Source organism: Coptis chinensis, chromosome 9 (assembly GCF_015680905.1).
Source record: "Coptis chinensis isolate HL-2020 chromosome 9, ASM1568090v1, whole genome shotgun sequence".
Lineage (NCBI taxonomy): Eukaryota > Viridiplantae > Streptophyta > Magnoliopsida > Ranunculales > Ranunculaceae > Coptis > Coptis chinensis.
The window spans coordinates 62747677-62819765 of NC_141464.1; the positions used below are offsets into that span (position 1 = coordinate 62747677).

At 36.0% G+C, this 72089-nt stretch overlaps 1 protein-coding gene, 2 long non-coding RNA genes and 2 pseudogenes across 7 annotated transcripts; 3 read left to right on the plus strand and 2 right to left on the minus strand.

Moving 5' to 3' along the window:
* Positions 1-15992: 15992 nt before the first annotated feature.
* Positions 15993-24138, minus strand: LOC147477246 (homeobox-leucine zipper protein HAT22 pseudogene; annotated as a pseudogene).
* On the plus strand, positions 17238-22401 carry LOC147477247 (uncharacterized). Of its 4 annotated transcripts, none has more exons than XR_015209042.1 (5): positions 17238-17425; positions 17547-17631; positions 19905-19976; positions 20251-21996; positions 22108-22401. It is a non-coding gene; the product is annotated as an uncharacterized LOC147477247 (long non-coding RNA). The 4 variants fall into 4 exon arrangements; XR_015209044.1 differs by having other exon boundaries at positions 20251-21792; positions 21938-22401; XR_015209043.1 differs by having other exon boundaries at positions 17240-17425; positions 19905-19968; positions 20251-22401.
* Positions 24139-38495: 14357 nt separating the features above from the next.
* Positions 38496-40134, minus strand: LOC147477248 (putative WD repeat-containing protein C2A9.03; annotated as a pseudogene).
* A 10619-nt stretch (positions 40135-50753) lies between these two features.
* LOC147477249 (uncharacterized) lies at positions 50754-52086 on the plus strand. Of its 2 annotated transcripts, none has more exons than XR_015208136.1 (3): positions 50754-50889; positions 51437-51545; positions 51881-52086. It is a non-coding gene; the product is annotated as an uncharacterized LOC147477249 (long non-coding RNA). The 2 variants fall into 2 exon arrangements; XR_015208135.1 differs by lacking the exon at positions 50754-50889 and adding an exon at positions 51125-51332.
* A 1607-nt stretch (positions 52087-53693) lies between these two features.
* Positions 53694-54404, plus strand: LOC147477250 (uncharacterized). The gene has a single exon (XM_086585955.1). The coding sequence runs from the start codon at positions 53694-53696 to the stop codon at positions 54402-54404; it is 711 nt and encodes a 236-aa protein (XP_086442081.1).
* The last annotated feature ends 17685 nt before the right edge of the window (positions 54405-72089 follow it).

Here is a 72089-nt window from a genome sequence, read left to right on the forward strand (position 1 = left end):
TCCCGTGCATGTCAAATACATTATTGCACTCAACCAAATATATTTAGAATTATCTCAATACATCTTATAACCACTTTCATTCTTTCACGTGCCAATATATTATTGCACTACGCCACACTCCCGTGGGAAAATATTCACCAATACTATACTACCTCATAGTAGCATCTCACAGATAAAATAATGGAGCGTTTATACATTTATTCCTCCAAGACTATTGCATTTAAAATATATATCCCAACATATTATATAATGTCACAATATCAACGTCAAATCTTAATTAGATAATGACAACCAAATTTATACAAGCTTCCACAGCATTTTAGCATTTGATTTGTCCATACAACTTACAACATAAAATGTAGCACAATTAAACAGTCCACAGTCCACAATCAAATCCCAAAAATCTAAAGTCCATGAATCAAAGTCCGTATGTAGTTTAATACTCATAAAAACATATATATCAAATTCTTATTATCAGAATTCCCCTCTAGTTACGTGTCAAACATTATATGCTTCACGCACTACTCACGTCAAATCTTAATTAGATAATAACAAACAAGGTTATACAATATCGACAATATTTTATTACTATATTTGTCCATATACTTAAACATGTGAAAAAAAACTGGAAAAAGTCAACATTCCACAGTCAACGGTCAAAGTCAAAGTCAACATGTCACGGTCAAAGTCAACACATCATGGTCGAAGTCAAACTGTCATTGTCAAAGTCAACACATCATGGTCAAAGTCAAACTGTCATTTCCATGTTCAACAGTTCAGGGTCGTAGCCATGGTTCATGGCTAAGGTCAAAGGTGCATGGCTCATGGGCTCATGACTAAGGAAACGGTTCGGACCCAACTAGCCGAGCCCAAACCCCAAACCTTATAACCCAAAAGTCTGAACATTTAAAGACCCAATTAGATCTATTTTAAGTTATATGGACCCGCCCCAAAACTAACTTGAAACTGGTCCAAAGAAAAGCAATTAGTTTTAGCCCAAACAAATTAACCTAAATTGGGCCCAAACTAAACCAAAACTGGTCCCCAACTTAATTTGGAACTGGCCCAACACACTACTAGATTTCGCCCAAAACAAAACAAAGAGAACTGGCCCAGAACTTAACTTGGTTCGGCCCAAAGAAAACCAATTAGAAAAGGCCCAAACAAAATAAGGTTTTTGGCCCAACCGATTAGGCCCAAGCCCAGCCGGTTGGCGTTCTTCTTCCTCCTCACCACCTCTGACAAAGAACCTCCTCCCACCACCCACCACCAAATCGCTAGGCCACCAACTCTCCCCTTCATCATATCGATTTTAATCCCCATAAAAAACCAAACAACATTAATTAACACAAACACCTCAAATCCTTTGATCCATATATTTCTTCAAAACTAGATCTAGAATCGCACCGCCATTAACGGTTTCTACAACCTCCGACAGCCCCCATTCGAACATCAATACCCAAACCTCAACCCCTTACTACCCCAATCTTCAATCAACACAAAAAAACAACAACCGCAGTTCACCTAACTTTTACTGGCGATTTTTCTTAATGCCGCCATTAACGCCCTCTAAAAGCTTCAACAGCACCCATGACAACCTCCAAGCTCACAACTGTCGAAGCCATTAACGTCTCCTTCCAACCTCAATCAATCCTCCTAACCCCATTACCAACAACCCATTCAAATACCCAAACAAAACCCAAACAACAAAGTTTAATTTAAATTGGGCGATTTCTGGTCGCCATTAACACAGTTGTTCAAGCTTCCAACAGCCTAGTAAACCAACAATCAGGAAGTTTTCTCTATTTCAGTCTGGCGACGCCATTACCGCTTGTCAAAGCTTCAAGCTTCTAAAACTTCAACAGTTCAATAAAATTCCAATATTTAACAAAGTTTAATAAATATGACACGCACGACGTCGAATAAAACAGGATAATGAACAGTATCAATAAGCAGAAATCTTAGGCAATATACACCGATACCCGAAAAACTATAAATCCGGTAAAATAGCAAAAATAGCTACTCACCTGTATTAACAGCTCCTACGAATTCCTCCGAGTCCGAGTCGTCGCGCTCCAACGCTCGAGCAAACAAGCCGCCTCCATTTTTATTATATTTTTTTTATTCTCTCCAAAACCCTATTCTCTATAACAATGTGATTATATACTTGGGTTTGAAACCCAAGCCCAACACAGACTCAGGCCCAGAAACCAGGCCCACATATCCCAAATCCAATCCAACGAATTTTAACTAAATAATTAAAATAATAAATTAATAAATAAATATGTATTTTAAATACGGGCGTTACAAGCAAGATCTCTGGCTTATAAAGCAATTGCCCAAGGGTTATTGGCCAGGCATATATGCACATCGAGATAAAGAAGTATGCTCTCAAATGCCACCAATATCAAACATTGGTCACAACCACCTAAGTCTAGCACGGGAGTTGATCAACATAGTCAGCGCGTGGCCTTTCCATATGTGGGGGCTAGACATCATGGGACTATTTATCCCACAAAAGAAAATAGGACTCAAAGACGTTCTTGAAGCCACAGATTTCTTCACCAAATGGGTTGAGGTAATCCCATTTATTCAAGTCAAGGAATCCCACGTCATCAACTTTATATGGACCAATATCATCACAAGGTTTGGTCTACCCCACACCCTCATCATGAACAATGGAACCCAATTTGCATGCACATAAGTCAAGGCATTCCTACAAAAGTGGCGCATCACTCAAGCATTTTCTACACCTAGATATGCCTAAAGAATGGCCAGGCAAAGGCTACAAACAAATCCATCAAAGAGAATCTCCAAAAAAATTTGGAGAGCAAGAAAAGCCAATGGCCAGAACAACTCAAAAACATTTTATGGGCATACAGAACAATAGCCCGAGCCAATACCAACAAGTCTCCTTTCACACTTTGCTTCGAAACAGAAGCAGTAATACCATCAGAACTTACAATCACAACTACACATTCTAACATCGTCGAATCAGAAGAAAGCGACAACATCTTATCCAAAGAAGTCGACCTTCTTGAAGAACGCAGGGAAAATGCTGAAATATCCCTAGCTCGATACCATCAAACCATCCAACGATATTATAACAAGAAGGTCGTCCCAAGATCTTTCCAAGATGGCGACCTAATCCTCAAGAGGACCATAGCACCAGCCAAGCTTGACCCAATTTGGGAAGGCCCAAACATAGTTCATAGAGTTGTTGGAAATGGAGCTTACTGGATCAAAACACAGCTTGGTGATGTGCTTCCCTGACCTTGGAATATAACTCTACTCAAGCGTTTTTACCTATAATTTTTCTCCAGATGTATCAATCAATATGAATAAAATTTTATCAGCATTTTGCGTATAAATGTTCTCCTTGCATTACATGAGTACCACGCATCATGCACTCGCTGCCCGATCTAAGATATTAAAGTAACCGACCTAACTGCAATGCCAGTGTTAAGCATGACTCTACTAAAAACACCATTTAATTATCAATCAAATCAAATCAACGGTCCCCTAAAAGGACCATAAATCAGCTGAACACCAACGCCAGGATTAACCATGATTCAACTATAATTGCTACGCAAAGGCTAATTATCAGTCAAATCCAATCCAAGGTAGCCCCAAAAGGACCACAAGTCAACTTAATGCCTTTAAAAAGAGTTAACTTTGACTCAACTATAATTCCCACTCAAAAGCTAATTATGAGTAAAAAATTAATAAGAAATTCCCCCAAAAGGAACCACTCAATCAATACACACATTTAAGGACAGGAAGAAACCTAGGTGCCAACTACGTGCATCTATCAGGTCGTCCACAAACACTTACAATCTACAGGCATCAGACGATCTACCAAAATATAACATGTCATCGAAATTACTACTATGCAGCACAAGTCATCAAATAACAAAACAAAAAGCAAGGGAAGCAATCACATTCATACAAAATTCACTGACAATCTCATCTCAAAACAAGTAAGTAATTTAACTACTTTACTTACTACAAATTCGGTTAGATACTAGAGGCCCTCAAGTTATCCTGGGAAAACAACCTCAGCATCCCCATCAAAAATTAAAGTTATCAGTATCAGCAACAAAAATAGTTCAATAAATTCACTCGTCATCAAACACATCATAAGAAGAACAAAATCAGTTGACACGAGGCATATTTTCCACATTCAAAGGGTCCAATTGGTAGCCCTCTTCACCAACAGAGCCACTAGCCGGATCACCACTTGCATTAAGTACTTCCGATTCGGCATCTTCGGGTTGGTATGGGATAAATTGAGCAAAGACTTCAGTCGGTTAGTAGATCAAATTGTCTACTACCATCTACAATAATACTTTCTACAGTTACTGTTGTAGCTCCACTTTCAACAGACCTTTTGAGGGTTTTGTACTTACGTTCTAATTCCATGTAATCATCCACTAGAACGTAGACATCACCACTCTCTACCAGATCGACCAAGTCGTTGTATTCAATCTGAGCTTGTTTAGTAACGACCTGCGATTGTTTGCTCTCAGCAATCCAATGCGCTACCTCCACCCTCAAAGAGTCAAGAGATGGCTGTATTAAAGCCACCTTCCCAGCCAAATCTTCGACTTGAGCCCTCAGCCCCACCACTTCAGCCGGTTCAACCTCTTACACAACCACCAATTTGTCATAACCCTCCTTGGCAACCTCCAGCTCCTTCTTATACAAGTCAAAGATAGTTGCCATCTCTCTCAACTTCCTATACATCGCCAAAACCTGACAAGATAACAAAGTAAGTCAGGAGTCAATATCACAAAGCATAAAACAAATCGTAGGTCAGAGATAAACTTGAAAAAACACAGCAAGCGATCCATGTCTTTCAGGTTTGCCTCCTAATCCTTCCCAATCTCCAGCTAATACCTATCTCCATCTAGGGTAATACTCTCCAACAGTTCATTCGCAACCAGTGAAGACTTGAAACTACAGTCCCTATTCTTCACCAGCCGCGTCAACTTACTCACTGGGTGGTAATAGGTGACCGTCCTATCCAAAACATCAGAGTCGCCAACCTTATCACCTTGGAAAGCACTTCTAGACCCTTTGCATTTTTGGGCAGTTGGTTCAGTGTCACTAGCCTTCTTCATGCCCTAGCATCAGCCACACCAACATCAACGGTCAACTCCTTCAGGTTCATCCTTTTCAAAGGAGCCCGACCTGACAAAGTAGGACCTTTCACCATAACAGGTCATTCTTTAGACTCAGGTCGGGTCCTCTTCGCCCCTTCAGGCTCGCCACCCTTAGTTCACCTTTTCAACTGAGGCTTTTAAAATGGAGCGGGAGCATCACCACCTCCCCCAGCACTCCCACCTCCATGACCTCCCCTATCACTCTCACCCACCTCTGCAGGTCGTCTAGACACAGGACGGCTACCAAAGCCTCCTCCAACCGTCCTAGCACCAGAAATAGGCCCCCTCCTTTGATCCTCTCGATCCATCTCAGTGTATGAGCTAGAATCAGAGATCTTAAATACTAACTTTCAGGCCCTCTTCTTTTGCTCAACCTTCTTCTGGTTGATTTTCTCCCCTCCGCGCTTCTTGAAGTAATGCGCAAGCTCTCCCAAGACAGATCATTTCTCCTCCCAACTCAAACCAGCAAACTCTTCTATAGCTTTGGTGTTCGTATGCCCACGAATAGCAACCTCTGCAAAACAAAATAAAGTTGTTAGAACGTTTAAAGTATCAACTACCATACATACACTATGACCTATAACATAAGGACCTACCATCCCATTTTATAGTATGATTCGCCAACTCCCAGTGAGAAGGACAGTAATTACTCACAACCAGTAAGGGCCTACGCCCCCCAATCCTCCTTACTCACACCCACAATCACAACAGACTTACCTTTCACCACCTACAAACTAAAATTTATAGCATGCAACCTCTTCACAGAAAAATGCTCAAGCATATCCGATAAATAGATGTTATAACTCCTCTCATTCAACAAATCCAACATATGAAAAACTCTCCAACTATTCCCCATGAGCTGACAAGGGTCTTTCCAACAAAAGTTCAAAACCTCCACAGTAAGATGTGAGAACGATAACCTTATCCTAGCCTTCAATTGACCATAACAAACCACAACACCCCCATCCCGAGGAATGTAAAATAAGCCAAACACATTTCTCTCTTCACCCAAGTCGTATAAAGTCAGATCGGAGTCTACCCAACCAAACTCCTCCCTCAAAGTAATAGTACAATCTACCGACCTAGGTACCGCCTCCTCAGCCATCGTCTCCAATGAGGAAGACGATGACGCCTCCTCTCTACTACGCTCCCTAACACCACCATCTCCATCACTCACAGTTGTCTCTCTCCACTGATCCAATGCAACTTCCCCACTCAAACTACCACTAGTAATCGACATGACAAAAGAAAATCGGAAACAAAAAGATCTAATTTTTTAGATCAAAAGAGGCGCACCTCAAGATGAAAAGTTGGAAAGTTTTTTGTTTTTTCTCTTTCTCTGCTTTTTCTTCCTTTGTGTAGATAGAATGAGCAAATGAAAGACCGCCAAACATTTTACCTTCCCCACAAAATGCAATCATAACCTCGCCCACAAACCTGTCGCGAGTTGGGCTCATGGATCATATCCAAACAGTTCTCGCACATTTTCTAAAAGCATTCAAACAAACCAGCTGTGTGACACGTGTTAAAAGCTTTATTTTATCTTTTCTTTTCACTACACCGCTATCCAAAAAAATAAATAAAATAAAGGGGGTTGTGTAAGTACCTTCCGTTCTCAAACCATTCACTACAGCACATGTGTCCAGGTCGTATCTTCACAGCTCGTATATCCTTAGGTCGTACTACTCCACCAGGACGTAACAACGACCTAAACTCAGATTGTCCCAAATATCAGATACAAAAATACATGGAAACAAATGATCTACCGCGATCCTGAAACTCAGTCAACACACCAATGAAGGAGACATTTACTTTGTAACAACAGAAATAATGACGGATCATCAAGATAGCACAAAATATGGATCTACACTTGATAACGGCCTGGAGCAAATAAGGAAGGTCAGCTCAAATATCTATAAGTAGAGAGAGATGAACTATGTAAGGCTTGATTCAAGTTTACCCAAGAAACTTGATACGTGGGCAACTCTTATCCCAAGCAAGAGTGCAATCATTCCCTATCAACCTCAACATCAGGTCGTAGGTAGAAATCCACATAGCTACAGGGGTGAACGAAGTTTCCAACATCGTTATTGGTACATATGCAATGGTATAATTGATGCTAGGGATCCAAGGAAGAGGAGTCGACAACTCTTTTTTCCTGAAAGGATTTTCATGCCTAGAACACCTGATTATCGTCTCCCAGAAAAGTTTGAGCCATATAGTGATGCCCTCATCACAGAACTTGAAGCTCGGGCACAGTAGTGGGACCACCAGCAGCAGGTGGATGAATGATGTATTAAGTTTTAATATAACTAGTCGTATTTAACTATATGGTCGTCAATCATGTCTACATGGTATGTTTATGGTCTGTCTATCTTTGTGTTTGCTTTGTTCTTCTGTCATAGCCATGACATGAAGTATTTATGTGTAATAGTAATATTATCGGTGAACTTGGTATGTTATGTTTGTAATCGTCAACTGTCTTTTGGTGAACTTGTTTGGTCTATCAACCATTGGCTGTTTGGCATTGCACTCCTAATTTATGTGGTACCTCCAGTCATTTTCTGCTTATGTTTGTTGTTATATGATGTGAGGTGCGTGCATGCTTTCTGCTTTAATTAAACTGCAGATGTCTTGCCCTGCTTTTTCAATTGATTGATTTGACGTGCATCGACACACGCCAGTTATCCTTGGAGGGGTGTGTCATCTCTGTGTGTGTTTCATGGTCTCATGCTTCTTTCTATACACTGAGACCGAGGGCATATCATGCACCTCTTGAGTGTACATAATTTAGTTCTTTCATCTCATTCTCAGTGATTTTCAAGACCTCTTAATTAGATAGATTAGGTAGAAGGGAGGAAACAAAACTCGAGGCAGAAAATGGCAGTCGCTGACTTTGCGTTTGAAGAAAGTGGTTAGAGTAACTACTACTATATTGCCTGCTATGCAAGAACCAGGCTAGTACTGTATATGTATGGGCATGAAGTGGCAATGCTTAAAGGAAGGGAAGCTTGAGGTTGGAGCTCATGAATGGGACCCTTTCTTCAATTCTTGAAACCAATAAAGGTTACTAATGCCTATTCTGGTGACTCGTCTACAAAAGGTGCTAAGAATTTTTGGAAATATGAGCTGAGAGAGATGATGACCATGCAGTAGGTGTTGGAATCTCTTTTATTTCAAATGACTAAGAGTGTGTATGCAAAGTGGAGAAGATGAACAAAGAGTGTTCTCTCCACTTTAGTGCATAGAAGATAGTCCCACATTAGTTATCCACCACTGGCAAGTTAAGTATATGAGGACTTCCTCTACCATAAGGGCGTGCCCTTAGGGTACAAAGGATTTTCTGTTAGGAGGGAAGACTCACCCAAAGCCACACACTCACACCGCACTAAGCCAAGTCGCGTCGCATCGCATCGGGTCGAGCTCGGGCTTGGGCTTACTGTGTGTATCTAGCTAGTGGGTAGTAACTTGGCCAATTGCCTAAACTCCTTCTCGACCATGCGTCCATCCATATTGAGATAATCCCAGAGACACCAACTCACACGAAAATAGAGAAACAGAACTCACGAAACCCCAGCCTATTCTTCTTCTCTTCTTACTATACCGCTAGAGATAGTTATACTGTCGTTCTAGAGAACAGCCTATTCGAGTGCAAGTCAGACTGCTACACCATTGTATCATGTGAGGAAGACGTCACAGCTGCCTTTCTGCACCACTGGAAAGGGCAAAATCTTTCCTTAATGACAACCTAATCCGCACCTTGGTTGTTCCCTGTTACTGCTGTCATTGTCTCTTTATTGTTTTCTTTATTCGCATACAACAATCGTAAGCAAAGAATCGAGATGTCTACTCCAACAGACACGCCAAACAAAGAAACTAATTCAGGAGTCATGGAGGTTACTTCGAATATGAGAGATGTTGCACCTCTACTAAATGCTCGCAACTTACCCAATGTGTCAAAGATTGAATCCTTCAGCGGTTCACACTTCAAGCGATGGAGAGAATAGGTGTTCTCAGCCCTAGATGTACTCAACTATGCAAAGTATCTCATTGATACAGCACCCATGGAGGGTTCTAATGATTTGAAAGAAATCAAGCTGTTTTGCTCAATGGGAATAAGGTATGTTGTCATGCTATTTTGAGTAACTTATCTAATGAAATTTTTTATATTTATTGTTCAAACAATAATGCACATGATATATGGGAGAGTTCGAACAAAAAATACATAATAGAGGATGCTGATACTCAAAAATATGTTGTTGGGACTTTTCTAAAGTTCCAAATGGAGAGGATAGAGATGTAACGTCTCAAATCCATGATTTTTATGTGTTAATTAATTATTTGAAAACAAAGGGTATTGATTTACCCGAAACCTTTGTTGCTGGATGTTTGATTGAGAAACTCCTCGAGTCTTGGAAACACTATAAGAATAGTATGAACCATAAGCGCAAATAGATGACTCTTGAGGATGTGATCATCCACATTCACATTCACATAAAGGAAAAGAACAAGACTCGGGATGAGGTGTTGTCTAAGAAATTCCATTCCAAAGCCAATATCGTTGAAGGTAATCCCAACAAATCCAATAAAACCTCTAAAAAGTAGAAATACAACAAAAATAAGAATTTCAAGGTCAAAGGCACTTCTTTTAAAAGGAGTGGTACTAGTAATTGAAATTGTTATGTTTGTGGTAAATCGGGACATAGGGTTTTTCAGTGCAGGCACAAAAAGGACACTGATGATCCTCCCAACGCTAATTTAGTTTAGGGGATGATATAATTGTTGTTGTAGTGTCACAACTGTTCATGGCCACTGGGAAAAAGAACTGGGTACTAGATTGTAGTGCCACCCGCCACGTCTGTGGTGATGTTGAAGCCCTATCAGATTACATACTAGTGAAAGATGAAAAGGCCTATATGGGTGACTCAAGGTCTGTTCCTATTGAGGGGACAGGCAAGATTCTTCTAAAGTTAACTTCAGGGAAAACCCTTTCACTTAATAATGTTCTCCATGTTCCTGAGATTTGTCAGAATCTGATTTCTGTGTCATTACTGGGAAAAGCTGGCGTCAAGGTGACTTTTGAAAGTGACAAGTTCGTTCTGAGTAAGAATGAGAGTTTTGTTGGGAAAGGTTATTGTAATAACAGTAGTCTTTTCATGTTAAATGTACTTGACAACATTATTATTAATGAGAATGAATCTACTTCTGCTTACTTGCTTGACCCTTTTAATATATGGCATGGTAGACTAGGACATGTAAATGTTCAATATATGAAAAGGATGAAAGCATGTGGTTTATTGTCTGATATTTCTGATTTTTCTAATAATTAATGTGAGATATGTGCTGAGACTAAAGCCACAAAGAAATCTTGCATAACTATTTCTAGAGATAAAACTAGATTACTAACCCTTATTCATACGGATTTGGGTGAATTCATAAGTACATACCATGCCTAGAGGGGAGAAGTTTTATTATATTACATTCATAGATGACTTCTCTAGGTACACCATGTTATATTTACTTAGAAACAAGCATGAGGCTGGTGAGATGTTTCTCAAGTACAAAGCTGAAGTTGAAAACCAGCTTAATTGTAAGATTAAAAGACTTGATCCCCGAGGGGGTGGAGAATATGAGTCTAACCCCTTCCAGGACTTTTGTGACAAGAATGACATCATTCATGAAACTACTCCACCATACTCTCCTGAGTCTAATGGAGTAGCATAACGGAAAAACGGAACATTAAAAGAGATGATGAATGCTATGCTTATAAGTTCTGGAGCTTTCCTGAACTTGTGGGGGGAAGCAATCCTTTCTGCTTGCCATATATAGAATAAGATACCCAACAAGAAAACAGGGAATAAGACACCATATGAATTATGGAAAGGTCATGTACCTAACCTGAAATACTTCAAAATGTGGGGGTATCTTGCAAAGGTTCTAGTGAACGAACCTAAAAATATAAAATTGGGACCTAGAACTGTTTATTGTATGTTCATTGGTTATGCTCATAATAGTGCTGCATATAAATTTTTAGTAGTAAATTCTGATAATAACCTTGTCGATGTTAACACTATTATAGAGAGTAAAAATGTTGATTTCTTTGAGAATATGTTTCTTTTGAAAATTGGCATTGAGAGGTTAGTTGCTCTTAGTGAACAACAATCAACAGATCCTGAAATTTCTGAACAAGAAATTCGAAAGAGTAAATGAGATAGAAAATCCACCAATTTTGGTGATGACTTTTACATGTTTCTCGTTGATGATGATCCTATGACGTATAATGAGGCAATCAGTTCTAGAGATGCACCTTTCTGGAAAGATGCTATAAACTCATAACTAGATTCGATTATATCTAATCACACATGGGAGATAGTTGATCTACCTCCTGGGGAGAAACCTATACGTTACAAGTGGATCTTCAAAAAGAAACTGAAACTAGATGGTTCCATTGATAAATACAAGGCTAGACTAGTAGTCAAAGGATTCTCCCAGAAAAAAGGCATTGACTATTTTGATACTTATGCTCCTGTAACTAGGATTTCTTCTATAAGAGTTCTAATGGCTCTAGCTGCTATTCATAATTTATTTATTCATCAAATGGATGTAAAAACTGCATTTTTGAATGGTGATCTTGATAAAGAAATATATATGATGTAGCCTGAGGGTACTATAGTACAAGGGAATGAGCAAAAGGTATGCAAATTAGTTAAGTCTTTATATGGGTTGAAACAAGCGCCAAAACAATGGCATGAAAAGTTTGACAGTGTCATGATGTCCAATGGCTATCAAATAAATGATGCTAATAAATGTATTTACTTTAAATCTTTTGATGCGAATACATATGTAATTATCTGTCTATATGTGGATGACATATTAATGATGAGTCCTAGCCTTGATGTTGTGAGAAACACCAAGATGTTCTTATCCTCCCAATTTGAAATGAAGGATTTAGGAGAAGCTTATGTGATTCTTGGAATCAAAATCATCAGAAACAGTGATGGCTATACGCTTTCACAAGAGCATTATGTTGAGAAGTTTTTGAAGAAGTTTAACTATCATGATAGTACGCCTGTGCCGACACCTTATGAGGCAAATAGTAAACTTAAGAAAAATAATCAACATAGTGTCCTTCATTCTAAATATGTCCAAATTATTGGTAGTCTCATGTACTTGATGAATTGCACTAGACTTGACATTGATTATGCAGTTAGCAGGTTAAGGAGATACACTCATTGTCCTAGCAAGGAACATTGGAGTGTGTTAGAGAGACTAGCTAAGTACTTTAGAGGAATAATGAATTACGGCATACGTTTTAGACAAACTCCACCAGTGATAGAGGGTTATTGTGATGCAAACTAGATATCTGATTCTCATGATATCAAGTCCACTATTAGTTATATATTCACCCTTGGTAGAGGTGCAGTCGCTTAGAAATCTTCTAAGCAGACCTTGATAGCTCGTTCAACCATGGAGTCTGAGCTTATTGCTTTAGATAAAGCAAGTGTTGAGGCTGAGTGGCTTCGAAACCTCTTGGCAGATCTTCCTATTGGTACAAAACCGCCTCCAGCTGTACCTATGCATTGTGACTATTAGGCCGCAATAGCAAAGGCAAAGAGCAAATTTTACAATGGGAAAAGCAGACATATCCGTCTGAGACTAAAGTCTATAAAGCAGCTGCTGGAATCTGGAGTTGTGGCTCCAGATTATGTGAGGTCAGAGTTAAATTTGGCAAATTCTTTGACCAAACCGCTTAGCAGGAGGCAAATGGTTGAAACGTCGAGGGGGATGGGACTTTTGCCTAAGTTAGAGGGCGACACTGACGGCAACCCTACCTATGTGATTGGAGATCCCATGAAGTAGGTTCAAAGGGAAAAAGAAGTCACCTAGTCGCTCTAGTATGCTATCGTTTTTTTTAGACGTCCCACCATGACGAGATAGTATTTTTTTGTATACATTGTATAACTTGAATTGCAATGAGTAAGGATGAGTTATTTTACTCTTAGTGGAATCCATAGTCTATTTTATAATGAGATAGTATATTTTAACTGCAATATACACTTAATGGATATCCACCTATATGAATGTAGAACTGGGTCGCACTACACCATAACAGGCTATTTGCAACACGCACTTTTTTGCTTTGTAACACTTTTTTACCGTTGGTAAGTTGCCTACGCTATATAAGCATTGCGAATGTTGATAAGTGTTGCTTTAATTCGTAGGAATTTCAAGAATTAATTGCTAACACTTTCAAATTATAGCAAAACGTAGGATAAGAGTTAGAAAATTGAAATTTTGGGAGAAAGAAGGAAACGAAATAAAATCGCGGGCTCGTTATTTTGTCGAAACATAAAAAAACATAAAACATAACCTTTTTTCCACTCCCTTCTCTTCTCTCAATCCCCCAATTACAGAAAACTGTCGCCCACCACCAAAAAACCGTCGATTTTAAAAAAGAAGTATTATAAGATTGGTACCCTAATTCGTGATTTCGCTACTGAGAAATCTCAAGGAGGTAATTTAAATCGTAGCTTCATCTCTTTCTTCTTCTTCTTCTTCTTGTTCAATTGATTTTAATAATCAATTTTTTTTAATAGAATGAAGAGTAGCTGGATTGAAGAAGAGAATTGAAGAACTGGGATCTGCATTAGATCTAACTAATGAACATCTTGAAGAAGCTAAAGGATTAAAAGAAAGTGCTGAACATGAACTTAAAGGATTTGAAGTTGAATTGTCGCTAAATGATTCTTCTATTCTAGCTCAACAGGTTTTATTTTCCCCAAATTTGTTTTTTCAATTTTTGTACGGAGTGTTAGGGTTTCTTTTTTTGTTACTCATTAGTTTGTTGATTTTTTCAGAGTAGGATTTGTTTGATTCAAGAGGAGATTTCAAGGATTAGATCTCAAGTTGAAGCTCTTAAGGTGAACCGTTTTTTTTTTTTTTTTTTTTAATGTGGAGTTATTTTATAGTTTTGTGATGAATAAATAATTATTGCTTTTATATATTGTTGAAAAATGAACGGATGGATGAATGTTGGTTCGTGTGGATGGTGTGACTAGACTGAAGAACGAATTCACCTGTATGATTATTTTGGGTTATTTAGGCTTTAGTCCTAAAATTATCGATTATTAGGTTTTAGTCCTACTTCCATCTTCGATTTTCTTAAATGACCAAAATACCCTTAGAGCATGTTTATCACGTGACTTGAAATTGCATAAAAGTAGGACCAAAACCTAATTTATCCAATTACAGGAGGGGAAAATCCTAAAAATGAGATTCGATTACGCAACACAATGTTGTGTTCATTGAGTCCTTTGAATTGGAGTGCTACATTCATGGGATTGAAATCCGTTCTGTCTTGGGAGACAATTGTTCATCAACCTTGAGCACCGAGAGGGAGCAAATTTGTCTTAATAAGGACATAGTAATTATCACTAGGATCGAATTTAATCATTGGTAAATTAAGTTAGTTTGTTGAACTAAAGGTTTGTTCATGACATATTTGTTGTATCAATTTGATTTTCTTGTTTACTTAACAATAAATATAATTTTATAATAAGTTTCCTACATAAATTACATCTGCCATTCGATCATTGATAGTTTTCATCTTAATCAATTAGGTGAGATAATGAGGGAAAATTCTTCTCACTCCCCCCATTTCGTTCAGATTATGAGTGCGTGAGAGAAGACGAGTGGGCGGAGATTTCAATTTTTATTTTTATTTTTTCATTTGTTTAGCCCTACTGGAACACCAGTTTAATACAATAATGTCCATTTAGTTTTAATCATAAACATTTTAAAAGCGGGGCTATACTTGTAAAACCAACTTTGTGTAGTAGATTCTTGGCTCACTAAAACCATTTATGGGCTTAGGCTTTTCTGAGTTGGAAGGTCTCTATGTCTACGTGGCACTCTCTTTAGACAAGAACCTCAATTCGAGCGGTAAATTCTTCACTATATATTTGTATTAGACACGCGACTCGTCAATATTTGCATTTGTATTTGTATTTTTATTTTTATCCTATGAATGTAGCACTCCAATTTAAAGGACTCAATGAACACAATATTGTGTTGCATTGTTGAACAATTTAAAATTAGAACTTATAGAGAGAGAGAATGCACAAAAAAACAATGCAATGACTTTTCCCAAAATACATTTTTTCTTAATGTTAGTTAAAAAAATGTTAGAATTTAGTGCATGTCCGAATCTTATTTTTAGGTTTACCCCTCTTGTAATTGGATAAATTAGGTTTTGGTCCTACTTTTATGCAATTTTAAGTCATGTGATAAACATTCTCTAAGGGTATTTTGGTCATTTAAGAAAATCGAAGATGGAAGTAGGACTAAAACCTAATAATCGATAATTTTAGGACTAAAGCCTAAATAACCCTTTTTTTTTTTTAGATTTCCTTGTTTGTGCTATTTGTATATTTGAGGCTTTAGTTGGTTCACTTTTACCCAATAAAATTGCAAGATTTGTTGTTGTTCATATGGCGCAAATTTGCAAGTCCCTTAGTTAATTAGAAGTCTAATACTTCATGTGAGTGGTTTTTGGTAGCTGGTTCCACAATTATATGAAAAAAAAATAAAAATGCTCATTAGATTATCATTCCATCGTCGTTGGAGCATAAATAAATACCCCCTAACATGCTTATGTTTAGAAGTGCGGTAGAATAATTTAAACAATAATAATATATAGCCAAAAAAAAATATAGATATATTAAAAAAGAAATGAATATTTAACTTTCTATTCATTTTTCACACAAAGTCACAGTAGTATCTTCATATATATGATCCTCTAAGCTAGAAGAACATTTGAGGTTACCATGTTAATTATCTTTGCATCAGTAGCAGTATGTGTAAAGGTAAATAGAGCTCCGACCCTGTCTTAACAAAAAGTGGGGAACCTGAATATATCTAACAAGTTGTAGAAGGATGAGTGTAAGGGTTATATATTTGAGGTTCTTTTGCAACTATATATGAGACCTTAGAGGATGTGTTAATGCCCCCACTTCCAATCCGCTCATATGATGGGCACATTGTGAGTGTAGCTGCTGGGAGATGCATTAAGAGTGGTGGTGCTACTTTCAGTTCATGTAGCTCTTTTTGTAGCCTCTTGTTCTCTTGTCTTAGAGCCTCACTACACTTCTTTAAGTATTCATAGTCTACTTCAATTTGCTTCAATTTGGTTCTGTATAAACAATATATTAGTTATGTATAGCACTATAAATATAATTAAAACAAAATATAAACTGTTAAATGTGTGCCCCAATATAATCTGCATGGGGAAGGTGTTAAGATCAAAGTATCAGTCTTCAATAGAGCACCTTGTTGAGTAGTATATCGACCTTGTTGATAAGTATATCGATTATGATAGGGTTATATACTAAAAGCATTACTTTTATATTAACTCTAATTCTTTATATTTTGAACGAGAATCATATGGGCAAATGTTATGCATATTATATTATTAGTTATATGCATGTGTCTTATACTTTATGTTGTAGATGATATGGTGTCTGGTGACACACAGAAGATCATATCATTAGTACCTTATAAAGTATAAGTAAACGTTCACAACCTAGATGAAATTGGACAAACCATTGGTACGGTTGTAGTATAATCTGGTATTAGTCTATCTTGACTACAAGATTACACTAGTACACTTTGTGTGTATTGAATAGGACCAATTGAGGTTATTTCTCTTTATACTGACTATATAAGAGAACAAACACCTCTATTATTATGGATGTTTGTCCTCTTAATCCGGATATACACTAGTACAAAAAAGGATTTTTGTGACTGTTTTAAAATGTTATTTATGATTGTTCTGTTCGAAACGATCACAAATGGCAAAAAAGGGTTTTTGTGACTGTTGTAAAAAGTTTTTAGTGACATGCGTTTTCGAAACGGTCACAAATGGTTTTTTTTCTAAAAAAGGCGTATATATGTGGATAACTTGCTCGGTAGAAAACGTGACAACTATCATTTTAGCATTTGCGCGCCCATGCACAACAGTATACCCATGCCACTATTTGACACTGTTTTAAGAAAATAGTAACAAGTGTTGTTCCGTATGTTGGTTTCTCTAATCCCAATTCCAACTACCCGAGCCCATGATCGACCACCTACTCAAAAAGACAAAAATACTTGCTCACTTCTAAGTTGCTTGAAAGCCTACCAGAAACTAAAACTCTGTCAGTTAGATCTTTTTTTTTTTTTCTTGAATCATAGAAATAGCATCATCATATTTAGATCTGGTAAGTCGTATCTTGTGCCGAATCCTTTGATTTCTTTGTAGTAAAGTAAAAATCAAATATTGAAGACATTTGGTTGGTTAGCGCAAAGTAGAATTTGAAAGTTAGGTTGTTTTTTTTTAAGGAGAAGAAGAAGAAACGGAGGACTGGGAGTTGAGATTGGAACAATGGAGAAGCTAGCAAAGACCGAGACTCCAGCCGTGGTTCAGGTTTCAATTCCTTCAATTCAATATGATTATTTGTTGTTGATTATGTTGTACTATCCCATGAACTTCACTTCGCTTTTGCAATCAAAGTGAGAAAGGAAAGAAGTGGTCTTGCGAGTGGTCCATGTAGCACTCTTGTCAATCAATTCTTCTAAGCCTCTTCGCTGATGGTTTTGGGCTTGGAGTTCTATCCCGGTCTATCGTAGAAGGCCTCTGTCCCTTTTCTTTAGTGGTGTAAATGTGTTATGTAAATGAAAGCCAGGGACTGGTGATTCGGGTTTTTTCACCGTCTGCCTTGAGGAAGGGAATCCCGACCTCCATCTCTATCCATGCGAGAGTCAGAAGTAGAAAGAGGAATGTTTGACGTAAGAAAATAACAATAAGTAGTGTAGTGAAATCTTTGTGATTGAAGTTGGCTTCTCCAGAGCTAGGAGCTAGAATCGAACTACCTAATGACCACCCTCAGAACTTCATCAAGCAACCCCGGTGCGGATCGCAACGCGAATTGTCGATAGTTTGTTAATTTGTTTTGGATTTCCTAGGCAGATACAAGAACTGATTTAATTTGAGGCATTAAGGTGTCGTCTCGCTCGGCCTGGTTTGTTGCAATTTTTGCTCTTCTTTTTTGTCTTTTGGTTTGTCTGCACGAATTTTAGCTTTTGAATTATTTGAATATGTGCTTTAATTCATGTTCTGTAGTAACCTCATTTTGACATTTGTGTTTGGTGTGCGATTTCTTTTTCTTTTTTTCTTTTAGTAAATAGAGTTGCACTTGTTTTAAGTTAGTAAGGTGTTTATTAATTAAATTAATGAGTACGCATTTTTTTCCTTTCTTTTGACAAATGTAGTGAATAGGACACATGTCACCATAACCCTTTCCCTATCCATGCATATCTAAGACCAACTCAGAGAAGAGAACCCTTTCTTCTCTTTCTCATTATTCCTCATAAAATTTCAGATATGAAATTTCCACTTCTAGCTACCAAATTCGTGAAAACACTTGGTCTTTGAAGATTTAAAATTTCACTTTCTTATGAGTAGTTGAAAATCCTTGGCAGAGTTTTCTTGTTTGCTATATTAGTTTGGTTCTTCACACAAGTATATGGGCGTTTTGCTGCTGGAAAGTCATCCTCTAATCGTTCTCATCCCCCATTAAAACTCTTAACAATCAATTGGAAACTCAAAATAGTTTTGTTTGAAACTTTTGTGGGGAATGGCATTTGGGAGCATTCACTCTTGAAGATTGGAGTCTTTAGTTCTTTATAGCTTGGGTTGCTCAAGGTTTGAGGTAGGTGTCTTCCTCCCCCTTTATTCCCACCATGTTAGGAGCTTGCTAGAGACTTTACTCAATAATTGATTTATGTCCTAGTTGCGATAGAATTGAATTGAAGTTTGTTAACTAATGATTTTTTGTACAAGTTAACCCATAGTTTCACAAGCAAGATTTATGACGCATTTTGAACTAATGCACACAGTACTTGTTTAGAATGATGTAAAGCCATTTTCATTGATTGTAGTAGTTTACTTATGTTTTCTTATTATGCATTTAGCCACAAAACTTGGACTGCAACAAGTCTTCAATTCTGAAATTGCAATACTTCAGCAAGAATTTTCGGAATTGTTGATTGGGTTAATTATAACGTATATTGTTTTGGTCATAACTTTCTCGTTATAGCTCTGTTTGATTGGGTTGATTGGTCAAACCGTTTTCATTGTTGGGTTTCACATTCCAAGGAGAATGACTTGAATCAGGTTTGAAACTTGAATTCACAGGTGTTATATTTTGGTTTATTATTGTTAGTAGTTATATTATTGATTGGTGAATGTCGAGACAAAGGGTCTTGACTTGTGTGGCACACTAGGTCATAGTCCCCATGGTTTTATAATCTGTTGGAAATGAACATTAGTGTTGGATGTGGCTTTATAGTTCAGTTTCTGGGTCGCCCGTTAGTTGACAACACATAGAACTGTAATTTGGTTGGTATCGGTGTTGGGTCGGCCGTTAGTTGACAACACGCAGTTACTGGATAGGTTTTAATATGATTAGGGACTTACCTAGTGGTGCATTTGGTTGTTAGTTTGGTTCCTTGGAAAATGTAGGTGAATGGAGTAAAAGGTTTTCGATAAATAGAAACGGTACAAAGGATATACAATTATTGCATAGGGATATATGTTTTATTACTTAAGTATGGTATTGGCTTATTTACGTTACCTTGATATTGTTATCGCAGAATTCCACTTATCCTTACTATTATATATTTCAATGCTACATGCAGGGGCGGATCTATGAGTTGGCTGACCCGGGCTGTAGCCCCCCCTAACTTTGCTTAAAACCCAAAAGTACAGTGGTAACTATTCACTCCAAAAAAAAAAAAAAAAAAAAAAAAAAAAAGAAGAAGTGAGAATTAGTGTTAGTAGCCCCCCCTATTGTTGAATCCTGCATCCGCCCCTGGCTACGTGTCTTTGGGTATATGTAATTTATCGTATAGATTCATTTTGTTTTGTTTAGTTATCTTTTTTTATATCATTTCTTTTTAGCCGTGGTGGCAGTTTAGGGGCAGTGTGAGCCACCTACTGAGCATTGTTGTTTGCTCACCCTACTGTATCAATTATTTTTTTCAGATCCATATTTAGATGCTAGTTTCGAGCATTATCCTAATACGCAACCTGAGGACCCTCCACTAGACGAGTCAGTTGCAGACTTGGACTACTTTACTTGATTGGTTGTATCGGTTTAGCGTGATTACACTTTAAGTGTAGATCTTGTGTTCTTGTACATCTCTTGTAACTAATCGAGACTAATGTAGTATTCCATTTTTTTGTGCTTGTATATTTTGTGTAACTTGTAATTTTGGACCAAAGCCGCTTACAAGTTTTTTTGCATACTAAAACTTCTTAACTTTTGTGAATGACATCTCTGGATGCCAATGATGTTTAGTCGTTTTACATACTTATTTATTTTTATTAAAAAGAAAAGGCTTCCAAAATGGTTTTGTATTTCATACATTGTATCGCTGCATGTGAGATTTGTAGATGGCGTTTTTATGAGGACTCGTGCTATTGAGTCACCAAGTGCATCCCATGAGCAGTGTGCTCCAAAGTAGGATGTCACATGTTCCTCCAGATAATTTTAATTGATGTTCCTTAAGATGATTTTTATTCAAGATTAAGTTTATATTCGTGAATGGAAAATCTTACATTCCATATTGGAACAATTAGTATGTTTGTATAAGCTAATGTTAGTGCGAGCCCTGTACTGGTGCTGCTTAAGCAAGAGTTGTATCTTTTCTTTCTTTACATTTCCTTTCGGATGTGAGCACCTTGATGTTTAGCGGTCATTATTTGTTTGTACCGTTAGCGGATAGTATGGTTGATACAATGTTATTCTCTATGCATTTATATCCTTTGGCTTTTGAAAATTCAACTTTTTAATCTCCATATACTATTTTTGTGTTTAATTGAATTGCTGACATAGAACTTAATGGAGAAGGGAATTATTCTAATAGTTTTTGTAATATGTTCAAGGGGATAAGGCTTCAAAGTGGAAGTTGGTAGTCTATCACATTACTTGCATTGATTTATCGAAGGTTTATTTTCTAACCTTTTTCTTAGTCCCTTCAAATTGTTTGTTGTTGTTTAGTCTATATAGTAGAACTTGCTCTAATCTCATAAGGTTTTGAGAAGAATCTCAAGTACATATCTGTAATTAACCGGTTGGAACGAATTATTCAATAATATTTTTCTCTCTTTATAGTGTATTGATCAGTTCTTCTTTAGTTACAACCTGCTAGTTCTTGGTATCTTGTAATTTCAATTACTTATTTGGACTTTTAAGGCTAATGGGTCTTGATTAGTGGAGTCTACTTACTGAAGTGATTTCTTATTTTTCTTTGTATACTTACTAAATTGGATGGAAGTTGGGATTTTCAGCAACAAGGCTTTCTTGATGGTTATTCAGACTTCAAATTGAGCTTTGTACATCATAGAGGAGTAAATAAAAAAGTTGTTGACACTGTTTTTCTTTTTCTTCCCGTAATTGAAATGAGAAACCCGAGCACAGATTTATATGCAATCTTTCCTAGAAAAATCGCTTGTTGAGCGTTATACTATTTTTTGAGGAAATCAATGCCATTTAACTGCCGCCTTGTTTTGTTGCAGAGGATGGTAACTCCTTATCCTTTTATATTATTCTACAAAGCAAAATTTTCTTCTAGTCATAGTGATTAAATATTATTGCAAATATTCATGTTACTACTTGTTTATGGTCTAATTTTATCGTTCTATCCGTTAAGTTCTTGTTATCTTTCAGGAGAAAAGGGAAGAGTTGGGTGCTACTTGTGCAAAAAAAGTGGCAGAATATCGATTTTGGTCATCTGAGAAGAAATTCATCCAAAAGACTTCCGTTTCTTTATTTTATTAGTCTTATATATATTTTAGCACCAAACAAACTAACGTTCTTTTTTTTTATTAAATTTTCAGACGAAGAAACTTTCCCTTATGAAGACCCGCACCTCTTCTGATATTAGGTCAAGTTCGAATCAAGTGTGTTCGCTTCTCCAAGATAGTAGTGCTGACAACACTCAAGATGTATATCATAAACGTATGGATATGAGGACTTGGGATTGGGATGTTAAATTTTGATTTTATGGAATACATTTTGAACTATCCAAAATTTTGGATGCCTTTTTGCAATGGATTGGGATGTTAGAATTGAAATGCTGTTTCGGATGAGTGATTTCTAAAATATGTATTGATTTTTCAGTTTTTGGACAATTTATACCACGTGGTTTATTTACTAGCTTACAGCGCAGCTTAAAATTATATTTTGATTCCTTTTTTTTTAGATTTATTTATTTTTTTGTCACGGTTTTAACTGAATTGTACTCAAAACATTACCTTTTGTCATTGTTTTGATTATAATTTATTACTGTTTTACCAGGAACGTCACAAAAGATTAGTTTTATGGTGAGTGTTTTTAAGTTTTTGTCACTGTTCTTTTTCGGTAGGCAAGCTTCTCTTGAAAAACTATTTGTGACGATTTTGGGAAAAAAATAAATGACTCTCACTCCGTCACGGTTTTGGAAAAAAAAAACAGTGATAAAAGACTTTTTATCACTGTTTTTAACAGTAATATAAAGCCTTTTTTCTTGTAGTGATAATAACGGGCACTTACGTGCATTGTACATTGCTTTAAATCATCAATGAGTAAGATTCATTTGTGAATCAACAAACTCGATAGATTGGGTAATAACATTATATGTAATGTGTGTTGTTGATTATAGAAGGAATCCATGACCCGCAGAAAGTCGGGTTAATGATGTCCCCTTGAGGAGCTCATAAGGATTGTCATGTAAACTCTGCAGGTGGATTTAATCCGACATGACAATGAGGTTGAGTGGTACCACTCAAGGACATAAGAAGTTAATTAATGTAGTTGTCAGTAACTTGACTTAATCAACGGGCATTCGATATCTTAAACACGGGGAGATCAACGAGCATATAATATGGAGCCCATAAACGTAATTTGGGATTAGGGTGGTAGTGCAACAATGGCCTTTAGTAGAATAAGTCATTTGTTAATGGACTTGGGCCGTGTGTTATGGGCGAACATGGGAAGCCCAAGCTCGTCAGGAGACCTAACCTTAATTTCTCCTCATGGTCCCTGTTGTAGCCTATATAAAGAAACCCTATTTCTCTTGGCCGAAATTACTAAGTGTTTTCTCAAGAAAGACAAGTTTCAAATTCGGTTATGATCTTGTGAGTAAGAGAGGCAAAGAGAGAAAGAAAGGGTTGGTAGATCGTTGCCCACACAACGTCCATTATAAGGATAGGAATACAACAGAAAATCAAGAGGTTGCTGATTCGTAGAGCTTGGATTCTCAGAGTTATCACAGCTGATCTAAAGGTATGATTCTAAATCAAATCGTGAGAACCCTTTATTCCGCTGCGCATGGGTTTTCGCGGTTTGTAAATCATTACATGACACCATAACGGTTCCTACAGATTGGGCCTTGTCAAGGACATCTTTGATACTTATAGATTAACATATATAGTTAAGGTAATCAGATGGTCATTTAATGGTGGTACAACTTAAAGATACGAACCTGGCTCTCCTGTTTTGGAAGCAAACTTCGATTTGTCGAGGCCATAGGTTCAACTGCTTTGCCAAGGCTAGTTTTTGCTTCTACATATGTATAAGGGAAGACCATATTAGAACTACAACAAACGTTACAGTGCATATATACTAGAAATAGTAGTCAACTAGTATATGCGCACTGGATTCAGGGTAGTATTCTCCTTTAAACTATCCTCCAAGAGTGAAGATTGTTCTTTCGACTGTCTCAACTTCTTTCTTGTATTACCTTCATCTTCATCACTAATCACCCTTTTACAAACCCTTTCTAACTCCATAATCTCTTCACTTCCAAGGTGGTCCTTTTCGCTCTTCACTCTTGTTGGTCTTCCAAGGCCGAGGAGTCGAAATGGAGATGTTGGTCTCCCTAAAGCCATCCTGCTTTAGTTTGAAGTCCAAGATTTTTTATTTTGGATTTTTTGATAGGGAAAAGAAATGAAAGAGCAGCAACCATTTTTTGGCTGCTAAAGAGAAGGTTTAGGGGAAAGGTTAAAGAATGGTTCATAAAAAGGGAAGGAGAGAGTGTGGGTAAGATTGTGAGCAAAAGCCTTAGTACTCTGTATCTATATTCAAGGTTTGATTGTGTATTATGTTAGATCAAATTGATAGATTACACAATGTGCTTGTTCAACCCCCCACATGTCTAATTTTGCAGAATGTCTCAGCCAATTCAGAAAGAGTGGATGAATGAATTGGACAGATTTGGAGATGTGTACAAATAAGGGGTGGCTGATTTCATTCAATTTGCGACTATGAACAACCGCGGCTTGACCACATGTCCTTGTCCTTGTAGATAATGTCAAAATGGAAAAAGCTTTGTGTTTGGTACAATCTCTAGACATTTGATTAGGTACGGAATGGATAAGAATTATTGTGTATAGGTTTTACATGGTGAGAACCCATGTACGGATCCGGTGGTGGAACCAGTGATTGAAGAAGAAAACACTGAGGCTAAAGGGATCGGGATGGGGAATTTTGTTGATGCTTCTTATGGAGTGCATGAAGTAGTTGCAGGTGATTTGAATGAGGATGAAGAAAATCATATGGGGGATTTTGAACCACCACCTGTTCTTGAACCTGATTTGGGGAAGAGGTACAACGAATACAAGAAAATGGCAGAACAACAGCTATACCCTTCATGTGAGGTTCCCATTACTACACTTTCAGCAGTTGTTGACCTTCATAACTTGAAGAAGAAATATGGTTGGTCGGGAACTAGTATGTCTGCACTTTTGTCCCTTTTAAGGATATGGTTCCCAGAAGGAATCACTTTGCCATCAAAGTACCCTGTAATGAAAGCAATGTTGAAAGATCTAGGAATGAAAGCCACAAGTATCGATGCATGTGAGAACAATTGTATGTTATACTGGAAAGATAATGCTAAGTTAACAGAATGTCGTCAATGCAAAGCACCCATATACAAAGTGAAAGAAGGAAAGATGGGTAAGAAAGAAACAAAATAGCCGAATAAAGTTTTGAGACATTTTCCCTTGATTCCCAGGCTCAAGAGGGTTGTACAATATCCCATGGATAGCGAACGAAATGACATGGCACGACCGAGCTACACCTTCTTGGGATCATATGCGACATCCCATTGACTCAATCCAATGGAAAACATGTTAAAATAGTTGGCCTGATTTTGCTCAGGAAGGGCGTAACGTTTGGCTTGGAATTGCAACTAATGGTTTCAATTCCCGTGGAATACAATTCACTAGCTACAGTTGTTGGCCTGTTTACTTGGTACCTTATAATCTCCCCCCTTCTTTATGTATGAAACTAGAGTTCCAAATGATGTGTTTGCTGATACCTGGGCGGAAGGCATCGGGTCAAGATATCAATGTTTTTCTTCAGCCATTGTATGAGGAGTTGGAACAGTTGTGGAAGGAAGAGGTGATGGCTTATGACATGCATAAAAAACAGCATTTTACCTTGAGAGCTATGCTAATGTGGGGTATTCATGATTTTCCTACTTTTGGAAACTTAGCGGGCTGTATAACACATGGTTACAAAGCATGTCCGATTTGTTCAGATAACACTCAATCGATATATCTTGAGCATGCAAAGAAGATTGTTTACACAAACTATCGCCCCTTTCTTATGTTGGGTCACCCGTTTCGATCAGGCAAATACTTGGGACTTAAGACTGAAGAGTTGAACATTGCTCCACTAAGGTTAAGTGGAGAAAAAGGTATGCAGCAAGTGAGTCATATCAAGTATAAGCCGGGTAAAATCCCAACAGGTAGCAATAGAATCACATCTGATGTGAATTTGGATGATAGTGTAGATGATGAAGATGTTCAAGTTACAGAGGCTTGGTATAAAAGGTCTATTTTTTGGGATATGCCCTATTGGCCCACTCATAAATCCCGACATGTTGTTGATATGATGCATAGTGAGAAAAATGTTGCGGAATATCAACTAAATTACATCCTAGACAAGAAAGACAAGTCAAAGGATACAGTAGGTGCGCGAGAAGATATGAGGAAGATGTGAATTCATAGTGGTCAGTGGATGCAATCAAACCCAGTCACAGGGAAACCAATAAAATTGAAAGCTCCATTTGTCTTAACTAAAGACGAGAAGTTAAATTTCTGCAAAATTTTGAAGGACTTGAAGCTTCCTTCTGGTTTCTCATCAAATCTATGCAACATTGTCACTTTAAATCCACCTGGTTTGCTCGTAATGAAATCACATGACTATCATGTCATTATGTGTTATTTGCTACCTGTATTGCTTCAACATGCTTTTCCTAAACATCGTGACCTACAAAGAGCTATTCATCAGATAAGCTTATTCTTCAACTTGTTGTGCTCTAAAGTCTTAGTCCGGTAACATATCCAAGAGGACAAGTACATGCTTGCAGAAGCATTGTGCGTGCTTGAAAAATATTTTCCACTATCATTTTTTGATATCAGCATCCACCTCATGGTGCATTTGGCTGATGAAGCACTACTTTGTGGAACTTTGCATCAAAGGTGGATGTTTCCATTTGAACGGTATGTAAATTACTTTTACCTTAATATCTTCTCTAGCTTTTTCTATAATTTGATTTTAAAAATTGAAAGTGTATACTTAAATTTCTTATTCTAATAGGGCGATGAAAGAGTGTAAAAATATTCCCAGCAATAAACGATATGTTGAAGGGTCCATTGCAGAGTCGTATATTGTTTCTGAGTCAGTTAGGTATGTTATGGAGTATATGCCCAATTTGCGGGATGGAAATCATAAATCGAAGCATGTGGCCTTTCTGGATGAAGATGGCAAGTATAGTGATGAAGGGTCTTTGCTCGATGGTAAGACTGTGACCCTAAGTGTTAAACAATTGATTCAAAACGTAGATGGGTCCTGTTTCGACTAGACGTCGAAAAGCTTGATGATTACTACAGGTGTGTTTTGTTTTGACACATTTGGTTTCTAAACCCACTCTAGTACTCTACATGAAAATACTCATGCGTAATTGCATGAACGATTTGTAGTGAATACCACTCCTTACAATCTCGTGGTAGAGGAAAAGGGGTTGCAAAGTCAGAAGTGCAGATACAAACAGATTTATAACAAGGTATTGTTTAATTCATCCATTATTTAAATAGGAAATCTGAAATTAGTAATATTAGATTTCTAACTATTGTCTTTTTACAGTTATTGGCTGCAAACGACACCAAGAGTGACTTATGGCGATTAGTTGAAGGACCATTGCACCAAGCTAAAATGTATAGAAAGTATCGCATCAATGGTTTTGTCTTTTCTACTAGGTCGCATGACGAAACAGTTGCCACATAAGATAGTGGTGTTTGCATGAAGGCAATCACTTCATTTACATCAAGTATGAAAGACAAAAATCCAGTAGATGCATCGACGAAGTGGTATGGGGTTATTGAACAAATATTAGAGCTAGACTATACAGACTTTCAACAAATAGTCTTTTATTGCAATTGGGTGAGGGTGGAGGACAAGACCAATGGCTGCAAGCTCTGTCCAGACTGACAATCTGTATCGGAATCCTCTCAACCGAGGACGAATGTTAAATCCCCGAGTGCACGGATGTTGTGGGGTGATATTGAGGAAAATGAGCTGGATGATTATGGTGAACTTGAAGGAAAGGAAGTGGACAAGCATTTTTTGAGAGTGGAAGTTGATTTGGCAAATTCTAAAAGGAGGGTTCAGAGTAAAACTACATTGTCAAGGGAGAAAAGAGAGTACATTCGGTTTAGAAGTGTTAAGAGCAAGAAGAATTTTGCTTGCTTTGAAAGAATTAATGGGAAACTCGTGAATATTCTTGATGGGCTTGAACTTCACACGAGTGTTTTTAGTGCTGCTGAACAGAAACGGATTGTTCATCTTATATATTCACTTGAAGAGAAGGGACGAAATGGAGAATTTAGAGGTATGCTATTCACGCAAAAGTAGAAGATGGTTTATCAATTGATCAGTTTTTAATTTTCCATGCTGAATGTTAGTTTCCAGCCTTAAACTTCATAACTGTTTTATAGTATGTGTCTCATATTGTATCTTCTGAGGCATTTAGTTAGGATATATCTAATCGCAGATTCCTGTCGTCACCAAATCTCAAAAGGGTAATACATAACATGCGGAAAAAAAGATATTGGACTTAGGATAAAAGAAGTAGAAAAGTAAAACTGATTGTGAAGGTATATATCAATTATCGAAACTTAAACTAAACATGAATGACAAAAGAAATTGAAGTATAAGAAAGATCAACTACCAGTTTGTTTATATATTAATGAAAAAGAATATAATTAGAAACTTCCAGAGATCATGTGTTCTACTCTGTGTATGTAATCGTGATCAAGATTTTTTTATCCTATCATCTGACTGTTGTGTTCTACATGCAGCTCGCACATTTTCTGCTCCTAAGAAGTGGATGAAAGGAAAGGGATGCGTGACCATCCAGTTTGGTTGCTGCTATAACTATGTTGTGGTATGTTCATGTCCCATATTAAATATGGGAATGTAGATCGATAGAAGTTTTAGTTTTGGTATATGACTTTCTATTTGTTAGAGTGTAATACACCATATTGTGTATGTGTGTGAGCGTGGCTATGAATATTGGCACACAGTAATATCTGTTTATTGTAGGATTAGCTGGTCTCGCTACAAAATATGAATTTTTTTTATCAGCAACAGTTTATAACCGTTACAAACGACTTTTAAATTATTATTTTTAAAATTAACTAACAACTTTGCAACGATTAAGAACTGTTGGTAATATTTTTAACAAATTACTAATGCTTAAAAAGTGTTTGTGAAATAAAAAAACCGTTGCAAAGGTTTTAAATTTGTGTACGAAATAGTTATAAAAAGCGTTGGAAATTTCTGTTTGCAATGGTTAATAACTGTTGGAAATTTCTGTTTGCAATGCTTCTTTGCAAATATTTCCAACACTTTACCACGCCATATTTGCAACGCTTAAAAAGCGTTGCAAAAATTATTAGCAACGGTTTTTTGCCATTGCAAATAGCCTGTTATGGTGTAGTGTCGATTCTTATGGATATTTAGGCTTGTATCCTAGAGCATTCATGAAACACAAGTAGCGTAGGGCCAAAAAATGCAACACCGCATAACTGGCATATAATGAAAAAGCAGTGTGGGTGCATGGAATCTATTTTACTACAAGGGAATGTTGGTTCAAAGATTTTTTAATCCACCACTTTCACGTATTATAAGACATGTTATCCTATGACTGGTTCAAGCCCATAAGCACCAGTATCTTAGGCATTGCTTTTTCGATTCTCTCTAGCACTTCGTTAACCAATTTCTTTTGTAATATCCTATTCCAAAATAGTGGGGGACTATTAGTATTTTGAAATAGTAGGGGATTGTTGGAATCTCTTGTATTTCAAATGACTAAGAGTGTGTATGCAAAGTGGAGGATATGAACAAAGAGTGTTCTCTCCACTTTAGTGCATAGAAGATAGTCCCACATTGGTTATCTGCCACTAGCAAGTTAAGTATATGAGGACTTCTTCTACCATAAGGGCGTGCCCTTAGTATACGAAGGCTTTTGTGTTAGGAAGGAGGACTCACCCAAAGCCACATGCACGCGCGCCCGCCCGCACCGAGTCGAGTTGCGTCGGGTCAGGCTTGGGCTTGGGTTTACTGTGTGTATCTAGCTAGTGGGTAGTGGCTTGGCCAATTGCCTAAACCGCTTCAGCAGCAAGTTTTCAGTGTTCTACTTCAAGTTTTCAGTGTTCTACTTCAAGTTGGTTTCTCTTCCTTATCTCTTTTGGAAACCGACTTAGAGTAACAGTATGAGTCCTTCTCATATCTGGAAACCGACCACCTTACCTCTATAAATACAGGGCCATGCATCCATATAGAGATATCCCAGAGATAGCAACTCATACGAAAATAGAGAAACAGAACTCGTGAAACCCCAGCCTATTCTTCTTCTTTTCTTACTTTACCGCCAGAGAGAGTTATACTGCCATTCTAAAGAGCAACATGTTCGAGTGCAAGTCAGACTGCTACATCATTGTATCATGTGAGGAAGACACCACTGTTGTTTTTCTGCACCACTGGAAGGGGCGAAATTTTTCTTTAAAGACAACCTAATCCGCACCTTGGTTGTTCCCTGTTACTGCTATCCTTGTCTTTTCATTGTTTTCTTTATTTGCATACAACAGCAGACAAAATCTCTTTTTATCGAAGAGAGAAATGATGTTGTTGTTAGTGGACTGTGGTGTTGCTCTTAAATATGAACTTTTAGCAGAGCTTAATGAGAGGATTGATGACGCTGCTCTTATGATTGAAGAAAAACTGGGGAAATAAGGATTTTCGGCAGAGGCTAATGAGCTTCTTGGGATAGTTATAGTTGCGGTAGGCGGTAGCAGCCATTGTTGAGTATTCTTTATTCTTCATTTTTTATTTTTTATTTTTTTTTATTATTATTATTTTTTAATAAGAGAGAGACAGTCAGACGGTGGATGTTAAATGTGTGTGGTCGAGTGGTGTTGATGTTAAATGTAGGTTTACTTTGGTTACCGACACTATAGTAGAGAATTAGAGATCAGTTACCAAAACGCCAAAAGAGACCTTTCTCTGCTAAACAGTTGGGAACGTAGTTAACTTAACTCAGTAGGTTTAATTGCGTTTAGATAAAGCCTATGTTGAATGAGTGTCTAGTATAGTTTTTTTTTCTTTAGGCGCGCATGATGTGACAAGTGGCTAGGATAGTGTAATAGGCGGTGAATGTAGCTAATGTTTTAATAATTTCTCAAATAATGAAGTAGGCCGGAGTAGTATTTTTTGTTTGCATGCAAGTACGCAGTATATCTAAACAATTTTAAAAACGCGGCCGTGAGCTACAGTCCTGCAACAGTATTTTATTAACTTTTTTTAACAAGGAGCAGAGTGACTCTCAAGGACAAAAATGCCGAAAAAGTAACTCTCAAAGACACCTTTTTATTTTTGTAACTCTCAAAGACCGGGTAGATAAGAATATAATGCTTCTTCATATCTTTGAACATATATATATATATATATATATATATATATATATATATATATATATATATATATATATATATATATATACAGAAATGTTCTAATCCGGACTTCCCGTACAAAAAATAATCCGGACCAAAAGAAACCAACTTGAATTCTCGTGAATTTAATCTCTCTCACTCGTCTCTCCACTTTTTTCTCCTATCAGACCCCACACAAACTCTCTCTCCACTTTTCCTCTCTCCTCTCTCTACCCCTCTCTCCCCTCTCCAATTTTTTTGCTGCCAACACTCTCTTCTTGGTTCAGAGACAACATAGGTTAGAACAATATAACATTGTTTATAACTAATTAATCATATCAGATTATTGGAAGTGGCTGGGAGTTTGGATAAGATCATACCACGCATTGAGGGCATGAACGCATTGCTGTCGCATTACAAAAATCCACGGTAAAATCTGTACAAGTTGAGAGAAATTTCACTAATCCAAAGTCAGCAACATGGCAGTCATGTCACTGCTTAGAAGAATATTACTCGACTTCATATCACAATGAACGATAGGCCTTTCACAGTGGTTATATATGCAGGTAATCCAAAGCAGAAGCAACATCACTTGCAATATCTACTCTTTGGAAGCGGTTCAAAGTTCTAATTAGATATTGTCCATTCGAACTTGGGTGCAACCACCTTTCAAGACTTCCATTAGGCATAAATTCGAGAACAAGAGCCTTAAAATCCAGACTTGAGCAAACAGTTAAGATCTTGAGTATGTTTCGATGTCAAACTGCTCTCAATACTTCACATTCAGCCATGAAAGTTTTGGAAGCTCTATGTTCAACGAGGTTGAGTACCTTCACAGCAACATGAGCTTCATCTTGCAGCAGAACTCCCCTGTAGACAGATCCGTACTTTCCCACACCGATCAAATTTCCTGAAGAAAAGCCATTTGTTGCTTTGCGAATATCATTGTAAGAAACTCTCCTAAGATCTCCAAGAAGTTGTTCTTTAGGAGTCTTTCCTTTAGGCCTTTTCCGTAAAAAAAATTACAAGAAGCAAGGCCACAACCGATAATAATGGGAAAAGTACGCCAAATGTCACTTGTAAAGTAAGAGGAATTTTCGTTCTCTTAAACTTTTTGATGTTGCATTTCAGTAACTTGAGTTTAGGAATGCCTCCACAGAGGTTGTAGTTTCCTACAACTGAAACAACCCTTCCATTTTGAAAGATCCCTTTGTTTGGTACCTCACCCTCAAGGTTATTGAAAGATAGGTTCAAACTTCATAAGACTGAGAGCTTCTCCAATTCTTTAGGAACTTTTCCCGTTATGTTATTGCGGGAAATATCCAAAACCTGGAGGCCTTTTAAAGAACTAAGTGAAGAGGGAACAGACCCTTGGAAAGAATTACCTTGAATATAGATGTACTCTAAACTCAGGCAACTACCAAGCCCAGAAGGAATCTCTCCCGACAATTTGTTCTCCAATACATCTAAGCGTTGAAGGTTTTAGCTTATCCACTTCCGTTGGTATGGGCCCAATCAATGAGTTATTTGTTAAAGTAAGTGTAATTAAATTCGAAGATAAGCCAATCTCTTGTCTGGGTATCTCGCCGGTCAATTTGTTATAAGAAAGGTCCAACCTCTGTAAAACTTGATTATCAAGAGAGGGTGTGTCACACCCCAAATTTCCAAACAATATTTAAAACAATTATATTTAATTATCTGGAAACCTAGGGTGAAACAAAACCCAAAACCCTATTATCAAACACGATATATACAAAAACTGAAATCAAAAGAAACGAAAAGGAAAAAAAATCCTTAAATCACATTATTTAAACTATAAAGAAACTAACCAACTCTTCAGAAAATCTTAAACCAGAAGACTCCAAGAGCAACTCCAAATCACGTGTCCTTATCCACTGACTCCACCATCTATGTTTCCCAAGAACACACCCACGTTGCCAAAACAAAGCAAACATGGGTCAGCAAAATGGAATTTGCTGGTATGAGTAGACTAACCACATATAAACATTTTCAGTCTTTAATTATCAAACTATCAGTTTAAATATATCATAACTTAATCATTCTCAGCTTGTAAGATAGGTAGTTCCGTCATTTCACCGGCATAGTTTCTTCCCAAGCAAGACTTCTATTTTATTAACTCATTATAATAACTTGTTTTAATAACTAAGTCATTGAATTAAAACTTACCGATATCCACTACTGTATAAGGGTAGGACCGCGTCCCTGCACAAAATGTTATTAAGTCCTACCCTCCTGCAAAAGAAAGTTAGAACTTCTATATAACATATGTAGATATCCTATAGGTATTCAAAAGTAAGCCCAAACACACTCGCATAATCAAATCAATTTCTCTTATCAATTACTCAATTTCTTTTCTTATACACATATTTCACAACCTATGTACCTTAGGTCATTCCCGCCACATTCAAGGAATACCCAACTCTACATTCTCGTACACTCAAGGAATACAACTAACCCGCAAGGCGAATATCTTAGTTCCTCTCTAGGGCAGTCAAACAATCTAGTCATTCATGGCACATTCAATGAATACCCAATTATAACGCTAACGGCCATTTATGGCACATTCAATAAATGCCCACATAGCATATGACATAATAAGTCATAACACCTTATTTCCAAACTTGAGGCGTGGAGAGATCTAAAGATATGGGCGACACATTAAAACATTATTATCACTTATAATTATACTAGCATTACTCATGTCAAAACATACCACACATGCAGAGAGTCATTTTCGCGCGTCAAGGAAAATCAAGCACTTAAATATCATTGAATGTAAACAGACTTATAATCAAACAGATACAATTTACATAACCACACTCATATACACAATATCGTAAACAAATAGTTCATTTGCCCAAATTTAAGTCCACACACACTAATGTCCAAAACATATCCACATATACTAAAGTCTATATCCATATACAACTTCTATCTCACACATATATATTTATGTAGTCTCAAAACAACAGTAATTTCTAACACAATCACATAGTTATTACACAACCTAATATATATATATATATATATAGTGACTGCACCTGTACATAAGGCTGCCTACGTACCCAATCTTTTAAGATTAGAATCAATCCTTACGTAGCTCTTAATTGTCACATAGTCAAAATCAAAGTCCATCAAAGCCAAATATATATTATTGCGTAATACTACGCCAAATCTTGATTAGATAATGACAAACATGTTTATACAAGTTTCGACAATATTCTATTATTGGATTTGTCCACAAAGTTTAATATGTCAAAAGTCTGACAAGTCAACATTCAAAAGTCAACGGTCAACGGGTCAAAGGGTTAAGCCCAACAGTCAACAGTCCTAAACCGGTGTTCATCCAAACAGGTCCTAACGCAAATCCATGTTTAAAATAGTTCAACCCATAGTCCTACTCGACTAAGCGAAACAAGACCAAAACATGTTAACATGGGCCCAAGCCCAAAAGTCTAAACCAATCTATTTACTCCACTTGACCCACGTGAAAACATAAAGACCAGCCCACATAAAATTAAAACTTGTCTAAAGAAACAAAAGCTAAAATACTGGCCCAAGCCCAACTAAAAGAACTAAAGCCCAACCAATTAATAACTAGGCACAAGCCCAACTCAAAGGACTTTAGAGCTTGGTCCACCTCCCAAGCCCAACTAAAAGACTTTATAGCCCAAGCATAATTAAAAGACTTTAGAGCCCAAGCCCAACATCACATCAGGTCGTCTTCTACCTCTTTCTTCCCCGACATCTCGATCAAATTTCCACCGACCAGCGACCACCAATCTCACTCCAAACACCACCAAAAGGTTCGGTTTTGCTCCCCATAAAAAACCCAACCTTTTGGTATAAACAAAAGTCAAATCCCCCACTTCTCTAAAATCGCCTCGACGCCATTAACCACCGTCCGACTGCTTCATAGTACTCCAAACAAACCACCAACCTCTACCCATCACTCGATATCAACTGACAACCCCTTCAACCAACCAAAAAGGGTTGATTCTCACAACCAAAACAACCGGCAGTATAAAATATGCGGAAAAACTCAATCACTATAATCTAACAATTTTCGACAGTATGAAATCATGTGATTAGAGTCAATACTTCGAATTATTATAAATACACTTTGTTCAATCAATCGCAAAACAAATTGATTGCGACAATTTTTCGTTGTTAAATCATGCGCAAACATATGACGGACAAGTTTTTCGTTATTCAATCACCGCGGACATATCCTTGAGACAAGTTTACTGAGCATGCATAGAACGGCACAGAATGAGCAGATGATGGAAGTTTATAAAAATTTAAAAAGACAATAGTAACGAAGAAAATTCATGAGTTAAACAAAACTATCTACTCACCTTTAGTGCGCTCCGACTATCAACCAGCTACCAGAAAAATCTTCATTTTCTTCTTTCAGTAAAATCCCTTCTTTTCTGTATCAAAGTTTTTCTGTGTTTTTCCCCCAAAAACTCTACGTGAGAATCCCCTTTTTTTTTTTATTAAAACCTCACCGAAAAACAAGGGTTGAAACTTATCTATTTACCTACGGGGCTTTTATCCCTAAGCTGATAGTTATCATATATCTAGTTTTATCTATTTTCATTATTATTATTATTATTATTATTACTATTATTATAGGAAAAACAAATAAAAAGACGGGGTGTTATAGGGTGTTGGCAGCAAAAAATTGGAGAGAGGAGAGAGGGCGTAGAGAGAGGGAAAGTATGTAGGGTCTGATAGGAGAAAAAAGTGGAGAGAAGAGAGAGAATAAATTCACGAGAATTCAAATTGGTTTATTTTGGTCCGGATTATTTTTTGTACGGAAAGTCTGGACTATAACATTTATGTGTGTGTATATATATATCCTTAGATATATATTATAAAATTGTACCCTCTTGGCTCTATTTTTTGAGCCTTTAGAGAGTGTTCACGTCATACAACTAATTACTAAAAATCAGAGCGAAAAACCAGAAGTTTCGAAAACGTACGAGACCAAAATAAGAAATCTGGGTTTCCTTCTTTACGAGTGGGTTCTTTCTGCTTCATAATTTCATATACAAAAACTCTCTTATGCAGCTTTGTCAAAAAGAACTTTACACCACTCCTATCTAGGACTTACCTGAAAAACTCTGTTGTACCAAATCAAATGAAGGATCCCTAAACCTTAATCTAATCAAAGACTTTAATTATCCTCTGAAATCTTCAAATGTTCAATATTAGTTAGTCTTTTTACCCAGTACAAGGTATTTATTTGGTTGCAGTTAGTCACTGCTGCTGGTTTGGTGAGGGATCAAATTTTTGTTGGTGATATTAGCACGCAATATAAGAGCAGTGGTACGACAATGGATGTTAAAGTTGATACCTGTTCTAATGTAGGTTGAGATTTCTCAATAGAATTGCCAAGCTCAGTGATTTTTCTTACCAACTTTACACTTCTACCAAAGATGCACCCTTGGGTAAGTAGTTAATTTTACTTTGATACTTAAAATAGTGTTTATGTTTAAAAAGAGTACTGAGTAACGTTATTCAACACTTTGCAGAAAGTGACCCTGCAGTTCCAATCGGGTTATAGACCGTCTGATCTTAAGGAATGTGTCCTTGCGATTCTTGACTTGCAGTTGCATAGAAAAGGAAGCACACTGGCATCAATAAGAGATAAATACAAGCAGCATAAGGTATGAATTTCTGGATGCGTTTTTTTTTTTTTGTTTTACTTGCTGATTCTTTTTGTTGCATGAAGCTCAATAAGAACTCAATCCAATTCTAACTGAGTGCTTTCTGAAAATAGTTCAAATGTGTGGTAACAATGACATCTCCTTCAGTAGATTTTTTTTTTTATTGTGAAGAAATATGAGTGAAAAAAATGAGGTTGAATTTGGAAGGAAAAAGTTTATAAGCTGGATTAAGATGAATGTTGGATACTTGGATGTGAAAGGTTATTTATGCTTTTTATAGAGTGATTTTTTGCTCCTAGCGGGATTTGCTCTAAGAGCTCCAAGGGAAACAGGAACCAACCAAGTGTCCACTGAAAAGGGGTCAACAGTTATCAAATTTCCACTTTAATATATGATTCCTGATTTATCCCCAACCTTAAAAAAATAAAAGAAAAAAACTTAACCAGTTACAAAATTTAGTTTTTGGTCTTAATTGTTGGAAAAAAAAAAGGAATAAAAAACTTGAAGTGCTGAACTAGTGACACTTCTTTCAAACTAAAAATATATATATATATATATATATATATCTTTAGCTAAGGATGGAAAGAACTCCTATATATTTTACAATGACATTTTTTTAATTCTTTTTTATTTATTTATTTTTATTTTTAGTGGGGGCAAATCAGGAAGTTTGTTCTAAGGAATTTTATAACTGTCAATCTCTTTTTAGTGGACATGTGGTTGGTTCCTGTTTCGCTTGGAGCTCTTGGAGCAAATCCTGCTGGGAGCAAAAAATCACTCCTTTTTATAGATCTCGGGCTTTAAATGGGGACTGCTGACTCTTAGGAGGTTAGATGCTATGTGTCAATGAAATAAGATTTGTTGCTACGTGTCAGCAAGTAAATTGACAGATACGTTAACTTTGTGGATGTGTCAGTCCCCTCTATTATATAGTTCCCAACACGTGGCGTTGAGTTAGAGCACAGGGTGTTGGGATTGCTTTTGTGAATTTTAAGGATGTGTATACTGCGAATAAGACTGGATTTTAAAATGGAGAAGAAGTGATCGATTGGGAAGTTCTTTTCTGTTATCAAGCTTCTGTTAAGGAGAAGGAGATGGAAAGTTGAACGGGCTCCTTCAGCAACTCACATTTATTGGAATCATTTGGGTTCAACGAGATTATCGTTGAAAGTGCGTAGAGTGTTTGTTAATTCACTTCTTTTGTTGATTATGTAGTTCTCCTCATGCTGTGATCATTGCTCTCAAGACGCATACTCGCAGGTATCAACAACCCTAACAGTGAATGAAATTGTTCCATCTACCAAGGCAGTACTCAGCTCTACAGTTAACTCCGTGCACGCCGTGCCGTATTGCAGAACAAGGGTATTCCTTAAACCCTTGGCGAACGGAACAAGGATGAATACCCTTTATAGGTATAACTACTCAATTTGTTGGTTGGTTTAAATGGATTTCTCTATTTTCTGTAAATCTAGGTGTTGGGTTTGTTTGTTGTTGTTGTTGTTGTTTTTTTTTTTTTTTTGTTATAATATTGATTACTTTTACCAACAATTCAAATTTGGGTATGACAAATAGATTGGTGGCAATAGTAGTTTAGTGAAATCTATTTTGTTGTTTAAATAGATTGGTGGAAATTTTGTTGGAGCGAAGAGTCGAAGATAACCAAAATCCTCGAATTCTACTCAGTTTTAGATACGTTAAGACCAACAAGTTATGTTTAGGTTGTGCGTCGACCTGGGTACCCAATACAGTTAAGTTTATATGATCCCATATGATGAAACTTATTTGTATCGAAACCTCGAGGCATTGGTGTGCACAGTTAATATATTTAAAGCATGTTTAGTGATTTTTTTTTTTGCATAGGTGTATGTTACAGTTGAGGAAACGAAACTTCAACTGCTTTGATGTGTGCTATCTGGAATCACATTAACTGGAATAATTGCATTAATTTATACCAATTAGCAGGGTTAAATTTTACGTACTATCTCTTACTTTTGATTATTGCGAGATTGTCATGATGTAGTATACATAAGGACCACGATATGGTATACTTTTGAGTAGCCTAATTTTTTGATTACTATGGTATATGGTTATATTACATATGGAATTGTTGATTATTAACGAAAAGTTATTATTATTGATTTTTCGTTTGAATTGAGCAAATTGCACACATATTAATCGAACTTCCCGTGAGAACTACTATTCTATATTCAAAATTTTCTAAATAAACCATCAACAACCCAATTTAGATGATAGTGTATAGATATTGATTGCTATGTTTCCTGTTATACTCCAAAAGGCTTCCATAGGTACGATCAGCCACTGCCACAAAGAGAGCCTCGGTATCTGGGCTGAAGGATATTCCTGCAATCTCACCGAAAAGATCAATCTCCTGCTCTCTGCTTTACTCGGATCATGTATCATAGATGTGAACAAAATCTGCTGGCTCAAACATTGCCATGAATCGGCCGTCTGAGCTGAACTTGATTGCTCTTATTACTCCCATCCTACCCTTGAGAACAGCAAGTGATGAAGAAGGATTCCTCACGCCCCGTGAAGTGCGCATGTGCTGTCCCGGTTACCGATAGCTAGGATCCCGCCATCCGGGTGCCATGCCGAGGCGAAGGAATAGTCCAAATGTCCTCTAAGACTCCCAACCACTGCAACAAAATCAATATCAGCCTTCTCAGATATAACCAAGTTACCACCATAAATACTGATTAAGATTATACTAGCTGATTATGCAAGTATTGCACTTACTTTTCCGACTAAGCATCAAAGAATAAGGCAATTCACATTGTCACCGAGAACAACAAGCGACTTTCCGTCGGGGCTAACGAAGTGTTCTACAGCCAGACATCAAAGAGTTAGCGAGAATATTCCAAATATGATGACAAGTTGCTTGCCACAAATTGTGTTAAAGTGGTTGATGCTGCAGTGTACTCACATTCACGGACCAAGGAAAGGTGAACCGACCAAGGCAAGCAAAATTTTCAGTGTCAAAGACCCTCACTGCAGCATCATTGTTTGTTGTCATCAGTCTTACACTCCATCTGCTCAACGTAAGTAAGAATTTCTATTGCATGGTTTTCTTTTGGTAAATATCTAATTTCGACTATGCTTTTCTACTTCGACATTTCAACATCAACATTATGTAGACCTAATTTTACCTGTTGTAACCTAGCTTGAAATTCATGCTACTTCACCTATTTGCAAGACAGATTATTAAATGTGACATGGGGAATGACCTTAAAATAAAGATACATCATTGGAATAGCTAGATCATGCTTAGATAACTTCAAATTGGACACTGCTGGTGCTCTTTGTGACTTCAATGATTGCTTTTGCTGTTTAGTATGCCTATTTTACTTTATATATTTCAACATTTGTATTTTCTTGCCTACATGAATGCTTACAGATACAGAGTTAGATACTTACATAAATGAGTTTTTAGGAAATTTTGTACCATTAAGATGTTTTATCACCTTTAATAATAATCATGTACCATGGGTTGATCTTCCATACTACAGTCTAATTAATATTGGAGTCTATGAGTTTTTTTCTTAAGAGTTGAATCAGATTCAACAGTTCGGTTTTACCCCACTGTTGCATCGGCTTAGTTGTCATGAAATTAAGCATGTATGTTCATTGTTAATGTCTAATACTGTCTGTGTTCTTTTTTGCTCATTGAATATTGACTTGATTTAATTGATCTTCATTAATATTCCATTGTTTTCGGTAGGATGATTAGCCCTTTCTTGACTCTTAAGACAGCAAGTTTATTTTGCAAGCCATTGAGATTTGCTGATAACCTTTTCAAGTTGGTCTTGAATTATTTTTCTTATTGTATTACAGCGAAGTCGAATCTGGATCAAGACATCAAGTCAAATTTATAAATCCTCTTTCAGTTTTGATGCAATCTCTTTCAGAAAGCGTATGATTTGGTGTTGGTGGATAGAGGGTTCATGCCTCAGAGATTTACTTTTAATCGAGTTGTGATGCCTGATGGTCAGTTCAGAACCTGAGGCCTTACTCCTTAGCATGTAATGTAACTTAAGTGTGATTGTACTGATATGAGTCAATTGTAACTTAATATTTGTTTTACCTGAAACAAGAATAATCAGCAAGAGATTGCTTTCAGAATATCTTTTCATGCTAACTTTACATGGCGTGTTTCTTTTTGTCCATTGACTGTTATCTTTATCTTCCATTTCAGTATAGCAAATGCTTATAATTAATTATCTTTGTCACCTTTGTGGATCTGCTCCAGCAGATTTAGGCTCTTTTTAGCCTTTACGAATATGGTTAGCATGGTTGCACTTCCTACTTGAAATGGCTTTCAGTATGTTAATCGCCAATCCTCTATTGCTCTGTATGAAGTTGACAGAGTCCATTGAACAGACGGGGTTCTGTTGAATGATCCTTATGCACCTTCCTTTATGCCCTACGATCATTTTCTTAGCATAATTTTCTATGTAGTGGGAATAAGATAATACTTCACTTATGAATTAACAAACAAAAATAGAGTCTGCTTAGTGTCACAGGGTTCCAACTTGCAACACCGCTTTAAGAATTGACTGTGATAAGGAATGTTTACGGAATTTAGACAAAAAGATATACATCTCTACATATTAAATGGCTCTATAGTCTATATGGTCATTGATGTTGCGATGCCTGATTCTCAGTATCCTTTTACCCCATTAACCAAACATTATTTACCTCATTAAAAACAAATATTAATAATTATTTATCACCGTTTCATGCGGGGCCTGGGAAATACACAATTTATCAGAGACTACACAAGAAATTGCAGTCTCAACTAAAAAATGGTGAAATATAAATCTGAAGGAGGCACGAGAAGTGTACCCAATCATGACAAGCAACAAGAAAATGATCAGCTCCACCAGTTATGTTCCAAAGAACTGAAAGAAGGTACATGAAAATCCAGAGACTGCAGTTAAACTATAGGATGTGACTCAGAGGGTAGTCAGCTTTACAGTGAAATATTTGAATGCAAAATGTGACTCTGCTTATAACTGCAAGTCTGTCATGGTTCAAGTTCAACTGGAATGTTAACCAAACAGTGTGCAGTGACCCGTAAAATCAGATTCCAACTCCAGCATTGAAGCTTCAAAGGACTCTAATTTGCATTCATTCTATACAATAATGTTGAGCATCTTATCAAAAACTTTTTCAATGCCTATCCTTAAGCACCAAATTGCTTCCCTTGGTTTCTAGCTGGTGGAAGATGGGTCTTGCACCTTCCCTGTAGGTGTATACTTTGAGCGTCTGTTCCATCAGTTCATAGCTCCTGCAAATATTTATCATATTGAAGTCTTCAAGTAAAGAACTCTTCCCTAGGGTAATTTGATTATCAAAACAAAATTCCCTGGGGTAATCATTGTGTATTTGTGGTTGTGTGAGATATGCGTATCTTTTGAATCAACAAAACTCTCTAAAAACTGTAGCCAAACAGCTTAATTCTATAAAATAAGAAAGGATGATTGATGCGAAGAGTAACAATTAGATACTTTCTCTTTCGAAGTAGAATCCAATAAAAAGTGGCTTTTGGCAGAATCTGCCAATGGTTTGCTTGCATATTCAATGAGGGTTATACATCAAGGCAAGTATCATGAGGAGCTTGCACAATTTGCAGGAAGATCTAAGTATGTTTTGTGATATGTTTAACAAATAAGCTTCAGATCAAAGGGACCAGTAACATAGAAGGTTTCAGCGATGGACAAGGCTGAGTTGGGTCTTAAGCTTTGCGTAAAAGTTTAGGCCAGGGTTGTTGTGAACATCCTTTATGGATGGGTGGACGTGAAACATCTAATGCTCGCTATTTCATGAGAGAGATTTATTTAGCATGCCAACCTCGAAAAAAGGGGCCAAGTTCGAGGAACCCTTTGCTCTTTTGCCACTAGCTAGAGTATTATTCGACGAGTCACATCCACTAGATGAAAGGAGGGTCACCAAAAATCTCGACAGGAATAGAATCCAAAGATGAAGTGGTGAAACCTCAAGGAGTCCCTTAATGTGATCTCGCACCCCAACAATCTTTGACATGAATTTGATGGCGGTATGGCAGTCTCCACATACTCTCAAATTCTTGAACACACGAATTGAAGAACCACCATTTAAATTGAGTATGCCAAAAGAAACGAAAGAAGCTTCTCATTTGGATCGCAGACAAAACCTCTTCCTTCTCTTCTTGATCAACATCTTGCGTAACAAAATCAGTATTGGGAAGATAACCTGCAAGTCTCATCTTATCACCCAACTCCTCTAGGAATTTGTAGATTTTATCACTCTGTTCATTTCTCTTATCACCTGCTGAATTCCTAGAGTGCCACGTCAATTTCCTAAACACACCCAATTTGCACTTATATAGTGTCCACTTTTTCCTAAACTCTTCCACCGATAGAAGTTTAAAAACTTAGAAATTAATACGTATTCTATATTCTTCATCTCCAATTCACGCAGTTTACAATAAATCTTCATCACATTCATCTTTATCCCTCTCTTCCTCCATGTCCATCATGAAGCGTTGGACACCAAAACCAATTCAAAAAAGATTTTTGAATGAAATCTTTGATGGAGAGACGTGCAATCCATGTAAAGATAGAATACAAAATATTACCAATGATCTCATACAACATGGTCCTATTTCTGAAAAACAAATAAATAATTGGTTCAAAAACGAGAGAACTAATTTGAAAAGAAAACAAAAAGATATGGTCACAAGCCCAGAAGAACCAAACAAGCAAAGTATGTATGATTTTATAGACCGAATTCTAAAGCTTGGAAGTAAACTCTACCTTATGTTGTCTATGTACTGAAATTAGTAGCCCTGTCTATTTTGAAGATTAAACAAATTGTTTCTGCATTTATTGGGCTGCAGACTCCTGTTTTGATCAAGTAATTTTTTTTTGTGTACAGCAACGAAGGAAAAGGCTGGAAAGAAGACGAAAATAAATCCATCTGGCAAGATTAATCCAAAAAAAAAAAGGTATGATCAAAATATCACATAATTTACCTTTTAGTTTATTATTTGTGACTGATTAAAATTTTTAAACAGTTATTACTAAAGAAAGAGCTAGAGAATGATGGTTTAAACGAAGTCAAATATTAAGAAATAAGAGACTTGGTATTTCTCCAAATCAGTTCCATTCATATCAACTGGATGATGTTGATATAAATGACGACGATTACCTCTCACAGATTAGTGGGACTGATTCTGAAGATGACGATGTCAATGATTTGAATCTAGAAGTGCCACCTATTTGTGATTTGGAAGTTTCACATACAAGTAAGTGTTCTGACACTAAATTATACCGTATTGCTATTTTAGTGTATGCAAAAAAATAATCTAATAATTGTTTTGCAGGAAGTTGTTTTGAGCCTTTAGATATTGGTTGTCCAACTTCAATATCTTCTCATTGTGGAGCTATTATCTGGTATGAAGAAAGGAATGATATGAGCTAAAACCTCTTAATCCTAAATTCTCAATATGTTGTCAGAACAGCAAGGTTCAATTGCCTCTTCTAAAAGAAACTCCTGAATTTTTGAGAAATCTATTGGATTGCAAAGGTGGACAGAAATCTTCAAATTACATGGAAAGCATCAGCATCTACAACTCCATGTTTGCATTCACATCCACTGGTGGTGCAGTACAGAGTTCAATTAACGATGGAAAGGGGCTCTTTGTTTATAAAATAAAAGGACAAAATCACCATAAAATAGGAACTTTGCTTCCACCAGAAGGAGTGCGTCCAAGGTTTGCACAGTTGTACATACATGATACTGAAAATGAAGTCTCACACAGGTTGAACTCACTCAATAAGAAAATTGTAAAGAAGAGGGCAAGAGACGAGTTAGATCCTAGCATTGTTCAAGGACTGATAGATATGTTGAATGTTACCAACAAACTCACTGAGACTTATAGAATGGCAAGGGATAGATTTAAAGAATGTCATGTAGCAGACATCAGCATAAAACTGATTAATAGAAGACAAAAAGATGGAAGACTTTATAATTTACCATCATCAACAGAGGTTGCTGGTTTAATTGTTGGTAATGGTGATGAATTTAATGTGCACAGAGATGTTATTGTGGACAAGAAAAGATTTGGATTGAAGAGAATCAATGAATTATGGGGGTACAATGTTTCTGTTATTTTCCCTATTTTTCCTCGTCCGGGATTCTTCTGCTTTGTATTGGTAAAACCAGTTATAATCTTAGACTGTTGGAACTCGGAAGAGTTCGGTAATGGTGGCGCAAGGAACAGAGAAATAGTCTCTTTATCCGGTCGAACTGTGATACTCTGGTGGTGTTTTTTTTTGTTATTTGAACTTTGGTGTTGTGTTATGTGTTGATTGGTGTCGGGGTTGCTGGAAGACTCGGAGAAGTCGTTAATGGAGGCGAGCCCCATTAGAAATCTGTCCTGCATGTTTATTAGGAACTGGTATGTGTTGTGTTGGGTATATGCGATTGAAACTGTTAAACTGTGATTGGGATGGGTTGTTTGAAATCGGTGATTGACTGTTGGGATGGATGGGGCGGTCGAAGCTTGGAATCCGGCATCAATGGCGGTCGGATCCAAGGTTGATACTGCTATACTGGTGGTGTGGATTTGTGTAGTTTGAACTGTGATTTTGTATGGTGGGTTGGTCTATTGTTGGTTGTGGATGTTTGGTTGAGTGGGGGCTTGACAGTAGGGCGGATTGAAGCTTCGAATCTAGCATTAATGGCGGTGCGATTTTAGTTCTCGTTTTGAGGAAGATGGGGGATCAAATGATTTGGGGATTTTGTTTTTAGTAAAGTTATAAGGTTTTCGATTTGGATCAAAACCGTGGGGTTGAAAGGGGAGGACGATCGGAACTGGCGGTGGCCAAATCGGTGGCTGCTGGTGGAGGGAGAAGAAGCACTGTTGATCGGTTTGGGCTTGGGCCTGGGTCGGTTTCAGCTCTTGGGCCTTAGCTTGTTTTGTTTGGGCCAGACCAATTTGGCTTAGTCTATGTGCCAGTTCATTTATTTTTGGGCCCGATTCTATTTTGGTTTTTGTTGGGCTAGTTTTGATTAAGTTGTGGGCCAGTTTTGTTTTAGTTTTTGGGCCGGTTTCAGTTCAATTTTTGGACCAAACCACTTAACTGTTTTGGGGCCAGTTTCTAATATTGTTCGGGCCAGTCCATAGGACTTAATAGAGATCCAAATGGGTCTTTCAACATGTAGACTTTTGGGTTCTAAGGTTTCGGCTTGGCCAGCTGGGTCCGAACCATTACCTTAGCCATGACATGAATTTTGACCTTAGCCATGAACCATGGCTATGACCATGAACCTGTTGAACATAGAAACGACAGTTTGACTTTGACAATGACAGTTTGACTTCGACCATGATGTGTTAACTTTGACCATGACGTATTGACTTTGACTTTGACTATTAACCATTGACTTTGATTTGACTATTGACTTTGACCTTTGACCATTGACTTTGACCTTTGACCTTTGACCATTGCCTTTGACCTTTGACCATTGCCTTTGACCTTTGACCATTGACTGTGAAATGTTGACTTTTTCTAGTTTTTCACATATTTAAGAATATGGACAAATGTAGTAATAAAATGTTGTCGAACATTATATAACGTTGTTTGTCATTATCTAATTAAGATTTGACGTGAGTAGTGTGTAAAACATATATATATTGGGCTTTGATTGTGGACTGTGGACTGTTTAATTGTGCTACATTTTATGTTGTAAATTGTATGGACAAATCAAATGCTAAAATGCTGTGGAAGCTTGTATGAATTTGGTTGTCATTATCTAATTAAGATTTGACGTTGATATTATGATACTATATAATATGTTGGGATATATATATTAAAGGCAATAGTTTTGGATAAATAAATGTATAGACACTCTATTATTTTATCTATGAGGTAGTATAGTAGGTGTGGACATTTTCCCACGGGATTATGGCTTAGTGCAATAATATATTGGCACGTGAAAGAATGAAAATGGTTATGAGATATATTGAGATATTTCTAAATATTGTGGCTTAGTGCAATAAGGTAATCGACATGCACGTGATATAGTGGAATTATTATGAGTCATTAATGGATGACACTTGAATAAATTATGTAACGAAAATCCTAGAACCTGACTACCACAACTCATGTGATTTGCCCTGTGTGGGTGTATGTGATATGATTGGCCCTTCTGTCGTTTCAGTGAATCTGAATGGCCTTCGGGCGTAAGTAATGTGATTGGCCATTCTGGCATTTCAGTGAATCTGAATGGCCCTCCTGGCGCAGCCGAATAGTGGCTTGATTATTCCGTTCGCAAAATAGAACGAGACGCGCGATATTTTATGCCGAATAGTGGCAGTACTAACATAAGGCTTTCGTGTGAGGGTTACCTGGTGTGCGGCATCTCGCTCAGGGTGGTTACGCACGAAGTGGTTCATTATGTAAGGGGAGGCATGTGGATGTATATGTTCGGCGTTGGGTAGCGATTGTGGTAGCTAGGGAAACTATGTAAGACATAGATACGACGTGATTTTAGGGACACACAAAGAAAGCCTTAATTAATATAATTATGGTAATATGTTGGTTAATGATATATCTTTAGATAGATGATTGTATATGCTTGGCTGGTTATAGTTTAGTTAGAACCTAAGGCGCCTCGTGGAGGAACTAAATGCCTTTTTATTATGCGTATGGTTTGTTGTGTGGTTAGTGGGAAGTTAAGGCGCCTCAGGGGAGGAACTACCTGCCTTACTTATTGTACTTAAGGATGTTGTATTAGTCGTTAAAAGTTAAGGCAACTCGGTAGAGGAACTAACTGTCGTATGGATGGTGTATATATATGTATAATTATATGTTATATTTTAGAGCTACTCACACCAGTATTTTTATAATGCTGACCGAATTTGCATGTTTGTTTAACGGGTGTGTTCATTAAATGAACATAGTTGATAAGTCTTGACAGGTTTAGTGTGGAAGAAGATTGGTTGCTGCTCGTGATTTGCGTTAGCGTCGCATTTCAAGATAGGCTTTGTTTTCCTTTGAGGTGATATAGATTTTCAGTTGAGATAAGGTTATTTGTATTTTCATTTGTAAATTTTTGTAATGAAGGGGACTTTTGTTTAAGTTTAAAAGTCTTATTGGTTTTTTATTTATCCGCACATTTAAACTGTTTATAGGTTTTTGGAAGTGGAGAGTACGTCACACCTCGGAGATCGAAGAGTCGGGAACAAATAATGTTTTTCCGAATTCTGTCGAAATTCGGGGTGTGACAATTAAGATCAATGATGAATAGTTATCTTTATAGACACTAGGGCATAGATACAAAAGAAGGGGATTGTTAATTCCTGCGAAATAATGGATATGAAAAGTTAGTTCAACAGCTTATAGCTCCTCAGGGATGCTCTGCAGCATAGGCCTCCAAGAACTGCGACACCCCTTATTAGCATCACTTAAAGGAAAGTCATGCATAGAGACTACGTTCATATCACACTAAGATAAGCTTTCATTTCTATTATCGAGTCCAGAAATAGATGATTTTATGATAGCTAAAGTTCACTTTATGGGATAGATACAAACCTGACAATTTCTAACTTGATGACGACATCCTGCCATTTGAGACATTCAAGGTTCAAAAACTGGAAAAAGTAACCATCAAGTATCAAATATATAGTTTTTATAGGATTACCCTAGCAAATTCACTACTAAAAAAATGACATATTATGACGCTTGTTTTTTATCTATCTTGACGGCTTTCTTACAAACCGTCAAGATAGGTGTTTTAGTAATATTTTTATGACGGCTATTGTAACATTATGTCGTGTATGACACAAGCGTCAATAAAATATAATAAATTTATGACGGCTATTGCAACATTATGTCGTGTATGACACAAGCGTCAAGAAAATATAATAAATTTATGACGACTGTTGCAACATTATGTCGTGTATGAGACAAGCGTCAAGAAAATATAATAATTTTATGACGGCTGTTGCAACATTATGTCGTGTATGAGAGAAGCGTCAAGAAAATAAAATAAATTTATGACGGCTGTTGCAACCTTATGTCGTGTATGACACAGGCGTCAAGAAAATATTATGATTTTATGACGGCTGTTATAACATTATGTCGTGTGTGACACATGTGTCAAGAAAATATTATGATTTTATGGTCAAATTAGCAGTATATTAAACCATTCCAATTTTTTTTGTGCAAGTTTTCGGACCATATTCAACCGTCAAGAACAAGAGAAAAACTATCGTGAGTACAAAAAGTGAACCGTCAACATTAATCAGACCTAGCACTGGGATAAAGGGCAAAAGAGTAGATCGTTTTTATCTTATTCAAAATATCGAATAAATCTTGAGGTGAAATTTCAAAAACACCTCTTAGCTTATCGGCTTAATTGTTTCAATCATCTCCTTTTCAGTCCATCTTCATCTTCTTACACTCGACCATATTCCTCTCTCAAACTCCCATTGATTTCTCTGAAGACCTAGCAAAGTTTGTCAAGGAAGGATTCCTTAATTAATTTTCTATGAACGACTAAACCATAACCATTTTTCTTCAATTCGTGAATCTGAAGCTTTTTAATTCGAGAATGAGCGGGACGAGTGCGTTTGGTGGAGAAATGTCGAATTTTGAAATTGATCGAAAAGTTTGAAAAGTGGATACTTTTGTGCAGTTCGTTTCCATTAACGAAGTTGAGAAAAACTACAAAATTTGTTCTAATCTCGAGCAGAAATAACAAGGTATTTTGTATTCACTCGCTTAATTGGGGGTTCTGAATTGAGTTTGTTGGGCAGCCTATATAAGACAAAGGTTCTGGATTTTTTTAATACTCTTATTATCTACCTTGAGGTTGTTATATTGATTTATGTTTTCTTAAATTCTTGCTTTTGACTTCAACAGTTCTATATATTTTTGATGTCTTCTTCATTAAACAATTTAGATTTTCTAATTTCCCCATTTATATTAGCATTACTGGCCTTAAATTTGATGATATTGTTATTATGTTTGGCTGCAAAGCTTGAGAAGAAAAGGGTATAAATAGAACCAGTGAACATCTGGTGTTTGCGAATTTGGAAAAGTGGAAGTTTGTAAAACCCGCAAACCGATATAATATGGAAGATAGATGGGAAAGGTGGGATCTTGTGCCTTAGTCTTTCGCGGTGATTTTTATAGGGTTTTAGTTTGATCTTGGCCCGAGTCCGTTTCACAATTTAATTCACATTGTCGTGGGTAATATTTGTGGCAAACAAAGCCGGTGACCAACAATAAGCATTACATAAAGGCTATTGTCTCATATATTGTTATTAAAATGCTATTGGAGTTTCTCTAACCCAGTTGGTGCTGTAGAATATCAGTAGCCACTATGGCTTTCTCTAACCCATTTGCATCATAGCTTAAGAATGTTCTCCATCTGCACTAGGCATCCATGCTAATATCTAATGGTTTGTTAGGTTGTTTAGTAATGGTTATTTGACTTGGTATTGGTTCTCTTTGTGCATGTTAGTTGACATGTTGAATGTTAATAGCTTGTTTCCGTTTTCTGAATTGGGTTTGTTGTAGATTTTAATGGGTTAGAATCCAATCCCTATACATTATCTAATGTTGGCTCATTTATTGCTCAGTGCCTCTGGTAAAGTTCAGTGTGTTGGATGTGCATAGCCATCAAAATATTTTTTTAGTTACTTTGTTTTTTAGGTTGGTTTGTGATAGTTTTAAAGAATATATGCCAATTTTTTGCTTTGCCAATGTTGTGCAGAACTGGCCTGCTTTTATTTATGCTGAAATTAAGTCCAACAATTGTTATATGAACTCAATAAAATGTTGAGTTTTTTATCTGTCTTTTGAAGATGCAGTTGTTTATCCTATGGTTCAGTATGCACTAGGAGAACCAAAACTTGGAAATAGTTCTGACGAAGAAGGTACTATTAAATGAACCAATACTTTCCGTTTTCCTTTGTATTTGGGAATACTTTATTACGCATTTTTTAACATCTCTTTAATTATTCTATGAGCTTGTAGCTTATTGGATGTGTAGGTAGTGGTATTTTCCAATATTGCATAAATATAAGTAGTGGTTCCCTTCCCCTGATTCATAATTCAGCTCATTGGTTTTTTCCTCATTATCTATACCAGTTTTGTTCCTCATTTGCTTAGGTGTTGGGTCCAACAAGGGTTTTTTGCCAAGCCATACGTCTTACCTTGCTTCTTCCCTTAATTTGTTTGAAAATATCTCTTCAACCTCACTTACATCCACGGATTTGGTTGCTCATCGAATTAAAATGGATGCTCTAGATTTAGGGGTACGTGCTTAATTGTATCCATTTGATGTTCTTGTACTCAAGAAGGCTTCTAATTGCTCAAGGTATGTTCTGTGTCTAATTTCACTAACCTTATTGCAGATTAAACTTAATCTAATTCATTATAATAGATTATACTGTGGGCTATAAAATAGTTTCTCTCTTCCAGGTTTTGTAAGCTAGTCAAAGGAATTCCAAGGTGGGAATTCCGAGGTGATAATGGCAGTTGGCAGGCTCAAATTGGATCTAACAAGAAAGCGAAAGAAATTATAAAAGAGGTGCACTACTGCTCTAATACTGGTATCTAATTATATTGAACTTAACTTTGATGATCGATGAATTGTAGCTTTGTTTTGAAATGCTTGATGCATGATAGTTTGAACTATAACCTAGCAATTACTTGTTAAAATATGGTTTTGCTAGTGACAACTCTTAAGAACTTCGGGTTATATATATGCTACCATAAATAATCTAAGTTGTACATTCAAAGTTTGTATAGACTAAAGCACAAAGAAAAGATCAAGAACATCTTATCCCTTCATTTTTTCATGTTAATATTTCATGATACTATTCTTATTATTGTTTTTCTTTTTTCGACTTTGATTTTTTGCAGGTTAATAAGTTTGACAGATGAATGAAAGTCGAACCATGCAAACTGATCTTGTTAATACATATTATGTGGATATTTTTTTATTAAATGTATGTAAATTTTGGAGATGATTGAATGTAATGGATTATGTTTTGTGAATGGATCATGAATTGGCTAGTTTGTTACATTGATAATGTTAAGTTGCTCGTAGTGGAGTTGGATTGTATAAATGGTAAATTATTTATGCAATTTTCAGGGTATAAAATAAATATTATAAAATATATTTTTTTTCCAGAAAATGTATCTTTTTATGACGGCTTAGCCAAAACCAACACAAACTAAACATGTTTCTTGACAGTTTTTACAAAAAATTATGACGGTTGTACCAAACTTAATGACGGTTTCCATGTAGCAGTCAAGATTTTTTTCTCCTATTATGACGGTTTTAGCTCTATCTTTTGACATAAAATATATTAAGTACATAACGGTTTTGGCAAAACCGTCATAGGTTTAATGACAGTTTTTGTAAACTTTTATGACGGGCTCTATAATGACAGTTGTGTTTTTAACAAACAAATGTCATGAAACTTGTTTCATGACAGTTTTTAGCCGTCATTACAAGTTTTTTTTTTAGTAGTGAAAGATAAAGAGGCATTCAGTTACCATAATCGTCCAAGAAAAACTACAATTCATGAATAGGGTGGATTACCTGAAAATTAAAAAACCAAGTTTATCAAGGTAATAATTAGCCAAAAAATTACTATCAAAGATATTCACTGTATCAAAATAAAAAATTGAAATTACCGACTAATTTATATTTTGTATATTCAAATTCTAATATATCATTTTGTTAAATTTTTATATCAAGGAGCATGGACTACTAGAGGACGACAGCGAATGGGATGATGCTATGGAGGAAGCAAGCCATTGGCAACTTCCAAAATCTTTAAGACAATTGTTCATCACTTTGATACTATTTTGTGGGGTGACTTATCCTAATAAACTTTTTGAGAAACATCAAAAGCACCTTTGAGATTATATTTTGTTTCGATACAGAAAGAAAAACAATAATGAGAAGCTCCAACTAACTGAAGACCATATTAGAAATGAGACTCTCTCTGATATTGAACAAATTATGGCCGAAAAAGGATTATCTCTTACAAACATTCCTGATTTCCCAAAATTTGATGTCTTCAAGGATCTCCACAGAAAACAGATTGATTGCTGAAGAATTAGACTACAACTGCAAGGAGTTGCAAAACGAATACGAGATTCTTCATAACGGAATGAATACTAAGCAGCGTGAGGTATTCAACTCTATTACTGATGCAGTTCAGTCTCAATCAGGAGGTGTTTTTTTTGCATACGGATGCGGAGGAAGTGGTAAAACATATCTTTACAAAACAATAATTTCAAAACTTCGGTCTGAAAGAAAATTTGTTCTTGCTGTTGCATCATCTGGGATAGCTGCACTTCTACTACCAGGTGGAAGGACAGCTCACTCTAGGTTAAAGATTGTTATTCCGACCAGTGAAAACACCAATTGTGACATCTCTCATGAGACATTATTACATAACCTTATCAGGCGGGCTGATCTAATAGTGTGGGATGAAGCACCAATGACTCACAAACATGGATTTGAGGTTGTAAACCATACACTTGAGGATCTTTTGAAACCACAAGGCAAAGATTTTGGTGGTAAAACATTCCTGATGGGTGGAGATTTCAGACAGATATTGCCAGTCATTCCAAAGGGCACAAGAACTGATGTTATTGATGCTTCTATCAACAAGTCAAAATTATGGAAAAACTGCAAAGTTTTCACTTAACTGAGAACATGCGACTGAAGATTGGAAATATGGACTCAGCTACAACAAGCTCTATTGAAGAGTTTAGCAAATGGGTTTTAGACCTTGGAGATGGAAATCTGCCTGCTTCTAGATTGAATGATGAAGTGGAATCAACTTGGATCAAAATTCCTGAAGACTTCCTTAAACTTGAGAGTGATGACCCAGTAGAAGATATTGTGTCATGCATATATCCGGATTTGGTCAACAAATATACAGATGTTCAGTATCTCAAAGAAAGAAGCATTCTAGCCCCGAGGAACAAAACATTTAATGAAATTAACTCTACAATAATTTCAGAACTCCCGACAGAACTGAAGACATACTTAAGTGCAGACTCACTAAGTCCAATTGAAGGTAAACATGCTGAACAAGATGTTCTATACCCGACAGAATTCTTAAACAGTCTAGAATTTTCCGGCATACCAAACCACAAACTGGATTTAAAAGTTGGTGTTCCTATTATGTTAATGAGAAACATTAATCAGAGTCAAGGATTATGCAATGGTACTAGGATGATCGTCACAAAATTGGCTTCGAAAGTGATATATGCAAATATTATTACAAGGAACAAAGAAGGAGATCCAGTTTTCATTCCAAGAACAGTATTGTCACCAAGCGATACGAAATGGCCGTTTGTATTCAGAAGGAAGCAATTCCCTGTAAAAGTTTGTTTTGCTATGACCATAAACAAAAGCTAAGGACAAACTTTCGAAAAAGTTGGAATATATTTGCCAACACCAGTTTTCACGCATGGACAATTATATGTTGTAGTTTCAATAACAACATCACGAGAGGGACTGAAATTTTTGATCAAAAGGAATGGGAACGAGCCTGAAGGACACACACAGAACATTGTCTATAAAGAAGTGTTCAATTCCATCTGAAGGTTTTAACACTAAAGGTATTTTCTAAAACTAATGACTATTATAGTTTTGATATTTTAGACACTGATGTTCTTTTTTAACATTGTTTAATAGGAAAAGATGGTGCATTGACTAAGCAAAGAGACTGTGTATATGATTTTTGGAATAGCAGGACATAGCTCCGCAAAACCGGTTCTCATTTGACTGCGCATACCAAATCATAGCTGAGAAAGCAACAACAATGCATAGCTAAAAAAACCGATTCTCATTGGACTGTTAAATTTAATTATGGATTTTATATTTATATATTGTCTTATTAAATTTATTAAACATAGCTTTGATAGACATTATTTGTTTATTTCAATTCAAATGGACCTGACACAGCTCTAATTATGTTGGTTTGTATCACAGTGTACCCTAAGTTAAACATAGTCATAGGAACCAAGCTGTCATCACATTGCTATACATATTAGTTTTTTATTTTTGAAAATTGAAACTGGGATTTTTGTTAAGAAAGAAAAGCCCACTCTGGATCTATCTAATTTTTTGCAGTAATAGAAAATCAAATCGATTTTTTCCGATGTGAAGAAGCCCATTTTGACAACATATGTTAGAGGATTCTATTTGTTGAAGTTAAGTGTGGGATGTGGTTTGTACTTTTCTCTGTTCTATTTCTGCTTTTTCTTTCTATGAGATAGGCTCCCTCAACCTACATTTACTTACCTTATTGTAAAATATGTGTATTAAGAAGAAACAAAATTAAATATTTGTCTTTCTATGACAGTGCCGCGAACATGCTTTTGACAACATATGTGATCTACGGTGGTTTGTAAAAGCATATCCTTAGATAAACAGACCACAGAGCAGTAGGAAGTGGAGCCAAGATCGATGTAAGATACTTAGAAAGAGACACCTCAGAATTTTAAGCACTAGCCAGCCTGCAGAAAGAAAGAGATAAAAGTTTGTATGTGTGTGTGTGTGAGAGAAATTGAGAGAGAGAGAGAGAGACTTACAAATACTCCCAGCAGTGTGCTCACAGTAAATAAATAGAAAAAGTTCAGAATAAGCTTTAAGACGGTGTTGTAGTTGATGTTTGTCAGATTGAAATTCTGGATTGCATTGAAAAGCAATACTGATGTGGCATCATTACCAACGCCTTCGCCAAAGACCCCGCTATAAAGAAAAGTGTCTCATCCTGATCAAGAACCTATACCAGCAGTTAGCAAAGAAACAATAATACAAGCTGAGAAAGCGAATGTGATGCGTCTTTCATATTATTGATTAACTAAGTGGCTCAAGAAGTGAAAGTTAACAGTAATTAGTAACCTTATACTTGCAGTGTGACGAGTACCAAAAGGTTTCTAGCATAATTGATTGCCTTATTTTATTTTATTTACTAAAATAAAATAGCTATACATGAAAGGATTACAACTTACAAGTCAGAATCCTTAGCATAAGTGACAACTAGAGTTGTGTCATCAATAGCTCCCATGTAACGCAACATCCCATATTCAAGTTCGGCAAAACCCTGCCACACACTAAACATATCTATTTATGTTTATAGTACGATTTTTCACAAGGTCTACTTAATTTTATGCAGAACACACTACTTCTGGTGTCAAGAAGATAGAATATCGCCTATGTTTGAGCTAACAAGCAGTCTACACTCTACACAATCTTCTATTTAGTACAGAACATAGTGTAAAGAATAAATTATAGGTTTAATTACCTCACCCTTACCAAGTCGCCCACCAGTCTTTGGATCACCTGCAATTGACCGGAAATGTGGTATTATCGACTTCTGGATCCAAGCGAAAGGGGGATGCTAGAACTGATACATTCAAGAAAGTTAAAGTTTCATCTTCGACCTCTGCTGAGATTGTAGAGTTGGAAAACGATGCTACGAGCATATCCGACAAACAAGAGAAGAAAGAACATTGGTTGCAAAGGGTATTGGGGCAGCAAGGGTGGCCACAAAAGAAGGATTCTCGCTCCAATGCCTTTCCAGCCCACGCGCAAGAGTTGGAGAGGCAACCGAGCAAAGAAGTTTGGAGAGGTTACAACCATGCGGGAGGGATGATACCAATACTCCGAAAGTATTGGAAACTTACCTCTTCAAGGTCCTACTGTTTGGAGCCCTAAGTTTTTCATTGGTGGAAATCCTGAAAAGGGACCCTTGAAAGCTGACCAATCTACTTTCATGGATGGCGTTGCTCTTGGGTTAGTTCATAGAGCTCGACTCCCGGTGACATTGCGTACTTCACCCAATACAGGGGATGCATCACAGCTTTACACCCACATAGCCGATGCTCGAGGGGGTGAGGCTTTCTGTTTTCCTATTTACTATTGTTATACATGTATTTAGTTCTACCTTTCTTTGTCCTTTCGATTTTTTCGTTTCTCATCATCGCAGGTTATTAGAGCGACTGCAGAGCTTAACAACCGTGTTGTAAGGTCTGGTCCCTGCATGCTCGAGATGGAAAAATTACACTCTTCCCTGAGTAAGCTTGAAAACGATCTAACTCGCACGATCATAAGCAGAAAGAACCTTGGGGTTTAAAGTTGAACAGAGGTGGTAAGGGACGCCCACTAGGGAGACGAGTGTTTGGATCACGAAGTTCATCAAAAAATGGATGGACACAGGCATCTAACTGCATCAACATATTTAAAAATGCGAATTTCATCATAAATGAATTGAAGGAATCAACCAACTATAGAAAATTTAACTTGATGAACTCTGATATCTGGAAAGAAACAATGAAGATAGAATAGTGGCGCACAGGAGTACACCAAAGTTTTGGAGAGTACTGAAAGAATCTCGACACCAGAACTACTGCTTCTGGTGGCATGCGTTTATGGAATATCTGCATAACATTTTTTAGCAAGGACACAACCCACAGACCATATGTCAATTTCTGTTGTGTATTCTTTCGCACCAAAAATAAGCTCAGGTGCTCGATAATAGCGTGAGCAAATGTATGATATTTTTGGTTCACCTTTGACCTGTCATATATGGAGAAAGAAACACATGTTATCAATTACAAATAAAGAACTAAAAAAATATCTATATAGAAATCCATATATAGTGAAAGCACTTACTAAATATGAGAAGCGAAAAATACATACAACAACCCTGAAGAGCATTAATGCATAGGCAGATGCAGTGCTAAAGACTTGCATCTTTTCTAACATCCCGATATAAAAATAATACAGCACAAGCAATAGTGACATTGAAATAAGATGATCAGGAAATGACTCAGGGTGGGAATTCACGGCCACGTTTTCAACACAAAATAATGTACACTCAAGCCCCAAAGATTGAAGGAAGCCTTCCTATATTGTCAGGGGCATTCATTCTTATCGCAGAATCCTTCCTATGTTGTCAAAGGCCTTCATTCTTATCACGGATTATATCAGAAAGTATCTAAACCAGGGTATAAGCCTAGGCCAACCAAGAAGTATAATTCTTTCGTTGTGTGCAGTGAATATAGTATAGCAGCGCATGTACAATCCCAATGATAACAAAATTCCAGGCCATAACTTTGCGTAATGTACAATGTATAAAAAGTGCGAGAGACGATATTGGGGAAGCAAAAGAAAGTTGGGTATTTGTTTGAGCGGAAATATCTTAAGAAACCTACACCCCTGATGTTTAACACTCATACCAATTCTTTTATAGTTGACTTCAAACGATCATAATAACACACAAACATCAGTTACAAATCACAGAAAATAGTGATTTACTTTACTGTACAGCTCAGGACGATTTCTCATATATATTTATACAAGGTATTGCAAAATCAAAATATTTCATACATTCTTAAAAACCTACAAAAAGAAATTTTACGTGAAAAGTGACAAGCAGATAAAAGAAAGAAAAAATAATAAATCATTGCATAAATAAGCGTACCAATAATGACTTTGAAGGTAATCATATAGAACAGGTAGTTTTGCTTTGCACCAAGGGCTGCCGAAGCCTCTTCACTAAGCCCAACAACATTTAAGACAGAGATTCTCTTCACAACCCAAATGCCTTTTCAAACCTGAAACCATTTCGAGCTTTTGGAGAGTACTGAAGGAATCTCGACACCAGAATTACTGCTTCTGGTGGCATGCGTTTATGGAATATCTGCATAACATTTTTCAAAAAATAAAGTTCAATTATATGCACTAAAAACAAACAATCAGATTGACATTTCACATGTAAATGAATCGTGCTCACTTTGTGCGAGGGGTGATCCCTGATTTGTGGAAATTTAAACTCCGTATAATCTGGATTCATACATTTGATTTCTTCACATGTGGGTGTACCAAGTACCTGTAAAACCAAGAAGATGAGTAGTTAATCACACTTTGTACCTCAAAGACAACTAACAGAAAGAATCCTATATAACAGGTTTTCTCTTTCTTTCCGCCGAAGGGGAAAAAAAAGGGTATATCAGTGTTGACCCATATTTTACAAGTAGCAATTAGAAGAGCAATCAGACAGTGGTGAGAGAACCTGTCCCAGAAGCCATCATGTAGTTCTATCTGACGGTTTCCATCAGGAGCTTCTTCCCACACTTCATGCAAGCCCCATAAGACACTGCTCTGAAGAGGCATCGACCACCCCTGCAATGTCCTAAATATTACTTCCAACTTGCTATTTGCAATTTTTTTATCTATTAGGCTCTGACTAGGAGAAAGAAAAAGATTGTGCAAGGAAATCACAATCGATTTTGTTAAGAAATAGGCTTTGAGTAGCCAAGACATCTTTCCTTATACAAAAATCACTCCAAAGTCGATCCAAGCCAAAGAGGTCCCAATCAATCTTTGTAGTTTTGGAATGGAAGCAAAGACTTTAGCTCACTCAATCTTATAACTAATAAAGATCATTTGTCACCTCCTTCCGTCACAAATGACCAAAACTAATATGCAGAAACAATATAATAATAGCAGAAACTATAGATAAGAGAATTTAAACCAAGTTTCCATATAATATATGAAAATTAACAGCGTGAATACTGAATTTGTTATGCATTACAGAAAGTTACTTAGATAAAGCATAACACATGCCCCTTACAGAAGCAACTTATGAGTTCGCTACATCATTTACAATGCTTTTGGGCGAAATCTCAAAATATCATGCTAAAAGGCCGTTAACAATACTCTTTAAAATTAAAAAATAGAACAAAAAAAAATGTACAACCCAATGAAACACTTACTCAAACAATATACCACATACTATAATTCACTTCAATATTTTAAAAACAAAAAAAAAGGAAAAAAAAGAGTACTAACCAATCACTCTATATTTAACAGAGCATTCTTCCTTCCCAAGAGAATATTTGTCAACAACTTTCATCGAGATTCTCAACAAACCAATAATCCAACGTGGGTGCAAGACAAGCACAAACACCAAACAAAAACCAAGCCGAATCCAAACTATTGTGGTTTATTTCGGTTTCAACTGACTTTATTGGGGTTTATTGTTCATTTCAAATTCATTTCCAATTTGGCGCATAATAACTATGAGGAAATGAAGTTGACTTATTTTGGTCAATGTGTATATAATGGGCTTGAAGCCCAAGTTAAAGTTACGGACCCAAAACCAATATTTTGCGATCTTAGACCAAATAGAAAAATTATAGATATACATGAAGTTAGAATAATACACAAACTAAACTTCTAATCACATAGGGAAGTCTAATCAATTTACATAAATAGACCTATATATGTAGAAAAATAAACTCATTCATATTGAAACCAGAGCATATGCCATAGTAAACAAACAGTACTTGAGGTAAACAATTCTTCTTATATTCTTCAATATTGTGTACCTACATAACAAAGAATTCAATTTAATCGAAATATCTATATTTATGAGTTTTATATATTTAATTGTGTTTTCCTATATAAAAAATTATATTGCAAGGTCATAGAGTATGAAAATTACAACTTATGTAAAACTAAGTTGCTAAAAGAAATTCTAGAAGCAGTTATTGATGTTCAACGAGATCCAGTGTACAACACAAAAATAGAGAATGTACAATTCATCAGCAGTGTAACACTACATGTACCAAAAGATATATTCTTTAACAATGAAGACGTTATAGTTAAAGAATTCTCTGGAAGCTCTGCATATTCTTTAGAAAAGGCACAAGATTCTACTGCTTTTAATGCAATCAAATTTATAAAAGATGAACGTGAAATAGAAATTGAAGACTTCAATTTCAAAGAGTTGTTGGAGAAAAGAAAAGAAGTTGAAGAAAAACAAAATCAGCTTGACACCCTCAATAACCTTATGCTAGATTGTATGATTCAAGACAAAGAAAACAGAGATAAGATCTTTGAGCTCAATGAAATAATTAAACAGATAAAGGAAAAAGAGAAAAACGATTGGAAAGATATTAGCAGCAAAGACAAGAAGAAAGATTTGAGAATAAAGAAAAGGAAATCATCACAATTAATGGCCAAGGTTTAACGCTTCTTATTTATGAAAGTTTGTCACTATTGAGTCATTCAATTTTTCGTTTAAATTTATAATATTAGCATGCTCGCTTTTCCAATTCGACTACTTCAAGTTATATTGTGTTCGTTATAGAAAAAAATATAAGTCATTTGTCACCTTTGGAGTAGGTATTCGTATCATAGCATTGTTTCGTTTGCTGACCTTCTAAAAAAAGTGAGTAAATGCAATCATTACCTATCCTCCCTTACTATTATTACAAACGAATTTAGCAAAATAAGCTAACAATTAACAAATATCGATAAAAAAAAACAAGTGAAGAATAATAGGTGATCAGCTATTTCCATACTGCAATAAGTGGATGCCCTGAACATTCTACAATGTAAATACTGGACAGTGTCTTCCAAATATTAATGAGATAGTGAGTTCTTCCTTCAGTATTCTAATGCCAAATACCAGATGATCTTAAAAAAAAAAACACACACACACCATTGGGAGTGCGAAAGAATTAGGCAGTCAACAACATTCTTAGATGCCTCACACACTCTGAGGTTCTTTACAATCCTAAAACCGATATCGAATTCAAGGAATGTATCGGAATATCGAATTCAGTGAATATATCGGTGTACCCAAAAACCGATATATATCGAATATATCCAGTTTTTTTGTGACAAGCCAAAATTTTGTTTTGTATGTCGATATATCAAAAATATCATCGATTATATCGGAAATATTGACAATATATCGGTCAAAATCAACAATATTTGGTCAAAGTCACCAATATCGGTCATATTCAACAATTTATATTAGATATATCGTATATATCGGTCGATATATGATCAAGGAGAATAAAGAACGGTACTCGAGTCTCAACAAATTAAATAAAAAGGTAAACAGATTTAACATTCATATTTTTTTGTTAATCACCAAAATATTAAAGATAGACGACCCAGAATTTTCCAACGAAATATTGGGAAAAAATCAATACAGATGTCAAATTGATTTTCTATATCAATAATTTAAAAATAGAGTACCACTATATATATATATTGCATTTCTGAATAAAATAGATTTTCTGCGCAGTGAGATAGGCTTTGAAGTAGTAGACTATAACTACGAAGAAATATAAGAAATTTGCAACAAACTTGAGATTGCAGAAAATAACGACACGCTTAGAAATCAGTGCATACAAATTCAGGAAGAAGAAATTCAGAGTCTAAAAGAATATATTGATTATCTAAAAGCAATTATAAAGATGGAATGGTAGAGTTATGATTCTCTCCAAACCACGGGGAAAAAATGACAGGTATCTTTGAACAGATAAATTGCTCTAATCATGTATATTACAAAAATAAATAAATAAATATTGCGTTGCCACTTGCCAGTAGGACATAATCATAAGAGCTAGGTTTAAAATATTAATTCTAACATAATCAGAAGTGCTGGGTTTAAAATATTAATTCTAAACCAATTATGCAAAGTGCAAAAAGCTGGAAAGCATACCACACAATGTTTTCTTTGTGTGTTGTTACAACTCATTTTTCTGTTTCGTATAACATAACGAAATTGAAAGTAAGCAGATACCAAATCAATATATCATAACCCATTTAAAAGCCCATTTGAAAGCTCATAGACAAGTGAGAAGCAAACGCAATAAAAAATCCGAGTAGCTATGTAAGCAGTAAGCTAAAGCGTTCACAATGTTCTGTGCTTGAAGAAACCTCTGCATTGCAAAATTCAGAACAGAAGCATAGAATTAAAGGAGCATGCCACACGCAAAGCATAAATAACCAGAAACTAGATACAGATGCATAAAAGGGTTCTAAAATTGCAGATAATGTACTTTAGAAGTAAACTAGACTTACAAGAGTAATCATTTCTTCAAGTACAGCTACTTGAATAGCAAGGAGTTCCCAATCATCCTTCTCACATAAGTAATTACGAGTAATTAAAAACCCAAAACGAAAGTGCGTTTATAAAAACATACTCTTACATGTATAAAACGTATATAAATTGTAAACTATCAAACTAACCTAGAAAAATATTTACTTAAAAAATCAAAACAAGATGCAAATGCAATTCACTAAATCGAAACTTAATGCAAATGCATTGAATTCACCACAAAGAATAATTAACATAAAATCGAAAATTAGATGCATTTGCATTAAACTAACCTCAAAGAATAATTAATGGAAAATCATAAAATTTGGATGCAAAGGCATTAAACTAAAATCAGATATTAACTAATGGGTTTTATCAATGTCTTCTGCTTCCTTTTTAATTTGAATGAGTGATTAAAATAATATTCATATCTCATAGATATGCATAGTTGCTAATATTTTTTAGAATAATTTAATATAACGGTACCCGTTCGTAGGACGGGTTCAAAAACTAGTATATATATATATATATATATATATTATTAAATTAGAATAGATCGAGCTTGGTGTCCTATACATTCCTGTCTGTCAATGCTGGGAAAACAGTTAATTAAGGCATGGACCAAAATATCGCCGATATATCCGATATATCGCCGATATATATCGGTATTTTGGTACACCAATATCGATATTTCTGATATATATCCACCGAATATAGAACCTTTTTTCCCCAATATATATCAGAATTTCCGATATAAAATTTTATATCGCCGATATAATCGATATATCTGATATTTACGATATATATCGTTTGACTTTTTGACCATTTTTTAATATAAATCCGATATTTCTAATATATTTCTGATATATTTTCGATATTATATTTTTGATATTTTAAATAGTTTGGACTGATCACAAAAAAATGGATATATTCGATAGATATCGGTTTTTGGGTACACTGATATATTCGTCGATATCGATATTTTGGGCCTTGAATTAAGGATTTGCTCAATTTTAAGAACAGGATAAAAACTCTGCGCTAATGTCAAGCCTGCAACATGCCTATCATATCATCTTGCTTTTTGGAGAAATTATTTTCCAAATTCTTGTATAGGTTGACATGAACAGAAATGTGATGCACCACCCATCCACCCCCACCCCACCCCACCTATGGACCAAAATATCACCGATATATTCGATATATCGCCGATATATCCGATATATCGCCGATATATATATTGGTATTTTGGTACACCGACATCGATATTTCCGATATATATCCACCGAATATAGAACTTTTTTTTCCGATATATATCAGAATTTCCGATATAAAATTTTATATCGCCGATATAATCGATATATCCGATATTTACGATATATATTGTTTGACTTTTTGACCATTTTTTAATATAAATCCGATATGTCCAATATATTTTTGATATTTTTCGATATTATATTTCCGATATATCTGATATTTTTGATATTTTAAATAGTTTGGACTGGTCACAAAAAAATGGATATATCCGATATATATCGGCTTTTGGGTACACCGATATATTCATCGATATCGATATTTTGGGCCTTGTCCCCACCTACCCCAAATCTTTATTTGCATTTAAGTTTAAGTTTTCAGATATTGGACTTCGAAATATTATTGTGCAAAGACTGATAAAAAAGGTATTTATTATTGGCGGACCCCATATTGTGTTGGGCAGACCAAAAAAAAAACAATTATTACAAGTGTGTCATTGGTCCCAAAAAGTCCAAAAAAAAAATTATTACAAGTGTGTCATTGGTCCCAAAAAGTTGAATTCGAAAACCCCAAGCTTAAACGACCCGGCTAGGTCGTTCATTGTGCAAACCCAACGATATGGCTACACCGTTTAGACTTACGTTTGGACTAAGTCCAAACGATGTGCCCACACTGGTCAAGAGGCCAAGAAACAGAATTTTATATTTTTTCAAAGTTCAAATCCCAAACGGTGTGGTAATACCGTTTGGACTAAGTCTCCAACAATATGGCCACACCGTTTGGACTAAGTCCCCAACGATATGGCTACACTGTTTGGGATTTGAACTTTTGAAAAAATATAAAATTCTGTTTTTTGGCCTCTTGACCGGTGTGGGCACATCGTTTGGACTAAGTCCCATACGATGTGGCCAAGTCGTTTAGGACTTAGTCCAAACTGTGTGGCCAAGTCGTTTGAGACTTAGTCCAAACGGTGTGGCCACATCGTTGGGGACTTAGTCCAAACAGTGTGACCATATCGTTGGGTTTGCACAATGAACGATCTAGCCGGGTCGTTTAAGTTTGGAGTTTTCGAATTCAATTTTTTGGGACCAATGACACACTTATAATAACTAGATTTTTGGACCCGTTCAACGAACGGGGACCATTTTTATATGATTTTTTTTCCATTTTATTATTATGTATAAAAAATATTACTTTAAAACTATATTAAAATGTGGGTTGTATACAAATGTGTACTTAAGTCATAAGCCCATTTGGTAATCTGTAATACGAACTAAATTGATGCATACAATCCAATTTTATCGCTTAGGCCCATAGTGCACTTCTTAGGGCTATATTGCATTTTAGACATAGCCTATAATAAAGTTTGTTAACTCATTTAATTGTGGTTGAGTTTAATTTTTTTTTTTTAAAATGTGTCCTTGGTCTGAGTATTATTTATTAAGAACTTTTTATTGATATATAAACTTGCACTTATTGAATCGTTAAGTTGTGATGGAAGAAGAATCAAAGAATTGGAACGATAAAACTTGTATTAACCGAACTATTATTTATCTGCTACTATTTATCAACGTTTGTGGAATTTATAGTTAAAATATTACAAACATGTATGCAACTTTGCATAATGTTGTTTGAATATGCTGTAACATTGTTTGAACAAAGCGTTAGAGTGTATTTTGTATGTATGAATAGTGTATTAAGCCCAAAAAATATACGAATAACGTCAAAAGCCCAAAGTCTTCTAAATATGTATGTACTTTACGAAAGCCCAAACTTTGGCCCATGGTCCATTAATTGGTTGGAGTTTTGTGATGGTGTAGTCGTCTAAACATCGAGTTGTCCATAAAATCGTTTTGGCCTCATTGTTTATTTAAAAAAAAACCCAATGCATTTATATAAAGTTTCCAATTTTTCGTTAATTATTTTTGAGTTAAGTTAAGTATAGTTGCATCCATTTTAATTAAGTTTTTAGGTTAGTTCAATGCATTTGATCCAGGTTTCCAATTTTTGTTACATGATATTTTTTGGAATTTTTTTCAACTGTTCTTTTAATGGAGTAGTGTTACACAGACTTTCCTTTTAGACATACTATTGCGACTGATTATTTGGATAATGTTGGTTTGCATTGCAATACACACGGACATGTATATCTATGTAAATCAATGATTAGGACTTTTGACACATCAATAGATTTAAATAGTAGGTCAAAATGTTAAATTAGTGGGTGGGTGTAACTTTACTGGTTTGAAAATAAGACATATTGTAAACACTTGTCTATGAGCTTTGAAATGGGCAATGTAATTTTGGTTTGGTCTCTGCTTATTTTCAACATTAAAGGTCCTGTTTCTGATGGTAGGCAAAATTCATTTTCATTGTATTCCATCTAACCAGATAAAAAGAATGATTATGCTGAGCAATGGGTGGGTATACCGTCTTTTGAGATTTGTTTCATGGAACTGCCGAGGCAATTGTCTCTACTCTGCTTTTTCCCCCGATGCCACTCACAGTATTCCATCTAACCGGATAAAGTTAGTGAATATAACTTTGGTGTTCCCCTCTCCAGATGGTCAGTATTTATTACATGAGAAGAAAAATAAAGATTATGCTGAGCCATGGGTGGGGTATTTATTACATTAGAAGAAAAAGAAAAATTATGCTGAGCCATGGGTGGGTATACCATCTTTTGGGATTTGACTCTTCGTTTTTACCCCCTGGTATGCTTTGAATTTGTCTTGTTTTGTATTGTACATCTATAAAATCACCACCAAATTTAAATGAAAAGGATTTCATTATTCGTAGTTTAGTGTCCTGACAGCCTCATAATACAATTATAATATATATGTGTGCATATTAAAATTGCTATATGGCATAACATCAATTAATTAGTGGTGTGAGAGACTGAAAAGTAGCTTTCAATATATTACCAAAGTGTATTCCCTATTACCTAGCTTGACAATGTGTTAAAGAACAACTTACATGAATAGGAAGGTGGCTGATAATTTGTTTTTCTGAATGCTGATAGCTTTCAAAATCTAACTCGGCTGCTAGGTTTGAGAGTTTTAAGAAAGTTTGTTTGCTAAGTTTTGAGAAGAGTGAGTTTGATATAAGAAGTCGAGTTTTTGGTTTAGTAGGTTTTAAAAAATTTATTTTATTAGGATTCGTATGAATGGGTGTTTTTTTAGGAGTCTATGAGAAAGCCCGATTAAGTTAATTGGGGATATCCATGAAATTCAGTTATACAGGTGTGAGGCATTTGCAGTATACACTCAATAGAATTGTCGGGCAAAGTCTGCAAGGAGAAAATGAGAAGTTTCAAACTTACACATTGAGAGTTTAGAGTCATATAGGATTTTAGTTTGCACATTCATTGTTGCAGAAATTTAATAAATTGTTAAAGTTAAAGAAGTGTTTAAATTGAAGTTAGAACCCGTGGAAAAATATATGTAAAAGAATAAAAAATTATTGGTTAGTCATTCATCCCTACCAAGTGCACTTGCAAACAAATGTAGTAATTTTCCACGTGGAACACTCAAATAATTTTGTGCGAAGTTCTCGATATGTTTACGACCCATGGATCCAATTCTCACCACTTCAAGGTTTAGTCAAAGTAGCTACCAAAAGTCATTGAAGATCATTGGCTTGCATTGACAAACTTTATCTATGACTTCTTACGCCTCTCATTGTCCTCAAAATGTATCGTCGGTGATTATCAAGAACTACTCCACGGGGCGAGGCCAGGGAATTGTTACATCAAATTAGATAGTACATACATGTAATCATCTTTGTTGATTTGAGCCAAGTATTCACGGTGAATGTTTCTCTGCTTTCAATCCTCAGTAGCTTCGATCAAATTCTTTGTTTTAAACCGATTAATCAAACACACACTTACTCTAATCCTAATCAAACACACACTTACACGCAAACTCGGTTAAGCCACAACTCTATGAAAGTGCAAGGATATTTAGGCAGAGATTTTCTAAGTCAAATCTAATATACATCAAAAACAAAAGCATAGTTTCATGGAAAAGCTCATTTCAAGATTTAATTTTTTGCAATAACCTTAGCAGAATTGGCTCCCTAGCCTCAAAGTGAGACTTAAATTTCGATCTCACGGAGTCTAGTTGAGAGTTGATACAATTAAGAAGTCAATGTCGGCATATCTTTGAGATTTTTAGGTACGATCTCGGTCGGCACAACACATAAATCAAAACAAAAGGTTATAGTTGATAATGAAGTAAGAATATTTATGTCGTGATAGAATATTTATGTCTTCCACGAATCCTCTTTAGCTGCCCCGCCTTATATCTCTTAACTTCACATTAAGTTCATGTAGCACCGGTGGAGATTCTCAGTATTGTCCCCTAATCAATCAATGGACATTTATTGACGATTACCATCTCACCATCACTATTCATCACCACCAAATCAGTAATGCATCGGCCATTATCACGATCACGGTGTTCTTCTTGTGGTGTCTGAAAAAGGCCAAGAACACATGCTTAGATGCCAAAGGAGAATGCAACTGACCACCAGTTCTTGATGATGAAAGAAGCAACTCATTAACATGAAGTTTTAGTTTGTGCCTTGAAACTCCTAAAAGATTCTCACTACATAGTCTACCATCATTTACATTGTAACAATGATTTTCTTATTTCAAGTATCAATTATATGGATTGCAGATATATACACAATTATTCAAAGTACCTTCGAATACCACCTAAGTTGCATAACGAATGCTTGTAGTTTGTTCCAGTACCACCAATCAAAGCAAATAACCAATCACAACCTTCATGCTGAACCACCTAAAATAGTTCAATTTCAATGTATTAGTGAGATAGACTCATATTCTACATGGCTCAATGATTGCACAAACTTTCTTATACTTTCATCCATTCACTTGTTTCTTAATTAGTAAGGTAAATGTTCAATATGGAGAGCCAAAACATCATATAACCCATCAGTTAGTGCTGTAATTTCATGTACAGAGTATGGGGTACCTAGAATGTAAAAATGATTTTCCCTTTCATACTGTTCATGTACCTGGCAAACCAATTCTTTAATTAAGTCATTGTTTTTCATAACTATGGTAGGTTAAGTACTTGTTAACCCCAAACCTAAACAAATTGAGGTTTGGTTCAGGTCACTCATAAGAGTTGATGAGCGTACTTGAATCGTTATATTATATGAATTCCATTATGTACCTTGAAAAATTAAAAGGGGCAATTGGAATAGAAGTCACAACCACCCCTGTTTCTACGTACTGCATGTTCTGATTCTGGTGACAACAAAGCCTTTACAAAAGCTCTTTCCTGTGGTTGCATGTTTGCGTAACACCTGCAAGTAGAAAAGAAAGCCAACACATACTAAGTTCACAATCATCTCTTCATGTGACTGCACAAAAATTTCCATCTCATTCATGCAAAAAGACCTATATTAGTTTCTCGACCCATTCCTCCTCGCTAATTATTATAGGGAGCATCAAAAATCTATTTACCAATGTGTGTACCCAAGATCAACTTAACGCAAACTCAGCTTCTCATATTCTAGCTACTTGTTATACTCTTGTACTCCGAGTTTTAGTTTTTTGGCTGATCAACCACTTTCAAATTCTATTACTATGAAGAAAGTTTAAAACAAAAATCATTATCTGTGTAATGTTTAGAACAACAAAAATTGATTTGTATATCCTCCGGCTATTCTCACCTTTGGTGTGGACATATCTTAAAATCGAGGTAGGGTTGTTTTTCCCTATATTCGATAGATTATCTTATGAAAGAGATTCCTTTATTGGCCCGTTGCCCATATATAGCCCCATACTGTGATTCAAGTGCCATTCGAAGAAAAGGATGTCACTGAAAACCTTCAACAAAGTGTCCAACTACTACTCTATGCTCCACACTTTTGAACTTGTCATTTTAATTAAGAACATAATTGACAAACAACAAGCAGTAAGTTTTGGAATGTAAAGGTTCCAAGAATCTATGTACAATCATACCTGTACAAGATCCCTAATTTTCACTATTAGAGCTCATTGCCTAGGAGGAACATCCACCGATTGACTTTGATGATGAATCTGTAGAGGCGTAGAAGAATAGTGATTAAAGTAGGATCCGGCTACCGAAAGTGTCTTGAGGATAGTAGTTACCAAGCAATGACCCACTTTTCATCTATTCAATGTGTTCAAAGATAATCACGACTAATACCTAAAGCCTCTAAGAGAAGTGAGGAGATCGTGTTTTGCAGTTTGATAATGCTAGCATCAGGTACTCATCATTCTCTCTTTGCAAAAAGGGTACACAACTATTAGGTAATAAATCCAAAATCTTAAAGAACTAAAGCCAAAAATCACTTCAGAAACATTTTCCACTTGCAAGGTCTCACTACACACAAAAATAAAATAGGCTAGCAAACAGGCAAACAACAACCTAACGACTAAACTTTGATCTGTATAAGTCCAATTTATAGGTCGGATATAATCTAACCGCAAATGGACCATTTACTCGTTAACCAACAAATCACATGAAGTGACTCATTAGTTTCATTAGTGTGGAACAAAACCTTAATAAATAATTGATGAGTCTATGAGGAAAACAACAATTTGCAAATAGGATCATTTGTTCGCGTCAATTTCCAACACTCAAAAATAAATAATGATTGAAAATTGAGAAATCAACAAAACCAAGAAATGAACACAAACATATATTAAACAACAAAAGTAGGCAGGTGGCGTTGAAGTGATTAATCATATATTCAATAGAGGAAATAGAGAGTCAGAGTGGAAGACCAAAGTAAGAGGTCTAGTGAAGTAGTCAAACCTGTATGTCAAAGTCGCGGAGAGAAGTGGGTGTAATCTAGAAAGTTGCATTTTTTTTTAAATTGTGTCTGAACTTTGACGCCCACATATAATGCGATTTTATTGCACATACTAAATCCATTTGTTGAATATATAATCCTTGGTCCTCGGGGAAAACTAAAGAAAGAAAGAAAGAAAGAAAGAAAGAAAGAAAAAGCAAAAAAATGAAGAGAAAGGGAACACTTTATAAACGAACTTTTGATTTGGCAAAACAACAAAAGCATGCATGTGAGACTGATATACTTGGTGTCTACACAAAGTGGTGTTGGAATTTCTAAAAAGAAAAATAAAATCTCACCCAATAACCTTGTCTTTTTGCAGTCACGAAGTCAAAATTGAAATCCATCTTTAGACATCTCTTAAGATTTTTTCTCAAACAAATAGTTGACACAGGAGTCAGGACTATAAGACACCTAGCATGAAATAGTCCCCTAGATGTTCTTGCCAATACAAACTTGATATCACTGCAAAAACATATATAAATACTGAATAAAATAAACAACATATTGAAAAGAAAAGGTTTTGTTTATGAATTGAAAATAAGGATAAAGTAATCATTTTGTGACAGGGAACAAAAGTAATGGAAGACATACTTGCAAATATTTTGTCGTAATGACTAATAATGATGAAGATGAGAAAGATGATCTTTGAGGATAGCAACCCTCTTCCAATCCTTCTTGACATTATCAAGTACCCCTGTCTTGCAAAACTGGTAGTCAAACAACAGATTCTCAGTCGTCCAAGTAGTACATTATGCATAAGTACATTGTCTTAAGCCTACACCCTTGGAATGTTGTGCATACTGTGGGCTCCCTGCAATAAAAATTCTATAAGAAGCAAAAATAAATAATAAAAATAAACATATCATAACTGAAGCTTTTTACATGAACAATTGGTTGGAAGAGAAAACTGAAAATAAAAATAAAGTAAATGAACCAAACAGGTTACCCGTGAACTACACTTGCTTTTTTAGAAACCGTATACAAATCAAATGTAAAGAACCCATGCTTGGATTTAAGAGAGGTTCTACATCGCAAATTCATACTTTCTTAGTTTTCATATTTTTAGCCACTAAAACTTCAGATCC

Bases quoted from the DNA above. Each gene is read 5' to 3' on its own strand.
- LOC147477250 (XM_086585955.1), top strand. From the start codon at position 53,694: ATGCGACTGAAGATTGGAAATATGGACTCAGCTACAACAAGCTCTATT.